Consider the following 60,948-nt stretch of genomic DNA (forward strand, 5'->3'; position numbering starts at 1 on the left):
CAGCGGTATGGGTGGCACCCAGCAACCGTTTGCAAAATTCCTCCAGGTAACTTAGACGAACACCATCTCTTTGATTTCGATGTGCTCACTCCTATTATCATTTCATAGTATTACTAATATGTTTTCTGTTGTCTCAGGTTTAGATTATGTTTAGTTAGTCTTCCTACTTGTTTCTACAGAAAATATAATATTGATAGCAGGGAGGTTCTGCAGGCTTTACTTATGTTCTAAACAAAGTCCATACATTATTCCCAGCTGACCCTCTCCTCCCCTCGCTCCCTCAGGTTGTAACCTGAAGATCTTCAACAACCAGGAGTTTGCAGCACTGCTGGCCCAGTCCGTAAACCAGGGCTTTGAGGCTGTGTACCAGCTCACCAGGATGTGCACCATCCGCATGAGCTTTGTCAAAGGCTGGGGGGCTGAATACAGGCAAGCATGATGACTGACTATTACAAGAATACTTTTATTCTTGCAGTTGTACACATCTAAGTAGTTAGTAGACGATGGATAGTCTGAGGAAGACGGTAATATTAATATACTCATCGGCATACATTTAAAAAAATAAGAATAACATTGTAGCTTGCCAATGGTCCGCTTTTCTGGATTTATTAGAAGTTTGGAATGTTTAAGGAGCTGGAGGGGTAGTCAAACGTTACTTGACCCTCTTCAACAATACCTCTGTTACAGGGCAAGAAGTTTAAAAAAAAGCTTAGGCTAACCTTGGGTTTGGGTGATGTTCCTGTGCTTGCATGCCGAGTGATTTCACTAATTTGGCTTTGTTGTGGTCTTTCATTTGTCTCCCAGGCGGCAGACTGTCACAAGCACTCCCTGCTGGATTGAGCTGCATTTGAATGGACCCCTGCAATGGCTGGACAAAGTGTTGACTCAGATGGGATCCCCTTCTGTACGTTGCTCCAGTATGTCATAATCCTAGAAAACGACCCAAATAGTCGCCCACTCAAAGATCATAAAATTCGAACTTGAGTCCCATCGTGAAAAAAAGCTGCAGAATATATTTCTGCTGTAACATACTTCATAGTATTTGTGGCCTAGTGCCACTTCCCTGTCTAAACGCACACACGCCGTGAGACAGACTTTTCCGAATATAATTTGGCACTTTGTTACCCATCTTTGTGTTGCACCTTGTTAAATTGCTTTTCCCAAAATCCTTAATATTAGATCTATTTGTGGTACAAATAAAATGTATATTGGTTTTAAAGTCCAGGGATGAATTGTTGTAGGCAGGGGAAATACCAAAAAATCTTCTACACATAGTTTCTCAGTAAGAGAATGCTTGTATAAGTAACACAAGCGTAAATGCTAAATATATTCATCCATCTTTTTGACCATGAGGTAACTTTTCTCTGGGAAACATGGATACATCTTTTTTTTTTTGTCAGGGGGAGTTAGCTTGGTTAAGAAATTATGATGGCCTTTGTTGCTTTCTCCTTTAAGGGAAATGCTAAATTATGTTTTTAAATGTAATTGCTTAATTGACGTAATTAACTCTTTTACTCTTTTGTCAGAATATTTCTTTTTTTATTCCAGATGTGTGTCGTTGTAAGATTCACTTCTTAATGGACATATAGGAATGTTTAGCAACAAAAAAAAACTAAACAAGCTGCAAAATCAATCTGGCTATAGCTGACATTCATTTGAGCTCTTTGTCATTATATGGCATCCTCAATGTTATTATAGGTAGCCTATGTTTCATTTCCACCACACACAGCCTCAGAATGCAGGCTAGTAAGTCCTGAACTTGCTTAAGTTTGGATGCACAAAGCAGGGACCAGAGAATATCAGCTCCAAAAGCTTTTTCTCATGTTTCACTGGGTGTCTAAGTCTCTCGAGGTGAATTATTGAAAAGTTATTTCACTTGGAGAATTAAAGGTATCAGTGAATTTCATTCTATATTGTGTTTAGCCTATATCCCCTTTCTTTTGCTACTTTTTTTGTATTCTCATGTATTTTTATATATAAATATACTTAAATGTTCTTCTGTCATTCACTTTTTATTAGAGTTAATATTTTCAAGACTGCCTGTTTTTAAGTGACATGGCTCGCAATCGATGAGGAGCATGGATCATTCCAGTTTATTTTTTTTAAAGGTTAAACTTTAATCTAATTCCAAAAAAACACTGCCCCACGTAATGTAAACAGGTATATTCTCAACAACAACAAAAAAACACATCTGGTACATCAAAATTACACAAATCAAAGCTTAAATGCCTGTAACCTGATATCTGTTTTCCTGCAATGTATGGTTAGGTTATGTGACTCAGAGGCATGTATGAACCTTTTTTTGACTCCTTCATCTCTTCACTCTTGGAAGCCATTTGGTGCTCAATAAAGGATAAAAGGTCAACCATAAAACTGATATTTTTTATTTCTTCAGATTTTTTTTTTAGTTAAATGTTACAGAAACTTGGCAGTATTCCATGTTCTTACATGAGAGATGAAACTGCACACTGGGACATAGATTCTGTATTAGTGTATGTATTTGTTCTTGTCTATAAAATACAGTATGTACAACAAGACTGAGCTTGCAGTATGCCATTGTCATTTTGTGGCTGTTGCAAGATTTTTTTAACATCTGTTTTCTCCCTTCTCCTTTATTGATGTTATTAATCTGTTAACCTTACGGCACTAGTGATTGTACTTTGTAAGTGCAACTACTGTAGTGAGTTTGGATTTGGGGAACTGAACCATGTGTTAGGGTCCAGTGTTGAAGCCTTGTACCATTGGCCTACAAGATATGAATGTGAAGAGTACATAACAAATCTGAAGTGGACCAGACGTACATAACAGTAGAACAGTAATATGTGTATTTAACAGTAAACTATTTGCAAAGCAGTCAGTATAGTAGTTGTCACAGTTGTTTTACCAGTAGAGGGCGTTATTGATAGAGCAGGGTTTTTTTTCTGACCATAAGCTTCTCAGGCGTGTGGCATATTATGCAGACTTCATAAAACACTAATAAAGATTTTTATTCTCATGATGACCATGTTTCTGTCATCTTTATTAACACGAATGTTTTTCACTGATCTCAGTCTACAGTTGCGTCCTCATGTTTACCTTTTCTTATCTACAGAAATTAAAATTGACCGTTATAGTAAATCGTTGCAATTTCAGTGTTTGATCTTATTAAATGAGAGCCATTCAATTATATGTCTATGTTTACATCCCTAGCCTCCCAGGAATATTCGTTTTTGGACAACGTTTTCAAGCACTAACACCATCAAATCAATAGATACCCCTTTGGCCATGAGTATGGATTATTATTATACATTATTGGTATTACATTGGCCGTTTACTGTGTCGCTCGCTCTTCAAGAAGTCACGCTTTCGAACTGCTCGTTCAATTCGTCCTTCTCATGCTGCCATAGCTGCATTTAGGCAACGTCACAAGAAATACGTGAAGCTGCTAAAGTTAGCTAGCTAATACTTTACAGATATCAATGGCGTTTACATTATATTCCCTTATTCAAGCAGTGATTTTGTGTGTTAATGCTGTCGCCGTATTGCACGAAGATAGATTTTTAAGTAAAAGTAAGTGGCTGTGCATATTTTGTTTAACATTGCTTTCAACAGTGTTTTGCTAACGTTAGCTAGCTACACCAGTAATAAGTGGAACAGCTTGTTTATTGATACAATGATATCTCTTATGGCCTAGTGTTTGCATATAATATAGCATTTTTCCCCCTCTAGTTGGCTGGGGTGTGGACCAAAGTGTTGGTGGATTTGGTGATGAACCAGGCATCAAAGTGCAGCTAATGAACCTTGTCCGCTCTGTGAGGACAGTGATGAGAGGTATGGCCATAGAGATGGATAGAGGACTTTAGCAAAGATGTGTGTGTGTGTGTGTGTGTGTATATATTATAACTAACCCAAGATTCACTACATTATCAAAATTATGTGGACACCTGTTGGGTGGTTAGGCCTGGCTTGCAGTTGGCATTTCAATTAATCCTATAGGTGTTCGATGGGGTTGACATCAGGGTTCTGTGCAGGCCAATCAAGTTTCACACCTATCTCGACAAACTATTTCTGTACGGACCTCGTTTTGTGCACCGGTGCATTGTCATGCTGAAACAGGGAAGGGCCTTCCCCAAACTGTTGCCACAACGTTAGAAGCACAGAATCATCTAGAATGTCATTGAATGCTGTAGCCTTAAGATTTCCCTTCACAGGAACTAAGGGACCTAGCCCAAATGATGATAAAAAGGTCCCAGACCATTATTCCTCCTCCGCCAAACTTTACAGTTGCCACTATGCTATGCATTGGGGAAGGTAGCGTTCTCCTGGCATTCGCCAAACCCAGATTCGTCCGTCGGACTGCCAGATGGTGAAGTGTGATTCATCACTCCAGAGAACATGTTTTCACTGGCACTGAGTTTTACACCACTCCAGTCGACGCTTGGCATTGAACATGGGAATCTTAGGCTTGTGTGCTGATGCTCGGCCATGGAAACCCATTTCAGGAAGCTCCCGATGAACAGTTCTTGTGCTGACGTTGCTTCCAGAGGCAGTTTGGAACTCGGTAGTGAATTTTACAACAGAGGACAGACTATTTGTATGCGCTTCAGCACTCGGCGGTCCTATTCTGTGAGCTTGTGTGGCCTACCACTTCACGGCTGAGCCGTTGTTACACCTAGATGATTCCACTTCACAATAACAGCACTTACAGTTGACCGGGGCAGCTCTAGCAGGGCGGACATTTGACTAACTGACTTTGGAAAGGTGGCATCCTATCAAGGTGCCATGTTGAAATTCACTGAGCTATTCAGTAAGGCAATTATACTGCCAATGTTTGTCTATGGCGATTGCATGGCTGTGTGCTCAATTGTATACACCTGTCAGCAATGGGTGTGGGTTAAATAGCCGAATCAATTCATTTGAAGGGATGTGCACATTCTTTTGTATATACAGTGTAGTTCATCTGTGTCATTTTCAATGGGAGCAATGAAGCATAGTGTGTAGAAAAATGCAAGGAGGTGGGCAGAGCCAAGCACAATCTAGTAAGATCCTATTGGCACGTTCTGGCATGTATTCACATATTTCCATTAGGGAACGCCTTCTCTGTGAAGTGCATGTATGCATTAACTCAATTTGCCCTTGCACTCCTTGTAAACAACGTACTTTAAAAAAACTTTGTCAAAGGGTCACGTCTACAAAACTTTGGAAGTTTTGGAAACAGAACTGTATTGAGGTTGGGCTTTTCTTCGATGAGAAAATCTGCAGAATGTCGACCCAGTTCCATCTCGCTCCGTACTCTCCCACTGCCAACCACTGGGCTTCCTCTCCTCACCATATTTAGTGAGGGGTGAACATTCCTTCCGGATGCTTCAGATTTATACATCCGGTGAAACATCTGGCTCCTTGTTCTATCTGTAACTTTAGTGCCCAAAAGCTTGTTTTAGACTGAGCAGCGTCATTGATTACTTTCACCATTTTGAAGTAGTCAACTGGGTGGGACTTCATATGGGTTGTAGTGATGTGCAGTTGGTGAATGATTTATGCTTTTTGTACTGACTCGAGGAGTCATGATTAGCTTTTCTGAGTGACCTGTCATTTTAGTTGTTCGTTTGATCTGCTGGCCATAATAGGTCCCACAGCATGATTGATACACACTCAGTGGCTCCAGAGACGTTCTCTGACCAACAACTGTCTGTCATATATGCGCACAGGAAAATAGATCATGCTGAAGGCAGCATAGATAAGAAAAACTGATAATTAATTGCATGGTGCAATAATTATTTAATTAAAGCTGCAATATGCGGAAAACGCTCTGCCATTTCCTGGTTGCAAAAATTTGAATAGTTTTCCTAATTTCAGTTTGTCACAAAACAAGCAATAGTGTAGAGAATCCTTGTACTGTCTAAACCGCTGTGAAATATATTTTCAATTACCAAAAATATTGTAATTTCAGCTGTTTGAAGCTGGTGTACAAAACCAAAAGTAAGACGCAAAAATGAAACTTAAGGACAGGAAGCATAGAAATAGCGTACATAGAACAGATGTGCTGCTTCTTAGACTGGCTTTCAATGAGAATGACGGATTTATAACTCACATTTCTATGTGAATTTGATCAGGTTGCGGAAAAGTTATGACGGACACAGCTTTATAAACAAACTTGAACTCGAGAACAAATCGTTTGAGGTGCTGCAGTTCGCTAACGGTATTGTGCTCATCACCCTCACAGCAGTCAAGCAGGAAGGAGTTGGCATAGAATCAAAGGATTGTTGACAAGATGTAAACTATGTTTCCTTTCCTAATATTTATTGAAAACAGAAATAAATCTGTACAATGAGCACTTGCATTTTAAGTTCATCGTTAGTTGTTGGTTAACTTTGGTTAACTAGCTAGCGACATTTAGCCATATTGGCATAGGTGTGACAAGTCAAAACACCTCAACTAGACATGTTATCAATAGCAAGATACAACAAGCTGAAAACAAGACACCTGCAATTCCCCACATTGCAACTTGTTGTAATTTTTAATAGTTATCTGATCATCCAGAATCTTAACACACAGCATTTCGCTCCATTGATGCCCGGGCATCATTTTCGTGCGGTTGTAGCCTAACCCATCTATGGGTTAAGGAAGGATCACATAATTCCATCAGGTTACCAGGAGGGATCAGGCAATGAATTATACTCGTGAGAAAACATTCCATAACTGCGGGTGGCAGTAAATTACCAACCTTTACTTTATACCTGTTCAAACCACACATTCTACGTGGCAGTGTGCAGCCTTTCCATTTGTTTGACAGCACAAAGTAGTAGTAGAAAAATGTAATTGTTGTCGATAGTTAATACAGCCACAAAGTCATAAACTCTTCCTATTTCTACAATTTATATCTTCTTAAAATCTGACTTTAACCTAACCACACTGCTAACATTGTCTAACACCTAACCTTAAATTAAAACAAAAATGCACATTTTTGTTTTCAGACATTTTTTTCGATATAGACAATTGGCAATGTCATCTAGTGGAAACCCTTCAAAATGGAGATGGCCTCAGTGGCGCTGCACATGCTCTCACAGACGCCATAATGGGACAGATATAATGCAATGTCCATCTAAAAATCAATACCATATTCAAATATCAACAACAAAAATATTCTGCATTCATGTTGTTGTTTTTTTTAATAGATTATTCTTGTTTTCCTCTTAACAATTTGATGTTAACCAGACTGAACTGAGACTGGTCTGACTTTGGCATTATTCATAATCTTTACTCTCTCATCTTGCAGTGCCCTTGATTGCTGTCAATTCTGTCTGCATTGTGTTGTTGCTGCTTTTTGGCTGAAGAGAAGACTGGACTGAATTTGGACGCTGAACTAAGAGAAGCCACTTTCAGGGGTCAGGAGGATGTCACCCTGGCACCTGGAGGAGGGACCAGACCAGGAAGAAGAGTACACCCACGCATTTATGTATCTCAGAGATTCAGCATTACATTTGATTTCCTTTATTATTATTATTCCTTACCTCATTTGTCAAACCTGTTGGTCTTAGGTCAGGCTAAGTGACAGTTCAGATGCAAGAACAATCTGAGTTTACTACATTCACAGTTTCTTTTACAGACACCTGTGAGTCAATGTTATAGCACAAGGCAGTTCAAAAGGATAATTGACTTTGATCTCATGATTCAACTTTCTTTCTCCTTATTTGAAATTGTGGTTCGTCGCAGTTCTGATGGTATATTCTGTATCTGTTGCTTTTAACATATTCCTGGATAAAAAGTTGTCATTTTGTGTCCCATGCACAATTTAATTGTGTATGACTTTTTCTAAGTAACTTTCTATGAATTATTTGAAAAAAATAAAGATTTGTTAAAAATCTACCACTTTTGAGTTTGTTCATAACCCAACATTAGCTAAAAATAGTAATACTTTTAGCAGGCGCACACATCCAGAGCGATTTACTCTCAGAGCAAGTTGAACATTACATCATTTTCTTGTCCCAGAACACACTCCCTACTTACACAACTTTTCTTTGATCTTGGCTGTGGCAAAAGCACATTAAGAAGACCAAAGAGACCTTGCTCAAAATATCTAAATGGCTAATTGTTTGCATGTAAACAAAATGAATCCTTTCTCTGGCAAATCTGTAAAAAAAATGTTAGTAATGCCCTGTATGAATGGCATCAATTGACTCTTGAACTAGCTGCAAACTTGAGCACAAGGGCGACCAAATAAGGTGGGTGCTTCTCACTAGGTGCTTTTAGCAACACAGGTGTATTTTCATACACTAGTGTTGCTTTCAATTGTTTAACTGTCGGTGTGCAGGCCGGTTGGTCATGACGACGGGAATAGAGCTCCACGTTGGAGGTGTCAAACAGGGAAATGGTTCCAATCACATGGTTCAAATCATACATTTTTCCCATAGGGGATTTTAGAAACACTTCAAATAAGGGGTGTGTTTCGTTTAGGCTTACCCTGGCGTGATGTTTTGATAACCATACAAATCTCTATTGGACAAGGTGACTTTTACCCATATAAACCTGGAGTCACACGATGATTTGTTGTGTGGTCCACTCCGACTTGGGAAAGCTTGCAGTTTATTAGGCTACAGATTAAATAAGTTATGAGCTTGATGCTCCTTTCCAATTAATATTGAGGGTCTTATTCTGGTGACATGATGATCGATGCTTGGCTGCCCTTTGACAAATAAAAATAATCTTGCTCTTTTGTCCATAGTAATCTCATCATATAGGCTATACCCACACGGTATCTGCGAGCTGTTGGCTAGAGCACATGTGCCAAGACTGGAGTGGGCACATTCGCTATATAACACGTTTTTTTTGGTGACAAAACCATCAGTAGAATTGAAAACAAGATGGAAACCCATTGTAACTCGGTACATTGGAATTTAACTGCAAAAGTAATGTTTATGTGCGCTACGTCATCACGCACATCCTTTCCACTGGGCACAGACGTCAATTCAACATCTATTCCACGTTGGTTCAACGTAATTTCATTGAACGGACGTGGAAACAACGTTAATTCAACTAATGTGTGCCCAGTGGGTTTTCACTGCAACAAGTCAATTTGATGGAAGCACATGTTTTGATTCATGTTTGACTGACAGACCTCAAGCTAGATTCCATGCTACATGCAAACTAATGAATTAGATAGGATTACGAGTAGGAGTACGAGTAGCATTACAGGTTTTCAGATACAAAAACTACAGTCATGCTGATGGACTAGATATCTCTCTCTCTCTCTCTCTCTCTCTCTCTCTCTCTCTCTATCGCACTCTCTCTCAATTCAATTCAATTCAATGGGCTTTATTGGCACGGGAAACAAATGTTTACATTACCAAAGCAAGTGAAATGGATAAACAAAAGTGAAATAAACACAAAAAAGTGAACAGTAAATCTTACACTCACTCAAGTTCCAAAAGAATAAAGACATTTCAAATGTCTATATACAGTGTTGTAGCAATGTGCAATCAGTTAAAGTACAACAGAGCAAATAATAAATATGGGTTGTATTTACAATGGTGTTTGTTCTTCACTGGTTGCGCTTTTCTTGTGGCAACAGGTCACAAATCTTGCTCCTGTGATTGCACACTGTTTTATTTCACCCAATAGATATGGGAGTTTATCAAAATTAGATTTTTTTTGTTTTTCAAATTCTTTGTGGGTTTGTGTAATCTGAGGGAAATATGTGTCTCTAATATGGTCATACATGGGGAGGTTCTCCCATTCTTCTCTGCAGATCCTCTCAAGCTCAGGTTGGATGGGGAGCAATGCTGCACAGCTACAGTGCCTTGCGAAAGTTTTCGGCCCCCTTGAACTTTGCGACCTTTTGCCACATTTCAGGCTTCAAACATAAAGATATAAAACTGTATTGTTTTGTGAAGAATCAACAACAAGTGGGACACAATCATGAAGTGGAACGACATTTATTGGATATTTCAAACTTTTTTAACAAATCAAAAACTGAAAAATTGGGAGGCCCTAGTGCACAACTGAGCGAGAGGACAAGTACATTAGAGTGTCTGGTTTGAAAAACAGACGCCTCACAAGTCCTCAGCTAGCAGCTTCATTAAATAGTACCCGCAAATCACCAGTCTCAACGTCAGCAGTGAAGAGGAGACTCCGGGATGCTTGTCTTCTAGGCAGAGTTGCAAAGAAAATCTCAAACTGGCTAATAAAAATAAAATATTAAGATGGGCAAAAGAACACAGACACTGGACAGAGGAAAATAGGGAAAAAAAGTGTTATGGACAGACAAATCTAAGTTTGAGGTGTTCGGATCACAAAGAAGAACATTCGTGAGACACAGAAACAATGAAAAGATGCTGGAGGAGTGCTTGACCCATTTGTAAACCATGGTGGAGGCAATATGATGGTCTGGGGGTGCTTTGGTGGTGGTAAAGTGGGAGATTTATACAGGGTAAAAGGGATATTGAAGAAGGAAGGCTATCACCCCATTTTGCAACATCATGCCATACCCTGTGGAAGGCGCTTAATTGGAGCCCATTTCCTCCTACAACAGGACAATGACCCAAAGCACAGCTATGCAATAACTATTTAGAGAAGAAGCAGTCAGCTGGTATTCTGTCTATAATGGAGTGGCCAGCACAGTCCCTGGATCTCAACCCTATTGAGCTGTTGTGGGAGCAGCTTGACCGTATGGTACGTAAGAAGTGCCCATCAAGTCAATCCAACTTGTGGGAGGTGCTTCAGGAAGCATGGGGTGAAAGCTCTTCAGATTACCTCAACAAATTGACAACTAGAATGCCAAAGGTCTGCAAGGCTATAATTGCTGCAAATTGAGGATTCTTTGACGAAAGCAAAGTTTAAAAGACACAATTATTATTTAAATTAAAAATAATTATTTATAACCTCGTCAACATCTTGACCATATTTCCTATTCATTTTGCAACTCATTTCATGTATGTTTTCATGGAAAACAAGGATTTTTCTAAGTGACCCCAAACCTTTGAACGGTAGTATAGGTTCAACAAGGATCTACTGAGGAGGTTCTGTAAGTGCTGCTGGATATGGCTGGGACTACCCAGACACTGAGTTCAGGGATATTCCTCTGTGTTACCCAGAGACCCTCTGTTTGCGGCTGCTTGTCATGGTCATACAATGTATGATCCCATTTCTGAAAGGTGTATAATATTGAGCACACAGTGATGCAATCTCCATAGACAAACATTTACAGTAGAGTAGAATTGCCTTACTGAAGAGAGAACGCTACCTGCCCGAATGCATAGTTGCAACTGTAAAGTTTGTTGGAGGAGGAATAATGGTCTCTGGGTGTTATTCATGGTTCAGGTTAGGCCCCTTAGTTCCAGGGAAGGGAATTATTATTGCTACAGCATACAATTATATAGTCTAGACGATTCTGTGCTTCCAACTTTGTGGCAACAGTTTTGGGAAGGCTTTTCCTGTTTCAGCATGAAAATGCCCCCATGCAGAAAGCGAGGTCGATACAGAAGTGGTTTGTCGAGATCGGTGTGGAAGAACTTGACTGGCCTGCACAGAGCCCTGACCTCAACCCCATCGAAAACCTTTGGGATTAATTGGAACACCGACTTTGAGCCTCATCGCCCAACATGGACACATTAGAGCCAGATGAAGTGAAGACAGTAGATATCAATAATCCCTAGACTACAGGGCTGAAGTTTTTGTGGGCTTTCCCTACTACTCTCCACATTTTCTCCTCCTAACTTCCTGCCAAACTCTCTGGCTACATCCCCATCTCTGTCACCGCCAAAGTTCAAGAAGCCGTTGTTAGTACCAGGAATAGTGACCATTTCATTTTGGGAGAGTGCACGAGTGCAATCCTTTCCAGTGTGTCAGCTTCCAAATGGAGCAGTACGGGAGGAAGATACCTCATATCATGGGACAAATCTGCAGGACTACAGTAGAGAAAGTGAATTAAAATGATCAGTTATGACTTTGTATAAATATCATGTAGATGAAAGTCGTAATAATAAGGATATGAATTTGTATGAATCTCATCTTTGCCAATATGTGTCATCATAGTCAGTGTGGCATTGGCTTTATGGTCCAGCAGGTTTTTTACACAAATGCATCTTCGATCCAAAGTACCCCAAATACTGCTACCCTGTAGAATAAATATTTGCATCAAACAATAACTGAGGTGTAAACGCATTTTCTGTGTCCTCCTCTACAACTCCAATGCTGCTATGTTCACAGAAGCGGCATAGGCTACAGGGAATGGAGACTTTTGAATATTTTATATCCTAGTTCATTGCCTCCATGTATGTGAAAGTATTTCCTTTTGTATTATTCATTGTAAAACATTTGGTTATAGGGGACGAAGAGAAGGAATTGTCATGCTTCCCTGCACTAGTGTGATGTTTCTTAGAGGGGGAGACTGTTCCTAACATGTTATCCCTGAGGTGTGGACAGGGTAGATATGTAGAGGAACATCAAACAGTATTGTATCATGGAAATGCTTTGTAGAGATCCATTAATTCAACTATACTAATGTTTAATGTCAGTGTCTCTACTCAAGCATCTTTTCTGAGTGGAGATTAGATTCTGGATTGTATGTAAATGTTCAATAGATATAAATACAATTCATTGCAGTTTCAGCTAATGTGGTAAAGAAATCATCTTTATTGTGAGCGGATTAGGTGGCGTAAAACCATTCTATTGTCTGCACGCCCATAGAGATGCAATTCTGCTGTTGTAGAGTTGTAAATACCCTCTTTAAATTATGTGATCAGTAGCTCAGATCTCTTCCGCCTTACTGCATGTGGTAGTCGTGTGAGTGTAATCAGTGGAGCATCCCATGACTGCCTATCCTTGCACAGAGAGTATATGTATTTTCTGAGTGCATGAGATGAGGGAAGGAGGGGGAGGGGGGGGGGGGTTGTTAAGAAAGGCATCTCTGTTTGTAGACCTTCATATCACTGGAAAACTGAACCGCGCCTGACAATATTTACTGTCTGACTGCCCACTGATCAAATCCTGACAATATGTCCTACATGTGACGTGATTTACATAAACCCCCTAACATCTTGAAGAAGAAGCTGGAAGGAGGTTTTACTGCTCAATGGAGGACTGCACAACTTTTGGTAAAATAAAATTATAATCACTTTGCCTGCAGCTCTTGTACATTCTGGAAACATGGCTCAGTGATTGTTGTTGAATGGGATTGAGGAAACAGTAAATCATACTGTACCTATAGCTTGATTGTAGGTAACATAATGGCATGTTTGGTCTTACTACAGCTTATTAGGCTGTGTAGCAAAGCTTTGAATGAACCATACTTTTTGTAGTGATGAAAATACACCAAATTCCCCATTTTCTTATTCCCCACTCAGTGACCACAAAGCAGCATTTGCTGCTCATCATGCAGAGACAGGTGGCTGGATTCTGGAACTATTCAAGGACGTATGAACATGACTATCCACTATTTTAATCAAAGTAAGTCCAAAAATGAAAAAAATATTTCAATTCCATGATTGTGAAACCAAGCAAATTAGCTTTGATTTCGCTATACACAATCAGACTTTGTGCAGGCCACTGTTCGCTTAATTAAGTTACACATTTTGATAGGCTAACTAAAATACTTATTGGATTATTTTCATTGTCATCTCTTTAGAACAATACCCAATTACTTTCCAAACAGTTTTTCCACGATTGTATATTTAAATATTGCGATATGCCTGGCTGGGTCTCTCTGCTTTTCACTGAATATTGTAATTTAACAATCATCTAGTTGGTATCTGGAGCGCACGCTTCCCAAATGGCGGGCCCTTCCGACTTCAGGTTATGCCATTTAAACCATTTTTTAAAAAGCTAATAATCCTCTGTGGCCAAATCATGCTTGTTGGTGTAGTAGGCTATTTTATATGATTTGTATTTATTTATGTAAAGACAGGAGTAAGCAAATTAGACTATATACTTTTGACAATTAATTTTATTTAGCTTCCCCTAGCAGTATGGACACGGCGCCGATGCCTTTTGATGTGGCATAAACAACCAGTCATGATGTTTTCATCAGATTGTCAAACAATCACAAAGGCGCTCCTGTAGACTACCCACGCACGTTCGTTCACTCACAAAATAATTTCAGTATCCAAACCCCAACAGTGCACTGTGCACCCGCAATTTGATGCATGGAAAGGGACATCAGTTACAAAACACCTACGTGTAGTGTAATGGCATTCTGCGATTGTCATTAGGCCTACATTTGTAGCCTTAATTGATGCATCCACTGTTGTTAACGCGCGCTTCGGTCTCGGCCACTCATCTCCGCATTGTCCGCGAATGTTTCTGCCTCTGCACCTTGACAAAATGCAAGTGTTCTCCTCAAACCACAAAGCAATTTGGAACTTATACCATCCGGTTTCCAGTAAATTGTCACATTTATCATGCGGCTGACATACAGTATAAATAATGGTGTAATCGCCTATAGTTTTCTGGGCATGTTGTATTAATTGTGATAGGCTCACGTTTTACCAGTATGGCGTACCCCCACTATTTATTTTACCGGGACGCCATAACGGACCATACCGCTTTACTTTCATCCCTGCTTGATGCTCTCTTCTGTGGATAGCATAACCTATTGTTAAACTTGCATACCCCCTTACAATATAATGCAATAATTGTGTAATTTCAAATCAGTTTTTCATTATTGATCCATTTTCCCTCGACCACTAAGCCTTTTGAAATGTTGTATTATTAATTCATGGGGTCCCTATTCTGTAATGCTTAGAACTCAGTCATGTGTAACAGGGCCAATCCTTTAAACTGTGGAATGCATTCCAGTTAGTGTGTCTGGAATGGCAGAGCCCTGCTGATGACTAAAAGCTTGGCTATGTCTGGTTGGATGATAGTGTGGTTCAATGTCCCATCATGCCCTGCCCACTGGGAACACACTGGTTGAATCAACATTGTTTCCAATTTTCAATTAAATTAGTTGAACCAACATGGGAAATTAGTTGAATTGACGTCTGTGCCCAGTGGCTAGTACCATTCTCCCTCAATTTAGATTATGTAAGGCTTTTAGGGGCCAACTGTAGAAGGAGCAATGTTTGCATCATCCTATTACAACAATTTCAATAACATCTATTAATAAATTGTTAGACTAACAAATTCATATCCTGAATAGACGCTTCACGGAAACATGTTCTTACTAACAACTGCTCACTGTGTGTGTGTGGCAAGGTAGTGTCTTATGGAGCTGCTACTTTTAGCAACTGTCCCTCAGTTACTCACTCACTTAAAAGGAGAATCTCCACACTGTCCTCTCCTGAAAGGGTTTAGATCCTATGGGAATTTCAGTTGTTTTTGCCTTTTTTAAAGTTCTCACTTCATTCATTTATCTTTAAAGACCTATACTAAATGGAAGCATGTTCCCTCTTTGTACCAATCAGTTTGTTATCATAATGACTATTTCACACGCTCCTGAATGGACTGTTTTCTTTGATACAGTATTGTGCGCTAAACTAATTTAAAGGTTTTAACCAGTCCACACTGGATAAATCAGGAAAAAAAGTAATTGAATAAGAGTTTTATTGTCTTTCACAGGTGTTCACATAATCGCTAAGCATGGTCTCTGAAGACAACTATTACAACGTTAAAACTGGGAAGCCTGGAGCTCTTTTAGCTCAAGTGAAATAGAGATGTCTAAGTTATGTTATGACAGAAGGGGGGTGATGATAATTCCCTTTTCTATTTCAGTGCAGCGCACCTCAGAGCAGTGCATGAAGAAACAAAGGAAAAGCGAGAACAGCGCCATCCACCTCTCCTCTCCAGTGGTGGAGGGCGAAAGGAAGATGGATGGAAGCAGTTTGACAGTTTATGGTGACGGCCAGAAGGTGAAGGTGGTGTACGAGGTATACCCTGGTGATGTCCGCATCATGGAGAATGATGCCCACTCCCAAAGACTGTTCCAGGTCACCAGCAGAGATGGTGGAGGAAAGGTGCCCTCTCCATCGGACGTAGTCACCAACGGCAGGGGACAGAACGACCTACAGGATCAGAATGCTCCAAAGGTCTGTAACGTAATGGTGATTTGTGATGCCTCCAGCAGCCAGCCCTGCTCTGGGCCTGAGGACAACTCAACAGACACACACGAGACTCTAACAGAGACTTCAACTATGACCTTTGTGGATGCACACACCATTGATGAGTCGGGGGAGACACACAGCCTACTCTGTGTAATGGAGGTACACATTAATAAGGAGTTTGTCCTCATTGATGATGATGATGACGGTGACATGTCCCTAAGAGAGAAGACTGTCACTAACATGTCCATCATGGATGGTAATGCTGCAGACCTGGTCTGTGGCAGACGGCTGTCCATCTCTACTGACACTTACTCTGAGTGTAAAGAGGAGAGTGTGGCCCCGGAACCCACTGCACAAGCAGACACACACACTAAAAAGCAGCCCTGTTGCTTCTGTTCCATTCTATGATCATTCTATCTGTTCCTTTTTATGACCATTTCATCCATTCACACTGTATCAGAGGCAGAGCACATACTGTAGTAATTTTTAGTTTTTGTAATTTTGTATACATTTTCTATCAATCAACCCCTATTGTCTTCAAAAGCTGCCCACTACTCTGCACAAAATGAGTGTGGTGATGTTAAAATCATGGTTATTTGTCATGTCATGTCACTGCACAATATTTGCATCGATTTTGCATTCTTATTTATAGTGTTGGGTAATACGAAATAAAGGTGCATAGTGAAATCATCAGCATTTCTCTTAGCTACTCAGGACCACTTTGAATGCTTCTTGAATCAAACACTGTGATCTGAATAATAGGTTCTTTACAGAAAGCCTTTGAGTGATCATGTGTTGATTTCCATTTATGTTCTGCTTGCTCTTCTTCACTTTAGATACACTTTTAATACTTGTACTTTATGTACTAATATGTGTCCTTTGTTTACTGTACATTCAATAAACTTCAATTTTTTTGCATTCCTAAATATTGTAGTCAAATGTCTTGAGAAAAGTCATCTGAAGTAGAGGCCCTTGCCTGCTCTATACATTCTATGCCTATTTAGTTACAATGTTGTGTTACCATACATTGCATCTTCCTCTGTACAGTATATGTGGAGAGACCCTAGTGGAGTGTTTGTTTGCTGGTTTTAGGGACAGGCTGGTGCTTAATCAGGCCTCTCCAGCAGGCACAGTGTGACATGGGTTCAATGGGAGAGTGATAGAGGGAGACCCCCTCTGAGTCCTGGTGGGCTGGGTGATGATAGCAGCATGGTGGACTTACAGTATCTCCCCCTCCTACACTACTGTATACTAGACTAACTCGCTCCCCAAAAACCAACTGGAAACACAGCTCAATGGTGAATGGGTGTTCTCACTGTGTTGACCCTATTGTTGCGATGGTGAGCCAGTTTTACTCCATTTCACACCTTGTTTTTTTAGCATCAGGGGACAGGGTTTTCCTTAAATACATGTGACAAAGCATCTAGTGTGGGTTGAAGTTATGATGGGTCTCACAAACACTGTGGATAAAGTGGATTCAGGAAAAGGTAGGCTGTATAAACAAGTAGGCCTGCCTACAATTTGAAGATTAATTTACTTAAATTCATTGTATATCACCAATTGTTCATGTCACTCCCATATCTATGTTAATCATTTATACATTGGACTGCTTATTTACCTAGTTTTAAACTTATTTAATTCATAATGTTATGTTATGTTATGCCATATATAGTAGCTCTTATTGGCGTACACATCATAACTGTGGTAAATGCTAATGTGTTTTATATGTCTCCCAAAGTGTGGAGTACATAATCCTTCATATTAGCATCTCCTGCACTGCTAAAATGCTACTACAACCTCTGTGCTGTGTACAAGCCTGTGAATAGAATGTGTCTGACTATATGGTGGAAAGACTACTGTATTTATTTCATTTTTACTTTTGCGTTTTACTAAGAAAAGGCTGTATGTTTTTTATTTAAGTAGTATGTGTTCAGGAAGTGGAAATGTGTCTAATAAGCTATAACACTTTTGTTCATGAATATTTATATTTTGTGTTTTAAGTTATCATTTCAGTTGTACTTGGTGTTATCACTGTTACACACAATACAGTAAAACTGAATATGTCAAAAATGCTGATGATGACAAACCACCATTGCCAACATCACCATTGAGACAGCGGTGGTTGGATTTTATTGTGACCTCAGCTAACTCTGATACCCATCTCTCAAGTCTGGTTATCAAATCCGCTCAGCACCGTGGGGTCTGCAAAATGGAAATAAATAAAGCTGCGGATAAAAGGATATGTAGAGGAGGTTGGTAAACAGGGCAGAGTCAGACAGGTACAGAATGGCAGGCAGGCTCGTGGTCAGGGCAGGCTGAATGGTCAGAACTGGGGATACAGAAAGCAGAGAGATGGGAAAACATGCTGGTAAGACCTGACAAGACCAGATGAACCGCAACAGACAAACAGAGAACACATGTATAAATACACTGGGGAAGATGGGCGACACATGAAGGGGGGTGGAGACAAGCACAAAGACAGGTGAAACAGATCAGGGCGTGACAAGACAGAAAAGATTATTAGGAGATGAAATGTTGAGTTCCTAACAAGTTCAGAAAGCCAAAAGCTAGAGCTCTGTGAGACATTCACAGCGATGGGGGCAGACATTTTGATCAAGAGAGACAAATATATAAATATGTATTTTACAGTTATAAGGAATCTTATAGTTAGTCATTTTCTACTTTGAGTATATTATATTTAGAAAGCATACAAGTCATTTCAAGCCTTATTCATACAGCTATTCATATTTTCACATTTGTATCATCTTTGTCCTGTGTACTTGAGCTTGTGTCCTCAAAAGTGACTACACCTCAGCAATTTATAACTATTTTTACCAGAAAGGTGAGATTTTAACCTTTATTGGAGCATGCAACATTACTAGTTATTGTTTATGGCCGTTTCATGGTAAAAGTATTACTTTTGGGGATTACGTAGATTACATTTTCAATTACTGTTAGCTTAATTTAACTGGTTAAGTTCTAGAGATTGACTGTCGGGAGCCAGTGTTTATATCCCATGCTAAGATGCTATGGAACCGGACATCGTTGATTGGTAGTGTGGTTTATTACCGATGTGTTGAAGGATATTACACCACGAGTTGGAGAGAATACACTTTGGGAGGATATAGAACTTCATGAATGAATGTATTGAAAGACATGTATTTAAACGTACAGTATATTCAAATGCAAAATTGCTAAAATGGGTAATTTCCACTTTGAAATTTCAGCCCCTATAGAAGGTCTATTAATTACAATCCACATAATAATTCACATTTCCTTTTGCTGCCAACCCATAAGGTGACTTGGTCATTTGACTGTAGGAAAGGGCTACCAAAAACAAATTGATTTCAGTGAGCAGAGGTAAACTGTGGGGCTCCACTAAACCTTCCCCATACTAACATGTTGTCGGTCAATACAACTGAGTTGAGTATGTATGTAAGGATGGATTATACCAGGAGGGTGGACATAGTCTCTCAACTTGTACACCATCAGGGTAGTGGGGAATTGTTTCAATAATATGCAAAGTTATATTAACAATATAACCGTGAACCCATTATATTGTGTTAAAGTGCTCACATTCAAATTGATGCTGTGTTGTTTGTCATGTTTACACCTACCAATGGAAGAGAGACGTCCAGCACCTAGTACTCTGTACCAGAAGGGGGTAATGTTGTATTGGGTAATTGGTTGTATTGAGAGTGTGCGTCCGTGTTGTAAATTCATGTTTAATCATGATCCTGATTATGTTACAACAAAATAATGAAAACTAGTATTTGTATATACTGTATATTGTGATCTAATAATTTATGGTAATCGTCACAGGATCTCCTTTGTATATTTCAATTGATATGACTTCTACCATGTTTTTTACAGCTAAATGCGGACCAGCCCCTGCTCTGGCCAACTCAGAGGAGATGTAGCAGAACACAAGTGTTGTGTTCCATCCCTGTCTGGAGGGATTCCACAGCTGGAGAGGAAGGAACACCTCTGTGTGTGACATCACTGGGAAGTGGCAGGCTACTACACTGCAATGCCATTCATGAATCGTAAACCATAGTTCACTTGAAAATCCTTTCAGTATATGGAAGGAATTTGCAAATCAGTGAACTTTTTTATTTACTTTTTAATGTTTTTTAACACGTTGTTTCTCATCTCTTGTGAATACCAGAAATCAAGCCTGCCATCAGCGACGGTTGTTTTAATGAAAAATGTTTGCGTTGGAATGCAGACAAGTATGAAGAAGACACAGAACATTACAGAGTAAGTTTATCTGAACAAGGACCATAAACTATACAAAATTGTTGATTAGAAAAAGTGCTCTCTGAACTGCATACACCTATGCATATACCTTGACATAGTTATTTGATCTGTCTACCTGTCTATCACAGGTAGCATTTTCGGGATTCAGGGACAATCCAAGGTCATTCCATGACAAGAGGAAAGCTCCACTTCAGACCTCCCTGATATCTGCCTGAACCTGCTGCCTGTTACCAGCTATACAATCAGCATTACTGCACTGTGCAGGTTCACTTCCAGGGTCACAGCTAACACCAGCCTACAAGGTACACTACAAACAACCTCAACTAATAACAGTTGGATGATTAAATATTTTAAGGTATTATGAGAAATATGAAGCATAATATTTATTTTAATATAGACTTTGACATGATATTTAAATGTGTCAAGAACTTCTTCTCTTATAGTTCCTCAAACCAAATACATCTTTATAGAGAAGTTGAGGCTCCATTGCCACTGTGGCTACACAGATCAGCTAACACTGTGGACCCAGTTAAATAATTAATAATTTTACCTCTATCCCTCTACCTCACTAAATGCTGATTTAATATCTTGAAATGGACCCAGTGACGTCTGCCACTCTCTATTATGACACAAACACTTTTCTCTTTTGTTCCTGGGTTTACAGTTTCTTCCAGGTGGCACTGGAGGAGACCCGTGTGTTTGACTGCAGCTCTCCTAAGAATCCAGTCTCCTCCAGTCAGAGGGAGTCCCATGGACAGTGCGTCACTGCCCAGGTCCATCTGAGGGATGAGGGGAACGAGATGACCCTAACTGTGGCCGACGGAACCTACTATGATGTCTACTACAACACGCGACTACAGAATGGCAGAGACTATTACATCATATCACAAGCTGTCAGTCAATGGGGGAGGGGCAAGACCGACTACTATGCATTGGAAATAAATTATAGGTGGAGTTTATTCATCAGAAAGGAATGACAGTTTTGAAGGTCTTTAACAAAGTTATGTTGATTGTTGATCTTATTGAACTCCTGTGCTATTAGTCATACTGTGCCATTGGAACTATTTTCTAGGATTTCAAGCACACTTGTGTTATTTGGGCAAAAGGGAGAGGTAAAGGTTCCCTTTCCTCATCTTTATCCCTTTGGCTTTGTTGTGGTTTAATCAGATTGTTGTAAGTTGTTTTCTCTCATTTGGTAGGTACATCCTACATAATGAAGGCTTCATCACTTTTTGCTGGAGGATCAATTGGAGTCTTTGCTTTGGTCATTTTTGTGTGTATGCCTATATATGACATGTTCTATATGTGCAATTATTTTCAGTATATTGATCAAATCTGACTTAATACATCGCCTACTGAACCTTTTGTATCCCTTTGTCAGGTTTTGTAAGAAGACATGACAGTCATCGTGATAACTGACTTTTTCAGATGGGTCACACTTGGTAATGTCAGCATAATGTTCAATGATATCTATTTGTAAAATTGTGACTGTGTAAAAAAGGTTTTGTATTCTTATTTGTGATAACATGCAAGTGAACATGTTTTCAGTGTTTTTAATTGTTCATATAGTTTTATTATCAGCATTATCATAAATAATATGTTCTTAAAATAGCCTACATGCAATAAAATACACACTCTTTACTCTGTCGGTAGCTAAACCTTTTATAATTACATGTATTAATAACAAGTTCAGAATGAAATAGATGCAATACCAGTACTAAGAGATGATAAAAACTGAAGATGAACATTTATATTATGCACAAAATTACAATATTTCATGAAGGAAAGATCAATATTCTGTGATCAAACACTTTTCCTCATGAATGTCAACTCTGTGTTCAGTGTCGAATTATCATATCATTGAGCTCAAGGAAGCATACAAATATAATTCTGCGTGAAGGATGGGAGCAGAGATCCTGAGTCGTCACTAGATAACACAGCCACAAAGTCATCATTATGGCTATACCCCCGGCCATTTCTACAATGTATCTTCTTGCAATCATTCTAACCCTAACTGTCACCCTAATCGTAACCACACTGCGAACCCTACGCCTAACTATAGCCTTAAATGAAGACCAAAAAGCAAATTTATGTAGACAATTTTGACTTTGTGGCTGTGAATCTGACTTTGTGGCTGTATTGTCTAGTGGAAACCGAGATCCTGGGAGAAGGCCGAGTCGTGACGTCATGGTTATCTGTCAAGTGAAAGTCACGAGGGCATCGAAAGGTGAGGTGAGACTGAAGTAAAGAAGAGGTTTGTTTTTAGATGAAGGGAGGTCATTGGCGCCGCCATGTAAGTGTCATATAATAACGTAGCTAGCTAGCTAGCTATAAGTATTGAACAAAAATGTATGGTTGGTCATATACAACTAACTGTATTCCTGTTATTTTTTTTTAGAGAGAGCTTGAGTCCATGTCCAGAGCTTGATAGCTAGCTCAGCTAACCCACATTTGATATGTTTTGGCAGTGAAGATAGCTAACGTTAGCTAGCTAGGTTAGTTAGCCTCTGTAGCCTGGTTGGCTATCCAACATCATACCAGAGAACGAATGTCAATTTAAAAAGAGTTAGCTAACAGAATCCTTGTAATATACTGCTTAATGTACTTCATGAGAATAGTAGATAACTAAATTAGGCATAATTTCTATTACAAAGAAGACATTGGTTTTGTACAACACTATACTCATTATAATATATTTAATATCTCTTTAGCAAAAAAAACGCATAACTAAAGATCATACAGTAAGCTATTTAGGCCCTGGGTAATGTATTGTACAAAATACAGTACAGCATTGGCCAAGTGCTCCCTACTAAGGCCTATATCAGAGGAGTTTATCTTCAACAGGGTGTACTAACTCAAATTAATCACAAGGTGTAGCTAATTTACAGCTACAATAAACTATTAGCTAACAGAACAACATATAGCCTAGTCCAGGGGTTCTCAATTTTGGGGGGACCAGGGATCCCATTTTGTGATAGCAAATTCATCAGGGACCCCCTCATAATCATAACACAACAGGAGTGCGATAAAAATAGTCTACAAGGAGTTTTACTATGACATCTGCAGTGCATGGCTGGATGAACCAAGTCTCGGCCTGGAGAGGAAGTTTTGCATTGTTCAAGCAAATGTTCTACAATTCTACATATTTTTCCATGAGGCAGAGATTTTGGGTTGTTGCCGCTTTAACGCTAATATGCTGCAATTCTACACATTTAGCCATGAGGCAGAGAGAAAACTTTAAAGTTTTAAGCCTTAAATTACAGTGCATTGATGTGAAAATAAATACATGTTTTGAGTTAAGAAATGTATAAGTGGTGGAGTACTGTGCCTACCAATATCCCTTTGAGCCTCCCAGGCCCATGTTGCCCAGGGTTAAGAACATAATATTACATTGTATTACACACTTTGAACTTATTTCACAGATCCTTTGGCCAAAAGTTGTTTCATCTGTTAGTAATATTCATTTTTCATGTATTTTCATTTTGAGGTCTGGCTGCGAACCCCCTGCAGACCCCACTTTGAAAACCCATGGCTTAGCCTAATATCAGGATTTAAAAGCTACAGTCTGGGAATCTGTTTAGTTGTTTAATTCTCAAAGAATATAGCCTAAGATAGCTATATTTTGTACCCCTAAAACTGCAACGTTGGTTAAGGGCTTGTAAGTAAGCATTTCACTGTAAGGTTTACCTACACCTGTTGTATTTGGAGCATGTGACAAGTAAAATTGGATTTGATTTCATACATGGCAGTTTGCCAGTCCTGTGGAGGTAGAGAAGGGGCTGCACTAACCCACAGAACACAGCCACGGTGATGCAAACACTGGAAACAATTCCACTATATTTAATAATCAAACAGGATGAAAACAACTAGTAACGGGACATAGATTACCGCCACATATGGTAGTCATGAGAGTCAAAAGGATCCTAAAGACCTTCATGTTATTTCCCACCTTCCTCTCTCGTTCCCTGGGCCCGGGCTGTTTAAGAGCCTTGAGAACTGAGAGGCAGCAAAACAACATCACCAAAAATAATCAGGAATAAGACCAAGGTCCTATAGTATGGTACATGAGGATAGAAGATACCAAAGACCACATAATTAACCACAACTACAAACCAAACTAAACCACTACACAACACCCTGTATCTAGGGGGTCTGAACTTTAAGAAAACCACAGGGTGGACCACCGCCAGGTAGTGCTCTGCACAGACACAGCACTGGAACAGGGGACAACCAATCCAGATAAAATCCCACATGAAGGATGCTACTTTTCCAGGGATGTTAACTCCCATAACGGTTGTATACGTTATCTATGCAGTGGAGGATCTCAGTCATGCTCAACTTGAGGATGAAGATTTCTGCAGCCAACCCAGAGTCAGTCAAAATCAGCCACATCACCCAACCGTTAACAGGAAGGCCAACTACAAAGTAGGAGACTTGGCAAACAGTATACAGTACGTTCGGAAAGTATTCAGACCCTTTGACTTTTTCCACATTTTGTTACGTTACAGCCTTATTCTAAAATGGATTACATTTGTTTTTCCCCTCATCAATCTAAACACAATTCCCCATAATGACAAAGTAAAAATAGGTTTGTAGAAATGTTTGCAAATTGTTTTTAAAAAATGTAAACATTAAAAATATCACATTTACATAAGTATTCAGACCCTTTACTCAGTACTTTGTTGAACCACCTTTGGCAGCGATTACAGCCTCAAGTCCTATTGGGTATGAAGCTACAAGCTTGGCACACCTGTATTTGGGGAGTTTCTCCTATGATTTTCTGCAGATCCTCTCAAGCTGTGTCAGGTTGAATGGGGAGCATTGCTGCATAGCTATTTTCAGGTCTCTCCATAGATGTTTGATTGGGTTCATGTCCGGGCTCAAGCTGGGCCACTCAAGGACATTCAGAGACTTGTCCCGAAGCCACTCCAGTGTTGTCTTGGCTGTGTGCTTAGGGTCGTTGTCCTGTTGGAAGGTGAACCTAAGCCCCAGTCTGAGGACCTGAGTGCACTGGAGCAGGTTTTCATCAAGGATCTCTATGTACTTTGCTCCATTCATCTTTCCCTCGATCCTGACTAGTCTCCCAGTCCCTGCCGCTGAAGAACATCCCCCCAGCATGATGCTGCCACCACCATGCTTCACCTTCGGGATACTGTCAGGTTTCTTCCAGATGTGACTTGGCATTCAGGCCAAAGAGTTCAAGACCAGAGAGTCTTGTTTCGAATGGTCTGACAGTCTTTAGGTGCCTTTTGTCAAACTCCAAGTGGGCTGTCATGTGCCTTTTACTGTGGAGTGGCTTCCGTCTGGCCACTACCATAAAGGCCTGATTGGTGAAGTGCTGCAGAGATGGTTGTCCTTCTGTAAGATTTTCTCATCTCCGCAGAGGAACTCTGGAGCTCTGTCAGATTGACCATCAGGTTCTTGGTCACCTCCCTGACCCAGGCCCTTCTCCCCCGATTGCTCAGTTTGGCCTGGTGGCCAGCTCTAGGAAGAGTCTGGGTGGTCCCACTGTGTTCTTGGAGACCTTCATTGCTGCAGACATTTGTTGGTACCCTGCCCCAGATTTGTGCCTCGACACAATACTGTCTCTGAGCTCTATGGACAATTCCTTCTACCTCACGACTTGGTTTTTGCTCTGACATGCACTGTCAACTGTGGGACCTTATATTGACAGGTGTGTGCCTTTGGAAATCAGTGGTGTTCATCTCCTCTTTGGTTGTAGTTTGGCTCGTCTGAAAAATACACCTGGGAGTATCTGTGGACATGAAATCAAGATAGTGGTCAGGAATTTCCAGTCTCTGAAATGTGATTTAAATCACATTATACTGTAGGTGAAAAACTCATTACAGCCGGCACACCACCCACGTTGCTTCCTACTGTGTCCCTAACTGAGTTCTCAAAGATTGCCATCAGACATTTTCATTGGATATTGACAACATGAAGCCAAGTACATTCTTAAAATATATGGATGTACTCATTGTGTACCTTCTTTTTAAATAAAATATCTGTCAAATGTACATTAATCTTTGAGTTGGAGTGCATTTCACAAGTCAAACAAATGCAAATGTTTTAAGACAAAATACAATAAGGAGCCATGATACAAAATACTATATTCTGCTCGAATTAATCATTTATTATTTTAAAATATTTGAAACACAATCAAACCTGGGCTGATGGAATGCTCTTCTCTTTAGTAGTGATACATTGTTGTTTTTTTCTTTTTTTTTTTTGGTTTACAATCTGTTGCATCTGACACAGTCCAAATACCTGTGTTAGTTTGTGTGTTTATGTTCATGCAGCCACTGGCTCACGTCACCACGTCACACAATACTATAGCTAATAAGTCATGCAAATACAGTATGTTAGCGTTACAGGACCAATATCCATCATTTAAGTCTGTTTTTCTAATATGATCAATCTATTAGAGTTATAAAAATTCTGCACAACAAGTGCTACTCAGATCTTGACTCTCTATTCTTGCTCTACTTTTGTTTGTCCCCCTCCAGGTCTGAAGATGGGTGCTCTTTCTCAAGTCATATTTTCTCAGCAGTCAAGTATAGAGCTCTCGACTATTCTTCTGAGGTGAGTTGACTACTTAGGCCTTTCCCCTCTATCTGAAGCCTGTGTGTTAGCCAATGATTTATCCCCTGTTTATTATTTTTAGTAAACATAAATTAGTGTTGTATATTGTTACCAAACTTTTTATTTTGTATTGCTTCCATTGCAACAGTCAAACTCAATCGAGTACAGCTAAAGTATTTGAAATTATTTATTCAAGGTATTATTTTCGGCTTTGCCTTGTACCTATAACTGCAGCCATGCTGAAAAAAAGTAGTTTACCTTGCCATCTCATATAAAATTGTTTTATTTGAACCTTGGTCTGATGTTAGATTGCATCGTTGTCTCAATCTATAGGCTTCTACTAGTCTCAAATTGACCATGAACTGGCTGGCCCTGCCAATGCCCTACCATCTGGGTAGCAGTGACCTCTACCCCCACACTGGTAACCCCCCTGAGGTCACCTACAGGAAACCATGGAGCAGAGGTATGTTGAGTTACTCTTTTTAATTACTTATCTACCCGACTACCCAGCAGTTGGCCCTATTCCAAGGTTTTTCAATGTAAATGCTTCAATTATATATGGCCAACATAGATTTGTATGATTATGATTATCTATAGGAAGAAGTTTAAACATTTACATTATTGCATCAGCAGTGGTTAGATAAGGACTCATAGGCAAGTTTTTCCTATTCCATGTTTTGACAGGGAATGTGATTTCCAACTGCAAACTGTTTGTCAGTGGATCTTTACTAGATGACTTGGGCATTAAAGGACAACCAACATACTCTCTTGAGAAGTAAACACTTAATTTGAATATATGTATATAGGCTACTGTACATCTACAGTATGTGTGTTGAAAGACAATCCAAATGCTTAAAGTTCAGTTTACACCTGAGAAGTTACTGAAGGATTGTATGCGCTACATTTGACAGGGTTTTCTTATCATGATGTCATTTTTCAGGTTGAGTGTTAGTCTGACCCAAATGAGAGTGGATCTTCTGGAGGTGATACCGAGCTCCAACCCTAACTCGCAGCTTGACTTAGATAGAGATGAAGCAGCGTGGGTCCTGCGAGAGGCTAGGAAGGACAAGGGACACTTTGTCTGTAATGAATCCTTTAGCAAGAGCACAGGAGAGAAAATGAGCCCAAGACATCAGCGTGATGGTCAGTTCATAACATAATGCTTCAATGCAAATATTCCTACACTGTGTATCAGACAATGTTATTTTCCTGTTATTGGATGAATAACAATGAAGAGGAAACTCCCTTGGAGTTATTTTGAATTACATATCCAGAGATATCCTGTCCTAAGGTATCTGCTATAAGCAGTGTCTATGTCAGTAGAGGTAAGTTAAAAGAAACAAGTCGCAAAATAACTATGTGGACATGTACTGATATAACCAAAACTGTATTTTCCTCTCAGATCTTGTCATGCCAGAGGAGGTTCTGTTTTCTGATCACTTGCCACAGTTCAGGAAACATCTGCCCTCCATGAAAGCCAAGTTGTCCAGACTGAGGAATCTGCCTGTGTCAGATCCTCTTCTCAGCTCCACTGGAGGCACCCTGTCAGAGGAAGCTATATTCAGGTAGGCAACAGTATTGGGGTCATTTCAGTGAACTCAGTAAGAGAATTGGAATTAAATTCTTAATCATCCTTATAGAAAACCATGGGCAATTTTCAATTCATTAAGGATATTTTAATTCATGGTGGTAATATACAGTTGTCTTTGTTGTGTAGTATTACTTAATGATCCGTTTTTGTTTTGTTTTGTCAATTGGGCTTTCAGGCACTGTGTGGCCTATGAGGTACCCCTTGATGGAGAGACGGAAAGCTCCGAAACCTGTTCAAACACTGACGAGGACTTTAGCAAAGAGTCGTTGTTGAATGAAGAGGTCATTTATTTGTATTATTATTATTATTTTAATGTTTTATTAACAACAAATGCAACAAAATATAGTCATACTTTGCAACACAGTATGCAAAACAAAGACAATCTTTATAAACAGGGTATACACATTTAAAGCTACAATATGTAACTTTTCTGGCAACCCAACTAAATTCACATAGAAATGTGAGTTATAGGTCTGAAGAAGCGGTAGATCTGTTCTATGTGCTCTATTTTTATGCTTCCCGTTCTTAAGTTTCATTTTTGCGTCTTTTCCATAACCAAAAATATTGTAGTTTCAGCTGTTTGAAGCTGGTGTACAAAGCTAAAAATAAAATATGTTTTGCAGCGGTTTAGATGGTACAATGATACTCTACACTATGACTGCTCGTTTTGTCACATAAACTGAAATTAAGCGATTTCTGCGTAGTGCATCTTTAAACAAAAATCCGTAAGGCTTCACAGGCATTTAGGTTTCGCTTTGCTTTACCATTTTTTACATTTATTCATGCAGCATTTTAAAGTAATTTTCTTGGCTTTTCTTTAGCACTTGCATTTATGTATACAATATTTACCATACATAAAAGAGATTCATTATGTATACTTTGTTCTGATCCAAATCCTGATGATGAAATCAAAGTAATGCATCCTTACCGTCAAGCTGATCCCCAGCACCAGTTGATCTAATAAAGAAAGGCTCAAGGTTTGTCCCAAAAAAACCTTAGTACAAATACAATCATAGAGAATGAAGAGATGATCATACAGGACACTGAGGAGGAAGATTATATCTGTTTAGCAAATATAGTTACCAGATTGTATAAATGATTCAATGTTATTCCTTTCTTATAGTCTCTGATGTTACCTGTTGAAATGGACACCTGCACACCCAGGAGGGAAGATTGCCTCCCTTTTTCAAATATTCCTAAACTATTGAATGTTGTACCTGAATTGATAGAGGAGCGAACCTCTTGCCTGGATATGCTCACTAAAGGTGGGGGGGTAACTATATCTAGGAACAGCATTTACCGTGTAGAATGACTGTGATTGAGGCTAATCACAAAGTCCTGTGTCATCTGTTTATTTAACCTTTAGCCAGTTAAGTCATTGAGAATAAATATTCCTTACCAATAACAACCTGTTTTATCTTCTTTCTTTCAGCAACTCCCCCAGATGCACTGGAGTCAGTAGACATATCCCAGTTTGAAGTGCCAAGGCTGCCAGTCAATGACTCTCACTGTGAGATTAATGAAATGCTGCTGGATCTCAAGTCATCAGGTACAAAACTATCGCTTTACTGTAGATCTTACTTTACTGTAGATCTCACTTTACTGTAGATCTCCCTTTACTGTAGATCTCCCTTTACTGTAGATCTCCCTTTACTGTAGATCTTACTTTACTGTAGATCTTACTTTACTGTAGATCTCACTTTACTGTAGATCTCCCTTTACTGTAGATCTCACTTTACTGTAGATCTTACTTTACTGTAGATCTCACTTTACTGTAGATCTTACTTTACTGTATATTCTCATTATGTGTCAAGAGTCAATAAATCAACAGAATGGCTACATACACTGTACAATGTATTATTGACATATGGTATAACCAAATCAATGTGTGAATTATTAGAATTTCCACCCCCCCCTCCTATCAGATCACTTGGTGTTGCCTACTCAGATGGAGATGGACCTACCCCTCACCCCCTCTACCAAGCCCAACCTGACCCAGCTCTGTCTGGCCTCCTCCCAACTCCCAGCTGAGCAGATCTCTCCACTCTATAGATAGTAAGTCACCTCTTGACCTTTCACCAGTGTGAGAGTAAGACTAGAGAGATAATACCATGTATTTTTCATATCTGGGGTACATTCCTTGGCGTGTTCTACCACTGAAGATGTGGCTGCTTATATCAGGATACAGGATCTAGCAACCTGCAATGTTGTTTGTTCTGAGATTCCATCACTAAGTGTGCTGCACCATTTACACAGTACATTATATCTCTATATATGGCTCTGTAAGCATGCCACGAAGTGATGCAGTGTGCCACTAAGTGATGCAGCGTGCCACTAAGTGATGCAGCGAGCCACTAAGTGATGCAGCGAGCCACTAAGTGATGCAGCGAGCCACTAAGTGATGCAGCGAGCCACTAAGTGATGCAGCGTGCCACTAAGTGATGCAGCGTGCCACTAAGTGATGCAGCGAGCCACTAAGTGATGCAGCGAGCCACTAAGTGATGCAGCGAGCCACTAAGTGATGCAGCGAGCCACTAAGTGATGCAGCGAGCCACTAAGTGATGCTGCGAGCCACTAAGTGATGCAGCGTGCCACTAAGTGATGCAGCGTGCCACTAAGTGATGCAGCGTGCCACTAAGTGATGCAGCGTGCCACTAAGTGATGCAGCGTGCCACTAAGTGATGCAGCGTGCCACTAAGTGATGCAGCGTGCCACTAAGTGATGCAGCGTGCCACTAAGTGATGCAGCGAGCCACTAAGTGATGCAGCGTGCCACTAAGTGATGCAGCGTGCCACTAAGTGATGCAGCGTGCCACTAAGTGATGCAGCGTGCCACTAAGTGATGCAGCGTGCCACTAAGTGATGCAGCGTGCCACTAAGTGATGCAGAGTCTCATGGGGCCGGTGATTGTCTTGTAGTTATTTTGTGTCTGAGAAAGATCAGGAGGAGATGGAAGAGGCACTTTGGAGGGCAGAGAAGCACCTTGACTTGGTAGTGGGCTTTCTTTTGGCAGGTAAGAGCATAGTACTGTAGTTGGATGAGGTGTGTGACATAACAAGACATAACAAGACTTATCACACCTCCTTTGCCTGTATTCATGCTGCATTTTGCACATTGCGTTGTTAGCAACAGTGCATTACTAAGAATACATTTTCTTCTCTTTGCTAAATGCTAACAGAGCCTCAGAAGTCAGAATCCGTTGTGCAGCTCCAGCCTTTGAGCGAAGTCTTATTAGGGATTGGTCGGGACAACTCTGTGAGACTCGATGAAGGAATGGAACTATCACTTCTGGGAACAAACTCACCAGAACTGATAGGGATGTATGGGAATGGTTCCTCTGACTTCACTGAGAGTATGATGATCTCAGACCAACCCCATCTTATGGAGACATTGAGCAGTATGATAGAGGACTTCACACTACTATCACCCTGCCAGATGGACAGTAAGTTTGACTGATCTATAAAACTATTGTCCCACTGCAGTATTGCTAGCTACCTGTCTAGGTAACTTTGTAAATTCTTTCAAAGCGTGAAACTTATTGAGGATGTTGTGTTATCTTGTTTTACAGATATATTGAGGGAATCTGTAGATGACTCTGGTAAGTTTAATATCAGGCCGATATATGAATCAGTTTATTACCATATAATATAATAATCACCTTGCTGCCGCTATCTTCCGCAGTGCTTCAAAATACATTGAAAAGGTGTATAATATGGCTGCAGCAAAGTTCTGGATCTCACTCCTCTTTCTGTCCCTAGAGTTGTCAGGCCCACCAAGTGAGATCAAAGGCAGGTCTATCCTGAAGAATGCAACGCCCATGGTTGTGCCGTATCATCAGGAGAGAGAGGGAGCTGGGAACACAGTCGTTTCAGCACCAGCTTTTGCCACTTCCCAGGAGAGAGAGAGGACCGGGAATGTGGCCCTCACAGCCCAAGCATCTACTTCTTCCCAAGAGAAAGAGAGATCTGGGACTGTGGTCTTTTCAACGCAGGCTGTTTCAACTTCTCATGAGAAAGAGAGAGCTGGGAGTGTGGCCATCTCAGCAGCACAGGCTACCACCACTACTTATCTGGAGAAGTTAAACCATGCCGTTAGACCTCAGAAGAAGGAGGGTTTACCTGACCAGAGAGCTAATGTATCCAAACTCCCAACCCCCAGACCCAGTGTGAGATACCGTCACATGAGTCTCCCAGTGGCTAAACCTCAGAAGGACTTAGACCCTCTGTCCACTTTCATGATGTTAAGGGCCCAACAGAGAACCTACGTCTCGGTGTCGCCTCAAAACCATACAAGCACCCCAGGTAGAGTATTAAATAGATACGATATGATATTTTACTGTCCATGTTCATGGTAATTCACCATGACAAGCAGTATTCACAGCAACATGGGTTTGTGAGATTATTTTAGGCCCTCTAAGCATTTAACTTATAAGTAAGTGAGTGATTTTCAGTGGCACAGGTGGAGCAGCAGACACCACAGCCACCTACGACAGAAATGAGGCCTGGCTTCGATGTAAAGCCTGTTGCCTATGCAGTCACAGGAAATGACATCAGAGACCCTGAGGAAATCATTCAGCCTGTCCCTGAGGACAGACATAACAGCAAAGTCATACACGTCCAAGCCACAGGTACAGTGCAGTACTGTGGTTCACATTGAACTAAATAATCCTACTAAATATGTTCACCTATATTAATAGCTAAATACTGTTACTAAACATTTACATAGCTACAGTATATTGATAACCAAATGCAGACGATGCTGTGAAAACTGATTCCATCGTCCCCTAACCATGAGCAGGTTGGCAATTATTGTGATGACTCATGTACTGAAGGCAGCTCTGCAGAGTGGTCACTAGCTGGCACAGCCACAATGTCCTAAAATATTTTTTAAAACCTAACCTTAACCACACTGCTTACCTTATCCCTAACCCTAACCTTAAATTAAGACCATTTCATGAATTATTACGATATATAGTCAATTTGGACTTTGTAGCTGGCCAATCTAGAGGATATCACTCAGCTCTGCCTCCAGGACAAGATTCATCCCAATAAACATCAAGCTGCTAACCATGACACACGTCCAATTCTGAGCACAGTTACAGCTGCCTCCCCTCCCTCTGTGCTGCAGAGAGTCAGTTCTGGGCGTACAGAGAGCTGCAGGCGTTTGCTCTGCCCTGCCTGTCCAGAGCTAGGGAGTTGGGACTGACCAACACAGCCTGTGGAGACTACAGCAACCTGTACCCAGACCACACACGTTTCCTACTGAAACAGCAGGAGAAGGAGCTCAGTATTCGACAGGGCCAGGGTGAGACACACACACATTTACCAAACACAACCAGTCAGGCATCCATCATGCTTGGACACTGGTGTATATATGTGTTGGCTTATTCTGGCGTGTTCTTCCTTGACTTTCCATTTGTTTAGTAGATTTCTGATAAACCGTGTTTAAGCCACGATTGAAAGGATTAAAGTAATACAAATTAAGGTAATAATATACTGCAGCCTGGTATTTGAATCTGAACGTCTCATTTTATGGCCTGACATATAGAAGAAGTTGTTTGATGTTGTGTTGCAGACCCAGAGGCTTTGTTTAACTATGTGGCACTGATACATGTCCTTGTGACAGTGAAGGACCTGCTCTTCAAGTGTGACCTCAGCACTGCAGTGGGTCAGTATACAGGAGTTGAAAATGTCACCTCTAGCACACTACTATTCAACAATGCTTTTAATTGATCGCAAATACGATTTTGTCCGCTATACATCTGGAATTCCCCTCTTTTTGGTCCTGTAACAGAGTACCTATCCAAGGCCACAGAGGCCTGCGTGGGGCAGAGTCTGGACAAGCTGGTGAGAAAGCTGGAGATTGTTCTGTATCTCAGTCAGAAAAAACAAGAGCCCAACCCTAAGATACTGGAACTGCAGGAACAGCTGACCACATGGGTGCAGAGCAAGAGCAAAGGGGTCCAAAACTCCAATGTGAGTTTTCTTTCCTATCAAAATGCATATGGATATGAAAAGAAAAAGTTGCACTTAATTCAACATGACAGCTAAAAGGCACGATAAGATCTACAGTATGTGAACTTTACCACAATGAAAGTCATCACAATTGATGACTGTAGTATTTCAGAGGTAAATACGTTTAATATTGTAGGTTCTGGTGATAATAACAATGGACTTGGACTGTGCCAGAGCTATGCTCATTAAAGCCCTGAGCCAAGTCACAGGTAAGGAAACTTTCTCGCTTCTCTCAGACTTGACCTAATATTGTCTAGTTTGTATTACTCAGTAATGCCAACTCCAGCAGACATGGCCTGTTGCGGTGCATTTATCTTACACTTGCTCACGTTTTTTTATTTAATAGTCTTATGCAAGATTACTTTACTAATCAGCCCCACCCTATCTGAGTGCGTGTGTGTGTGTGTGTGTGTGTGTGTGTGTGTGTGTGTGTGCTCGTGTGTGTGTGTCCCAGGTGAGACTGTAGCTGCAGTGTATCCTGAGGAGAGTCGAAGTAAGCTGGAGGGTTCGAAAGTTCTAGATAGGCGAGTATCTCCCAAAACTCTATTTATACATACTTCTTTTGTTTATTGGAACTCCTATTGAGAAATTATACTGTCATGCCTTCTCCCTTCTCCCAGCCTGCAGCGTAGCTGCTGTGTGGTGGTGTGTAGTCAGCACATGGGAGCAGACTTCCCCTGGGATTGTTTCTCCCTGGTGGTGGAGTACAGCAACACAGAACACTCGCCCTGGGCTACCATCTGCACAGAGAGGAACATCACACACATCACCTTCCAGACCAGGATACCTAATGCCTCTGGTTTGTATTGAACTCAGCAGGAAGATGATTCTTTTAAATGGTGTTAATTGCTTCTTGGCCCTTTCTCATGGAATTCTGAAATGATCGATCAATTATGATAATCGAATGTATTTATAGAGCCCTTTTTACAACAGCAGTTGTCACAAAGTGCTTATACAGAAACCGAGCCTTAAACCCAAGAGAGCCAGCAATGCAGATGTAAAGGCACTATAATAATCAATTTCCATTTGTGTTTGCTTGCCTGTCTGTGTTTGTATTAATCCATCAGTGAGTGACCCTGAGTCTTGGTCCCTGGAGCAGAGTGTCCCCTTCGTGTTGTTTGTGACCGAGGGTCTGCTCAGCTGTCCTCTGTTGCTTCAGATACTGGAATCAACGTGGGTCTTCTTTCCACTGAATCATTTGAAGTCACTTCTGAAATCCGTTGACTTTATTGGCCTTATTTCTTGGAGTAGGTTTGAGGATGTGTCTCTTTGTTGCAGGTGTAATATGACTGTATTGGAGAGGAGCCACTCTCAGTCCTTACAGATGCTTGGAGGGACTCACCACTATGCTGTGATTACAGTAGACGAAAGCACTGCAGTCATCATTCAAGTAGGTCCTCCTGGCCAGTCTCAGTGAGGAGAGAGCCTTGCTCTGTCTCTCTTTAGAATGATCTTATCCATTGTTTAGTTGTGTCCCAATAAATGTTCTTCAGAAGAATGTCTCTCCACCAAAATGGACTGTATGCCCATGGCCTTCTCCCTTCATACACTCCCCTTTCTATCCTATTATTACATTGTTGAATACCACATTTCCCAGTTGATAACACTTTTCTATCTGTTTCTGTCTCATACCTAGAAGAACTGTAGGTTAAGACATTATTCTCAAACTGTGCATATATGTTCTTTGCTCTGGTCTCCCCCATCACCAGGAGCAGGAGGAGCTGTGTCAGGAGCGGGCCTGTGAGAGTCTAGTGATTCGACTGACTGCTCTGTCTCTGCAGTACAGCTGCTGCTGGCTCATCCTTCACTGCCAGCAGGACTCTGGGTTAGTACTCAGCACCAACGCACACACATTTCCCACAGAATACATTTTTGAGTTGTCTTTGTGGTCGTCTCTGTGGGTGTAGGTTGACCAGTGAGGGCTTCAACAACCTGGTGTTGGTCTACTCCTCTCTGGTGCTGTTTGGCCTCAAGACTGAGGACCTGGATGTCAAGGTAAAATACATTTAATCTCTTATCAAAATCAACCATGCAAGTCTGATACAACATTTCTATGAATGCTTTGCTGACTTATTTCTCTCAATACCAGGTGCTGATTGTATCAGAAGTGGTGGACATTGCCAAATGGATCTGCCAGATAGCCTTCCATACACTGCTGTCCAGTGACAGAGATCCTCTCAGCTACCTGGACAGAGAGTGGCTTTCTGTGATTTCCTCAAAGGTGACTAGTAACTACTGTAGTCTTACCAAACTGCCTTTTTATCTCTCAGTAGCATGTGGTATTTTCATCCTTTCCACTGCTATTATTATCATTTGGTTCAAGTTATTAATCAACCTACCGGGGTGTTTACAAACACGACAGGAACAAGATCATCCACATGTGTTGATTCCATTTTTACTGATACTGTAGAACTTTGTTCTAAAGCTGTATCCGTACCCATTGGATGCAGTGATCACAATACAGTGGCTATATCAGGGAAGCCAAAGTTCCAAAAGCTGGGCCTAAAATAGTGTAAAAGAGATCATACAAAAGATTTAGCTGTGACCCTTATGTGGATGATGTTAAAGAAATGTTGTTGGTCTGATGTGATTAATAAGGAGCATCCAGACACTGCACTTGATGAATTTATGAAATTGCTTCTTTCAATTATTGATAAACATGCACCTGTTAAGAAACTCAATGTTAGAACTGTGAGGGCACCATTGATGAGGATATGGAAAAACTGTACGGTTGAAAGTGATGTGGCAAATATGTCTGGCTGCACATCTGACTGGCTGACTTACTGCAAATTGAGAAATTATGTGACTAAACTCAACAAATCGAAGAAGAAACTGTATTATGAAGCCAAGACTAATTGTATAAAAAATTAAATTAAATTATGGGCAGAAAGACAAATTCAACTCCATCTTTCATCAAATCAGATGGTTTATTCATCACAAAACCATTTGATGTTGCCAATTATTTTAATGATTACTTCATTGGCAAAGTGGGCAAACTTAGGCAGGAAATGCCAACAACGAACAGTGAGCCATCATACTCATGCATAAAAATACAAATAATGAAAAAAAAGCATTGCAAGATTGAATTTTGGTTGATTCTTTTTTATCAATCAATCAATAATGACAAACCTCCTGGCATTGACAACTTAGATGGAAAGCTACTGAGGATGGTAGCTGACTCTTTAGCCACTCCTATCCGTCATATCTTTAATCTGAGCCTAGAGGAAATTCTTTGTCCTCAGGCCTGGAGGGAAGCCAAAGTCATTCCGCTACCCAAGAGTGGTAAAGTGGCCTTTACTAGTTCTAACAGCTGACCTATCAGCTTGCTGCCAGCTCTTAGCAAACTGTTGGGAAAAATTGTGTTTGACCAAATACAATGCTATTTCTCTGTAAACAAATTAACAGACTGTCAGCATTAGAGATAGAGAAAGGCACTCAACATGTACTGCACTGACACAAATGAATGATGATTGGTTGAAAGAAATGTATATGAAGATTGTGGGACCTGTACTGTTAGATTTCATTACAGCAGTTGATATTATAGACCATTAACTGTTGTTGAGAACTTATGTGCTATGGCTTTTCAACCTCGGCCATATCGTGGATACAGAGCTATCAATCTAATAGAACTCAAGAGGGTTTTCTTTAATGGAAGCTTCTATAATGTCAAACATGTAACGTGTGGTCTATAGCAGGCAGCTCTCTAGGCCCTCTACTTTTTTCTATTTTTACCAATGACCTGCCACTCGCATTAAACAAAGCATGTGTGTCCATGTACGCTGATGATTCAACCATATAAGCATCAGCAACCACAGCTAATGAAGTTACTGAGACCCTTAACAGAGTTGTAGTCTGTTTTGGAATGGGGGGCCAGTAGTAAACTTGTCCTGAACATCTCTAAAACTAAGAGCATTGTATTTGATACAAATCATTCCCTAAGTTCTAGTCCTCAGCTGAATCTGGTAATGAAGGGTGCGATCCAGAACAAGTTGAGGAGACTAAATTACTTTGTGTTACCTTAGATTGTAAACTGTTATGGTCAAAACATATAGATTCAATGGTTGTGAAAATGGGGAGAGTTCTGTCTGTAATAAAGAGAATCTCTGCTTTTATAACACTGCACTCCAAAAAGCAAGCCCCGCAGTCTCCAGTTTTGTCTTATCTTGAATATTGGCCAGTTGTGTGGTTGAGTGCTGCAAGGAAGACCTAGTTAAGCTGCAGCTGGCCCAGAACAGAGCGGCACGTCTTGCTCTTCATTTTAATCAGAGGGCTAATATAAATACTATTCATGCCAGTCTCTCTTGGCTAAGAGTTCTGTAGAGACTGACTGCATCACTTCTTCTTTTTTATGAGAGACATTGTGTTGAAAATTCCAAATTGTTTGCATAGTCAACTTAAACTCATCTCTGACACACACACTTACTCCACCAGACATGCCACCAGGGGTCTTTTCACAGTCCCCAAATCCAGAACAAATTCAAGAAGGTGTACAGTTTTATATTAAGCCATTGCAAAAACAGATAAGTCAACACCACACGGCACAACGCCTCTCCCCTATTTGACCTAGATAGTTTGTGTGTATGTATTGATATGTAGGCTACGTGTGCCATTTTTAAATGGATCTAGTTCTGTCCTTGAGCTGTTCTTTTCTATTAATGTTCTGTATTATGTTTCATGTTTTGTGTGGACCCCAGGAAGAGTATATACTGCTTTTGCAACAGCTAATGGGGATCCTAATACCAAATGAATGTAGTTAATTTCAGAGTGCTGTATAATAGTGCAGTTTTTTCATCATTTAGTTAATTAATGACGGAAGCATACAGTTTACACAGAGGGAATTAGTTGTCCCAGTGGAGGGTCTGTGTGCGTGTGTGCGAATGTGTTTGTATGTGTATTTGCTCTTGTGTATTTGGATGTACAGTACCAGTCAAAAGTTTGGACACACCTACTAATTCAAGGGTTTTTCTTTATTTTTACTATTTTCTACATTGTAGAATAATAGTAAGGACATTAACACTATGAAATAACACATATGGAATCATGTAGTAACCAAAAAGGTGTTAAACAAATCAAAATATATTTTATATTTGAGATTCTTCAAATAGCCACCCTTTGCCTTGATGACAGTTTTGCACACTCTTGGCATTCTCTCAATCAGCTCCATGAGGTAGTCACCTGGAATGCATTTCAATTAACAGGTGTGCCTTTGTGGAATTCCATTCCTTCTTAATGCGTTTCAGCCAATCAGTTGTGTTGTGACAAGGTAGAAAATAGTAAAAAATAACTGGTACTGTGTGTGTGTGTCTTTTTGCGTGTGTGTACGTGTTTGTTTATTTGGTCTCACCGGCTGCTCTTCCCTTATGTCTTCCCTCCAGGAGGAGAGGTGCCTCTTAGGTTTCCCCTGTGTGAACCCTTTGGTGGCCCAGCTGATGTTGAGTAGGGGCCCCTCTCTCCACTGGCTCCTGGGGGCCTCCCTCTCACAGCTGCAGGAGCTGCTCCCTGAGGTCCCTTACAAAGTTGTCAAGGTGACCTGGCCAGCCATCTCCTCTCACAAGTTTCCTAGTCTTGTCATACACCTTGCCTTCATTGGGAAGAAAATATGGGGTTGTCTCTTACTTTTTTGTATATTACAATGTAGATGTATGCGTTTTCCATATGCTATGGAACATCTGCATCCTCATCATTCCGAACTTTGTCTTCAGTTATGTTTTATCAGCCAAACTCTGTGATGGTGCTATATTGATAATACAAACTTGAAATAATTATCTTCCTTATTATTTCAGCTCTTCAGTGACACCACGTCTCTGTACAAGCTGACTGCGGCTGCCTCCTCCACAGAGTCTCACACTGACTTCACTCATCAGAAAGACCACAATAGCCCCACTGAGCCTTGGGCCACAAGCAGAGACAATCAATACACACACACCGACACTCATACAAGCCGCGATCAACACGCCGACTGCAACCGCCACACACACTGCGACCCAGAACCATTCAACTCCATCTGCTTCCTCGCTGGCTCCCCCAGTGTTGAGAGTGTAGCGGGGAGCTTCTATGAAGAAAGCTCTGTCATGACCAAGGAAGACGGTGCAGACTTCCAGGTGGACTTGAGTCCCTCCTTCGGCTCCCAGCAGGCCCCTTTTCAGCACACCTGGAGCCACAACCCATGGGAGGTAGAGAAGAGCAATGAGCTGAAGTTTGTAGGCTGGAATAGAGGAGGAGAGGAGTGGACGGGCAGCGCACCCCTGCACCAGGAGTCCTGTGGCTCCCCCAGAAACTACGCGCCAGAAAATAAATTTCAGACGGGCCTCTCATCCTCATTCAGCTACAGCACCAACACACAGAGACCAGCGTACTCCGACAACCAGATGTACTCGTTCTCTACAGTAGGGTACAGTGACCGGCTGCACTACCCTGATGTCAGCCACTACCCCAGCCTGGCCTCGCCTAGAGGAGCTCTGGCATGGGGGGGCAGTAGCAGTGGCAGCCCCTACAGCACTGCCCTGGGGAGGGGAGACATGAGTGTGTCACCTGACTATGGGACCAGTTACAGAACGGGGATGGAGAGGAAGAGGAGAGCAGAAGGCCCAGAGATGGCTGGCACAGGTGAAGACTGAGAGTAACATGTTTAGAGTGCTGAGAAATCAAGTTTGCATTTAAATAGGTTTTTAGAGAACTCCTTTAGTCGTTTGGAAAAGTTCCAATATAGCCTGAAGTGTGAAAAGAACATAATTATTTATGTAAATGTGAGCAATTACAAGATTATTTTGTCCTGTTCATGTATTTCACTCTTCTTATTTCCCCCCAGTTTTAACGCCATTGAAGAGGGGAAAGCTCAGTTATGAGAAGGTGCCAGGCCGAAGTGATGGACAGACAAGACTAAGGTTTTTCTAAAATGTCTCATATTTATGAAGTGGCAAAATAGTAAGAATGACCTGAATGAACAGAAAACTCTTAAAACTTACAAGGATAGAATCCTGTCAGTCCCTTGCCCTGTCTACAACTAGTGATATTCAGTATGTAAGAAATACAGGTACAGTGCCTTCCAGAAAGTATTCATACCCCTTGACTTATTCCACATTTTGTTGTGTTACAGCCTGAATTCAAAATTGATTACTTTTATTTTGTTTGTCACCCATCTATACACAATACCAGATAATGACAAAATGAAAGCGTGTTTTTAGAAATCTTGGGAAATGCATTGAAAATGAAATACAGAAATATCTTATTTACATAATTATTCACACCCCTGAGTTAATACTTTGTAGAAGCACCTTTGGCAGCAATTACAGCTGAGTCTTTCCAGGTAAGTCTCTAAGAGCTTTCCACGCCTGGATTGTGCAACTTTTGCCCATTTTATTTATTTCAAAATTCTTCCAGATCTGTCAAATTGGTTGTTGGTCATTGCTAGACAACCATTTTCAGGTCTTGCCATTGATTTAAATCAGAAGTATAACTTGGCCACTCAAGAACATTCAGTTTCTTTTTGGTAAGCAACTCCAGTTTATAATTGACCTTGTGTTTTAGGTTATTGTGCTGCTAAAAGGTGAATTCATCTCTCAGTGTCTGGTGGAAAGCAGACTGAACCAGGTTTTTCTCTAGGATTTTGCCTGTGCTCCATTCAGTTTCTTTTTTATTCTGAAAAACTCCCCAGTCCTTAACTATTACAAGCAAACACATAACATGATGCAGCCACCACTATGCTTGGAAATATTGAGAGTGCTACTCAGTAATGTGTTGTATTGGATTTGTCCGAAGCATAAGACTTTGTATTTAGGACATAAAGTGAATTGCTTTGCCACATTTTTTTTGCAGTATTACTTTAATCACTTGTTGCCAACAGGTTGCATATTTTTTAATATTTGTATTCTGTACAGGCTTCCTTCGTTTCACTCTGTCAAATTGGTTAGTATTGTGTAGTAACTACAATGTTGTTGAGCCATCCTCAGTTTTCTCCTATCATAGCCATTAAACTCTGTAACTGTTTTTGGCCTCATGGTGAAATCCCTGAGCGGTTTCCTTCCTCTCCGGCAACTGTGTTAGGAAAGACGTCTGTATCTTTGTAGTGACTAGGTGGAGTGACTAGGGATATTCAATGTCTTGCTTTATTTTATTTTTTACCCATCTAACAATAGGTGCCCTTCTTTGCGAAAACCTCCCTGGTCTTTGTGGTTGAATCTGTGGGTGAAATTCACTACTCGACTGAAGAACCTTACAGATAAATTGTATGTGTTGGGTTCAGAGATGAGGTAGTCATTCAAAAATCATGTTAAATGTTATTATTGCACACAGAGTGAGTCCATACAAGTTATTTAGGCTTGCCACAACAAAGGGGTTGAACACTTCTTGACTCAAGACATTTCAGCTTTTCATTTTAAATGTTTAATTCCACGTTGACATTATGGGGTATTGTGTGTAGGCCAGTGACCCATATCTCAATTTAATCCATTTAAAATTCAGGCTGTAACATAACATTTCTAAAAAGTCAAGGGGTATGAATACTTTCTGAAGGCTCTGTAATATACCATAGGTTCTTGAGTGTTTTATAGGACACTATTAAATGTTCAACTGTTGTTAGGAAAATAATCATACATTTTTGTTTAAGTTGTTTTTTTAATAAAAATGTTGTGAATCTTTTTATAAGAAGGATGCGTGTAGACAGTTTTGTGTAATTTTGGCTTTTACAAATTCATATAAAAATATGACGTTAAAGATACTGAAATGTTGTCCTCTATCTTTCTTTGCTTTTGCCAGAGCATGTTAAGCATTGTATCAGGACCATGAACAAGACCGGATTAATATTTATGAACTCAAATCAATGTATGTTACTAATTTCCATGAATTCAAATGTTCACTTAGTGCATATCTAAACATCTTCTGTCTAGTCCAATGCTTTCGTCCTGTGACCTTTCCGTAGCAGTCAACTGTCTCCATGGTTAGTGTTTTTAGCTGTGCCGCAGTGAGAAACAGCAGGTGGACTGGACATCAGGACTGCAATAAAAGCTCCATTCACAAGCATAGCCACTGTATTTACTGACAATAAGGGACTAAGACTATACTGGTCCCAAATACCTCAGTTACAACTTGTAAAAATGCTTTATGTAGTCAGATAGACACTGCATTTCCACTGCCATGTGAATAGTTGCTGAGAGAAACATTTTGCAGGGTTCGAGAGAATTCCAAAAGGAATACTACATATATTCTATTTGGGAGGTGTGTGTGAAATAACCATTGGGAAAGTAAAATGTGCTTTGTATTTGTTTTTGCTGGAGATTCAGATTTATATGGATTGTCCCTGCACTGAAAATAAGGATCGTTTTTTTCTCTGTAATTGACCTGCAATTTAGTCCTTGGCATTCCGACTTGATACATGAATAATTTTACACTCTAAAATTAGTCAGTTTACATTAGATTAAATACCCAGATACATTATTATTACGAATACTACTTTTACATAGAATAATATTTCATAATCAGAACATTTTATGAAGGTTCTATTTTTCCAGCTAAAACTAATAGTCCCCCCCCCACTTCATTTCAGAGCTCAAAAGGTAGTTTTTCATTTAGCACAGAAATCCTCTTATCACTGTCTCTCAGAGTGTGGAGAGAGTGCTTATCTCCACCAGCCAGCAGACTGAAGCCTGCTCCCGCAGGAATGAGCCTCAGACAAAGAGCCCCCGAGGGCATTGATTCCTGCCAGCAGCAAACCTCCTCTGTCCATAAGCTACACACACACACACATACACACCATAAATAACCACCAAGCTAGCCTTTCGTTTCGGTTATATGTCTCTGGCCACATTGCCTTAACAACAAGCCTAACAAAAAGACCAAAAGGGGGTGTTTTTAACGGCAAGCAAAACAAAAGCTGAGGGAGAAAATGATTAAAGAAGTCCAACACGTGGAGGCTAAATCAACGTCAGTGTAATGGTCCAGTAATTGGTCCTGCCTGCCACACTTTGGCCCTGGATTGAATAGGTGACATATTGTGAGAATTAACAGGCTGTTCAAATCTAACCTTCAAAGCAGAATTCTTTCCTAACCACCTCAAAAGGTCAGGCTACAACTCTGATTGTTTTATAACACTATGTTCTTCTAGATCCAGTACTTTGATTGGACAGGCTCTCGATGTGAACGTCAGTTGAAAGGAGACGTTAACATTTACTTTTGTAATTGTAGTCTCTGCATAGTTGTTTCTGTAGCTACACTGATGTTTCTTTTTATTCTGATGACACCACTACAGCATGGATATCTTACTGCATTTGATGTTTATACAGTTCAATAAGATCTACAATTGAACAAAACTGACTAATGTATTTTTTTCTCACTTCGCCATAGGAGCTTTATGTTGTTTTCTTCAGGGTCGTCAAGCCGATTGGTTCTTTACCCCCACACACCACCCTCCGTGACAGGAAAACCAAAGCTAAAGCCGAGCTACAGTCCACAGCTCTTCAGATAAAAGTCCTTTGCTGAGCTAAATTTTATGATCGTGGTCATGGTGGGGTAAATGCTCTGGGAGAGTGCTGGGCAGCGTTCAGCAGGAAAATGTTGCGGAACATTGCAGATAGAAATGTCATGAATAAATCTGACAATGTGATACCTTATTCTACATGTCAGAGAGGCATGTTTATTCTACATAATACATTTCTATCTGAACATTCCACAAAGTTGTGCCCTGGCCCTACTGAATGCGGCCCTGGGGTGTATTCATTAAGTCTTGCAACGTAAACCGTTTAAGAACCAAATGGAAGCGAACAGAGCAAACGGAACAAAACTGGGAGGGATCTACCTGAATTTGTCCAATAGAAACTCAAGTTTTTGTTGCAAAACAGTTTCCGTTTGGAGTTAACGGTTTCGTTGCTAAATGTTTTGCAACAGAATCAGCGTAATGAATACACCCCTGGTGTGAGGATGGGGACGTAGGGACTGGCTGGCTGGCTGGCTGGCTGAAGGGGCCTACTGCCTGCTGTGAGTGCGTCTGCAGACCTGAGGCCGAGTAGAGTGGAGAGAGCAGGGGAGAGGGGAACCCACCATTGCAGGTGCAGCCCCTTGGAAGTGCAGCAAGGCCCATGAATGGCAGCAATTCAGGGCCGGCCCCATTGGGCCTGTTCTCCAGGCCCCAGCGCTAATCCCAGGCCCTAATCGGATTATGTAAATTCCTACTCCACACAGAGAGACTTTTATGGAAGGCTGCGTCTTTGAAACAACACTTGAAGGGTGTAAAAAAGAACATTAACAATTGGTTAAACTAGACGTCGTTTTTAAAAATCTGAAACGGAGGTTGAAAGTGGGAGGCGGAGAGAGAGGGTGTAGGAGAGGTGGGCCGAGGAGGAGGGGTTGTAGAGAGATGGCTTGACTTGCGCTCATGCTTGTGGCTCAGGGAAGGACCAGCCTGCTCGCTCCCCATGCTCCCCCTGTAATTTATGTGTGGCCCCTGGAATGGCTCAACAAGATTACCATAGTCATAACAAAACACGCATTGTTAAACTGTCAATCTGGATATGGTATTTTTACCTTTTGTGGCCCAATCAGGGTGAATTCAGTGGTAGCAGGACTGGTGATATCAAAGTTTTACTGAATGGGTTACCCATGGTTGATGTTTGCGCATAGAAGGGAACAAATGTCCGGAATTGTAAGGGAAGGATCAGGAAGGGAAACGTCTCAGTTTCAGCTCAATAGGAATTTATTTGTAAGCGCAATGTTAGCTTTTAAAAGTCACATTGTTGCGTATTAAAATTCATGAATCATTTAGTGAAATGACTCAACAAAAAGGAGTGGATGATACGAAAGTAAAAGTTTTCCAATATTCTCTGAAATTGTTAAACGTATGATATTACATCAGTGTTCATATGTTTACCGCTAACCTATTGGTCATTTCTTTGTTTACAGACAGAATGGAACACCCAACGGGAAACACAGTGGTCTGCGGCTGGAAACATCACTCTTGAGTTGAACACCACAATGCAGCAGACTGGAGGAGAGGCTCAACGACCGCACACGTCACACAATAGGGGCTCGCCCAGCTATAAAAATGTGAGATGTATGCGCCAGCCTTCCCTCTCTCCATCCCTCCCTCTCACACACAGTCATCAGAGTATGAGAAGGCTGTGACTGACTGGACCTACTACACACAGGACTGGACTACTACATTGGGCTACTGCAGCAGCCAACACTGATGACCTGAGGTACACACTTCTGATACCTCTGTCTGCACGCTACAGCACTTACCAGGTGAGATCAGGGACAATAAAGTGGATTTTTTTGTTTTTTCCTCTGAATTTTTTCCTCTTTATTGAATTGCAGAATTGTTGGAGTAAAAAATTGTTGGAATGAAAATGTTAAGGAATCTCATGAAAGATGGAACACATTTTCCGCTTGTATTTTTTTGTGTACCATTCAGAAATAAATAGTTCAACACAACAGAAGTGTATTTATTTGTATGTACGCTAATCGTGACGAACACACTAGCATCCTCTGTATGCATTGACTGAAGGTCAGACCTTTTCCATAAACATGTATTTTCATGATGGTATTTCTCCTCTTCTGAAGGTGAAACTGAATTCCAATATCAAATGCATTACATTAGTCATACTTAAACTATATTTTACATCTATTTCTTAATGCACCATATTTCAGTCATCGTGGAGATTTAGGTGCAATTCAAATGTTATGTGACACCACCATACTGCATTTCTGCCTGGGGTCTGCTCCAGAAATGGCACCCTATTCCCTATACAGTGCACTACTTCTGATTAGACAAAAGTTGTGCACTATAGTGCCGTTTCAGACTAAACTCCAGAGAAAAACATGTCACATAACATTCAAAGAACATTTACTTTTGCCATGGGCTAAATAGTGCACTATATAGGGAATAGGGTGAAATTCCAGTAGAACAACACCGTGGTAGTTTTGATTCTGTGTAGATTTCTCTCTAAAACGCTCCCCTCTCTTCCTCCCTCCAGGAGAGCAGCACGATGACCAAGAAGGTGTTCACCAACACACGGGAGCGCTGGCGGCAGCACAACGTCAACACTGCCTTCACTGAGCTCCGCAAGCTCATCCCCACCCACCCGCCAGAGAAGAAGCTGAGCAAGAACGAGATCCTGCGGCTGGCCATGCGCTACATCAACTTCCTGGTGCAGTTGCTGGAGAGCCAGAGTGGTCAGCCGGCCTCGCACTCCCCAACCGCCCTGCTCACCTTCCTCAGGGGCAACGTGGAACGTCTCCACTCCTCCTCCAGGACCTGGGGCCTGGCCAGCGACACTGACGCCCCCTCCCCTGGATCAAGCTGTGACAGTACCGAGGCCTGGTAGTGTGCCTGCTGCAGTTTCCTCTGATGGGTGATCATCATCTACCACTCCCTGGGGTAAAACTGTCTGTCACCATACCCCCACCCATAGACTCCATTTTAGCTCTGCAACACTTGAGGGGGACAGCGTTGGTGATGATGGCAAGCAGAGGGTGTTTGTGTGGTGTTTGTGGGTGATGCCTTCCCTGCTGAAATAAAGAGATGGAGATGGATGTATTTAGCTACACTTGTATGTTTGAAATTATGACGGGATGATGGGAGCCTTGTGAAATGTAATCTGTTATCTGCATGGATGTACCGGTAGCTTGGATGTATTCCCATCTTCATGTCTGACATGTATGTTCATCCTGTCAGTGGTGAAAGATGTCTGCATCAAAAATGTTTCGTTTTGAAATGAGAAATAAGGATGCATTAAGGCCATGAAGGACAATTTAAATGATTAAGAAATAGAAAATGTCAAGGATTTTTTTTTTTGGGGGGGGGAGATGAAGTCTTGTCCAATTCACCAAGGACTGCAATCCAATTACAAAAGTCTATGGAGATTTGTTCTTTGTGTGCTGAATCTCTGATTCTGACCTTGCTTATTTGCAAAACACTATTTATTATCAAATCCTGCAATATGACCACATTCCTTGAGTGACACATTGATCTTATATGTATTGATTACGTACAGAATTGATTGATTATTTATTTGGATGACAGGGAATGAGCTGAAGGATAACACAACTGACAATCCTCTTTGAAATATGTTTCAACTGAAGGACTGTTTTGTATGAACACATAACAGGAATAGTTTTTGTTGTCTGTCCATTCAAGTATTTACCCATCTTGCTCTTTTTGTACAATAGGCATGTCATGTAGCCAAAGATTTTTATTTTACCATCTTTTCTCAAGGCTATTGTGATTAATATGCTTTTTGTAAAATGTTGGTTAATAATGTTATGTTATTTATTGGAACTATTTATTTAATAAATTATTTGTAAATTAATTTAAAAAAACACTTTGTTTGAATTTATCAAAAGTAATTAAGTGCCGTCCTCTTATCGTTAAAAGAGGATTCCATTGACACCATGCAACCATTTTTACTGATGTAACAGAAAGTGCCGATCCAGTAAGTCAAGAGTACAGCTGCTCCCTGTGTGTTTGTACTGGTCCATTCTGGATCCCCTAGTCTAGTAAAGCCCTTGTTCCCTCTCAATGGGCCAGTAATGGCCATCCCTCTGATTGTCCACTACAAACACCCTGACCACCGTGTGGACACAGCAACCGCCCCTGACCTCTGAACCCTTATCTAGTGTCCGAGGGCAGAGGGAAGGGAAGAGTAAAAGGACAGCTTAACTTGTGCCCTGCAGTCACACAGGTCACCATGCAGTCAAACCCTGACCACTGACCCAACAAGCAGATGTAGTACTGCTCATCCTGAGGGTCTCCCATGGGCTCTTGGTGTGTTTTTCAAATCACAAATCTTTGTAAACAAAGTGAAACAGTGAAATGCTTACTTAAGGCCCTTCCAAACAATGCAGAGAGAAAAAAAAAGATAAATAACACGAGGAATAAATACACAATGAGTACCGAGTCGATATGCTGGGGTACAAGGTTATTGACGTAGATGCACTACATGACCAAAATTAATATGGAGTTGGTCCCCCCTTTGCTGCTATAATAGCCTCCACTCTTCTGGGAAGGCTTTCCACTAGATATTGCTGCGGGAACAAGAGCATTATTGAGGTCGGGCACTGATGTTGGGCGATTAGGCTTAGCTCGCAGTCAGCGGTCCAATTCATCCCGAAGGTGTTTGATGGGTTTGAGGCCAGGGCTCTGCAGGCCAGTCAAGTTCTTCCACACCGATCTCAACAAACCATTTCTGTATGGACCTCGCTTTCTGCACGGGGGCATTGTCATGCTGAAACAGGAAAGGGCCTTCCCCAAACTGTTACCAAAGTTGGAAGCACAGAATTGTCTAGAATGTCATTGTATGCTGTAGCATTTAGATTTCCCTTCACTTGAGCTAAAGGACCTCGCCCGAACTATGAAAACAGCCCAAGACTATTATTCCTCCTCCACCAAACTTTACAGTTGGCACTATGCATTTGGGCAGGTTGCGGTCTCCTGGCATCTGTCACATGGTAATCTTAGGCTTGTGTGCTGCTGCTCGGCCATGGAAACCCATTTCATGAATCTCCTGAAGAACAGTTTTTGTGCTGACGTTGCTTCCAGAGGCAGTTTGAAACCTCGGGAGTGAGAATAGCAACCGAGGACAGACGATTCTTTACACGCTACGCACTTCAGAACTCCGCGATCCCGTTCTGTAAGCTTGTGTAGCTTACCACTTCAGTAAAGCCATTCTACTGCCAATGTTTGTCTATGGAGATAGCATGGCTGTGTGCTCGATTTTATACACCTGTCAGCAACGGGTATCACTGAAATAGCCGAATCCACTAATTTGAAAGGGTGTCCACATACACTATATATACAAAAGTATGTACAGTGCCTTCAGAAAGTATTCACACCTCTTGACTTTTATTGTCCCCAACACAAGGTGCACCTGTGTAATGATCATGCTGTTTGATCAGCTTCTTAATATGTCACACATGTCAGGTGGATGGATTATCTTGGCAAAGGAGAAATGCTCAATAGCAAGGATGTAAACAAATGTGTGCACAAAATTGGAGAGAAATATGCTTTTTGTGTATATGGAACATTTCTGGGATTTTTTTTAGCTCATGAAACATGGGACCAACACTTTAAATGTTGCGTTTAGATTTTTGTTCAGTGTGGCTTGCTAATTCTCTGTACAGACAATGATTATGACAGCAATTCAGTTCTAACCATAAATTCATATTTTGTGGCACTGGCCTTAGACGATTGAAGTTCAATATGTAGCCTAGATGTAGGCTCACGTTAACTAACTAGCTAACTTAGCTTGTTCATTGTTGCCCATGTTAGGAAGTTAGGCTAGCAAGCATTTTAGCTAGGTAGCCTATGACAACAAAAACTAAAAGTGTACTTACTGTATGACAGAGCCATAGACCGTTTAGCCAACATGATAGAGAGGAGGATGACATTGGCATTCAACTAGTCTACAGGTAGGTCACATTGTTTTTTATTTTACTTGTGTGCACACACGCACGCACACACACACACAGATCAGTACCATGGACAGCAACATGATATTTAGCAGCATTGATTGATCTAAATAGTTTTTTTGATATCTAAGTTTGTTTTCGGTGAATTAAACTAGTGTATGTAGACTTGTTGATGTGTAAATGTTTAAGTTGAAATGTTGCTGGAAAGCGGAGGCAGTGCTCATGTTGTCAAAAATATTACATTGGTTCAATGCGGGTAAACTATTTAACTAACTATTTAGCAGTCTTATGGCTTTGTGTTAGAAGCTATTCTGGGTCCTGTTGGTTCCAGACTTGGTGCATTGGTACCACTTGCCTTGTGGCAGCAGACAGAATTGGGTGGCTGGAGTCTTTGACCATTTTTAGGGCCTTCCTCTGACACTGCCTGGCATAGAGGTCCTGGTTAGCAGGGAGCTTGGTTCCAGTGATGTACGCACTACCCTCTGTAGTGCCTTGCAGTCGGATTCCAAGCAGTTGCCGTACTAAGCGGTGATGCAGCCAGTCAAGATGATCTCAATGGTGCAGCTGTTGAACTTTATGAGGATCTGAGGGCCCATGCAACATATTCTGAGGGGGAAGAGGCGTTGTCGTGCCCTCTTCACAATTGTGTTGGTGTGTGGACCATGATAATGCCTTAGTGATGTGGACACCGAGGAACTTGAAGCTCTCAAACCTCTCCACTACAGCCCCGTTGATGTGGATGGGGCATGATCGGCCCTCTGTTTCCTGTAGTCCACGATCAGCTCCATTGCCTTGCTGACGTTGAGGGAGAGATTGTTGTCCTGGCACCTCACTGCCAGATCAGTGACCTCCTCCCTATAGGCACTCTTATTGTCGTCGGTGATCAGGCCAACCACCCTTGTGTCGTCACCAAACTTAATATTGGTGTTAGATTTGTGTGCGGCCGCACAGTCATGGGTGAACAGGGATTACAGGAGGGGACTAAGCACTCACCCCTGAGGGGCTGGTCAGCGCATGCTCTAAGTACAAATCCTGATCATTTGTCTGTGAATGTTGACCTGTTTAAAGGTCTTACTCACATTGGCTACGGAGAGCGAGATCACACAGTCATCTGGAACAGCTGGTGCTTTCATGCATGGTTCAGTGTTGCTTTCCTTGAAGCGAGCGTAGAAGGAATTTACCTTGTCTGGTAGGCTCGTGTCACTTGGCAGCTCGCAGCTGGGTTTCCCTTTGTTGTCCGTGATAGTTTGCAAGCCCTGCCATGTCCGACGAGCATCAGAGCCGTCGTAGTAGGATTCGATCTTAGTCCTGGTTGACGTTTTGTCTATTCGATGACTCGTCGGAGGTCATAGTGGAATTTTCCGCTTACTGAGGCAAAATGTCACTGAAGTCAGATGCCAGTGTAGGTTACACAGGCTTGGCCATTTCTCTGTCCAATGGTTTCATTTTGATATTTTCCCTTGATATAGATACGCACATATTAGATTTAATAGACTTGAATTACTGAATTTCCCTGTAGGTTCTCCATCATGGATTACTATATAAGAACTGTGAAATTTGATTTAGAAAAATACATAAACTTACAGCAAAATAAATGTATTGAGAACAAAGGCCTATTTTGTCAAGTAAGTACCAAAAAGTACCCATTGTTACCCCCACTTAATAAGGGCTCCTGAGTGGCGCAGCGGTTTAAAGCACTGCATCTCAGTGCACGAGGCATCACTACAGTCCCTGGTTTGAAACCAGGCTGAATCACATCTCGCCATGATTGGTTCCATAGGGTGGTGCACAATTGGCCCAGCTTTGTCTGGGTTTGGATGTCATTGTAAATAAGGATTTGAAATAAAGGCTAGTTTAAAAAATAAAATAAAAAGTCCTATTAAATACAAAGAAAATACCAGTGGAAACAGTCATGTAAAATAAAGTGCTACTGATTGGTGAACAAACAGAACAAACAGAAAGAAAGGTTCCCTTGGTCCACCATTGTGTTGGCCGAGACGTCATCAGCTAAGAAGACGATTACACCCCAAGGTCACAAGTCTACAGCTCTAATCACCTAGCCTGGTTAAACCAGCCTAAATGCGGAGCTCACCATTGTTAAACATTTAACCAGGCTACTAATCACCCATTGTCACTGTTTAAAATTTGCCCCGTGTCCTGACTGTGCCAACAGGCTGCAACTACTGAGCTGAAGAGTCAACTGTGAGTTGGTGTAAGGCTTTAGGCCTTTTCTCCACCGCCATTAAACCTGCTAATGGTGTGTAAACGGAGCAATGTGCAGCTGCTGGACACAGGCATACAGCCTGTGGGAATGGACAGGCGACTGCTCTTAATCCATTGGGGATACACTAGACTAGAATCATACTTCATTAGGATGACAGTACTACAGTGCCAACAGGTTTTCTATGCAGTTATACCCCCCCTAATCCATCCTCAGTTACACAGCATTCCGGTTGTTTACAATGTATATACGTCTGTGTCTTTTTGCTGTGCTAGTACTGATATATGGTAGAGAAATTGCACACATGATGCAGTACATGGATTTGTTGTTGCTCAGCAAACTATAGAACTCTTTTAAGGCCAAACAAATGTGACATTTTCAACACAACACATAGGCCTTCAGTGTAATCATAATAAATCGAAGTATCATTTACTGTGTCATTTATGCACGTGATTCGCAGAAAACATCCAAACACTGTAGACGTTTCTCTGACATTTCTTTCTTCTTCAATGCTAACTCACTAGCTACTGAAAATCAAATCTGTATTCTGCTCATCTTATTCAAGTATATTTGCCTGATTGACTATTCTCTCCCAAGTACAGGGGTAATGGTCTATTGACAGCACATTTCCTTATCTGCGTCTAGCACACTGTCTGAATCTGTTATCACAATGGACCAGATCAGTGCAGGCAAGCCCTCTCACTCCCGGCTGAGGCGCCATGAAAAAGAATTTCTGGAGCTGGGTGCCAACCGATAGGCCCTGAGCTCTTTATCCCCTTAAACCAATTCACACTCTGCATGTTTAAATATTTCAGCACCCCCCTTCTTCCCTATCCCCTCCTTTCCTCCCCCTCTTTTCTTCCTACCCATTGCTCTGGTCTTCCCCCAGCAGCGTCGGCAGGGAGAGGAGGGCAGCCCAATGAAGGATGGATGCAGGTGCAGGCTCATCGAGGGAAGGGGGACCCCATTGTTGGCTGGACAGCACCCTCTCCTCTGGAGCACTTTCTTACAGGGCCTGACACAGACAAACCCACATTCTAATCAGATTATGCAAATGTATACTTCAAAAAGCAACACGCTGTAACCCACACCCAGGCGCTGAGAGGGAGGGAGAGAGAGAGACAGAGAGGTTGGTGGGAGGGAGAGAGAGAGAGAGAGAGAGGGGTGAGAGAGAGAGAGAGAGAGGTTGGTGGGAGGGAGAGAGAGAGAGAGAGGGGTGGGAGAGAGAGAGAGAGAGGGAGAGAGAGAGAGAGGTTGGTGGGAGGGAGAGAGAGAGAGAGAGAGGTTGGTGGGAGGGAGAGAGAGAGAGAGGGGTGAGAGAGAGAGAGGGAGAGAGAGAGAGAGGTTGGTGGGAGGGAGAGAGAGAGAGAGAGGGGTGGGAGAGAGAGAGAGAGAGGTTGGTGGGAGGGAGAGAGAGAGAGAGAGGGGTGGGAGAGAGAGAGAGAGAGAGGGAGAGAGAGAGAGAGAGAGAGAGAGGGAGAGAGAGAGAGAGAGGTTGGTGGGAGGGAGAGAGAGAGAGAGAGGGGTGGGAGAGAGAGAGAGAGAGAGAGGGAGAGAGAGAGAGAGAGAGAGAGGGAGGGGGGAGGGAGGGTTGGAAGGGAGAGAGAGAGAGAGAGAGAGAGGGGTGAGAGAGAGAGAGAGAGAGAGAGAGAGGTTGGTGGGAGGAAGGGAGAGAGAGAGAGAGGGGTGGGAGAGAGAGAGAGAGAGAGGTGGGAGAGAGAGAGAGAGAGAGAGAGAGGTGGGAGAGAGAGAGAGAGAGAGAGAGAGGGAGAGAGAGAGAGAGAGAGAGAGAGAGAGAGAGAGAGAGAGAGAGAGAGAGGGAGGGGGGAGGGAGGGAGGGTTGGAAGGGAGAGAGAGAGAGAGAGAGAGAGGGGGGGGTGGTAGGGAGAGAGAGAGAGAGAGGTGGGTGGGAGGGAGGGAGGAGGGGTGGTAGGGACAGAGAGAGAAAGATAGAGAGAGAGAGAGAGAGAGATAGAGAGAGAGGGTTGGAAGGGAGAGAGAGAGAGAGAAAGGAGTAGGAGGGAGGGAGAGAGAGAGAGAGAGAGAGAGGAAGAGATTACTAAGGATGGTTAGAAAGAGGAAGGAGAGTAGAGGCAGCCGTTTAGGGAAGAACAACTTATAGTGTATACTGAACGCTCCACGCTAAAAGTTCACTAGACCTTATTAATATAATACCCACGTCCTTCATCATAAAAGTAGCATAGAACCATAAAACGGAAGGCTGACTTTCTTACAGCCAGGCAAATTAACCATTCAAATCCTTATTGTTTTCACAGACACTCCTGGATCCAATGTCAAAAGGAATCTACAACGATAATGTGTGGGGGGGGGGGGGGGCCGTGTAGGAGATGACATTATTTGCCAGAGAAAAACAGTCAGTCACACCTTCCTAAAGGACCCTGACCCTGGAAGAACTCAGTGGGCCCACACTCAAACCAGCTGCCTCATTCACCTGATCACTATACTAGTGCTACATTTCACATTAAAAACAGAGATGAGGTCATCTACAATTAACTATACTATACTGAGTGAGAAAGTTTACTTAGTTTACAAATGTCTATTCCCAATTATAATCATTGTTTGTCACACACACATAATAGTAACACAAACATTTACAATGATGACATTCACTTTTACATTAGTTCTACTCTGTTGACTTTCTCTGTTGTTTCTTTTAACCCGGTTGTTTCTTTTAACCCTTTTACTTTTCACCCCCAAAAGACCCTTTTGGCTCTTTAATCTGGTGACGTGCGATACATTGAGGGCAACTATGATTCAGAGTTAAAGTTGTTCTGTTGATGTTTGCTTCACTTGAACGACTAGTTCAAAAGGGATTGATTACAGCTGTTAATCATACAGTTATGTATCATAAGGCAGATAGACATAAGGCACATAGAATAAGCTTCCTGTTCTGAATTGTCTGTACTATGCGTCCCAGGACATGACAATACGTGTCATGTGGCCATGATATGGATGACTACTACAGTGAGGCTATGGGTGAGCTCATTTACAATATCATTGGATGAGGTCAATTTGATGATCACACCACAAAACAACCGAGTACAGTGTATTTAAAAAAAAAAGTTGAAATGGATGTTCTAATGCCAATACTACTTCAATTCTACCGATTTGTAGTAATTTGTCATGTCTAATTTTATTGGAGAAATTACTTTTTTACTAAGCCAGAGCATGGTGTAACAGGTAGGCAACTGCAGCTGCACTCAATGTGTGTATGGGGTGCATTCCAATACCCTAGCAATGACACCAATAGGTACTCAAGTGCTACGCCCACTGGTGGCGTTTATGTGTATTACGGTTAATACCACATTCCTCCCCTCTTAAATAAGTCCTTTGTTAGGACATACAACATAACACACTCCCTATGCTCTCCTATTGCGTTAGTGAACTCATTATGAAATATGAAGTTCCTTTAACTGAAACATTCTTTAAAACGTGTTATGTACTCTACTGATCCAAACAAGTCAGTGTAAACAATAAACATGACATTTCACATGTTCACAATAATTGAATTTTCTTTTCACATGCTTGGGTAACTGTTATGCATTTCATTATTGAGTCTCATTTACTGTGAGGCTTTTAGTTGTCTTTTAAAAAACAATTTATATCAATTTATATCAGTTCTTGTTCAGAGTTAAAGGTTTTTTAAGCAGCTTGGAAGCTCTGCATTCCTCTGTGAACGACAAACACTAAGGGGTAGTATTTATTCTCAACGGTGGAAAAGCCACCAGCGGTTTCTGAGCCAGGCTCAGAGTATTTGACTGAAACTGTGTTTTTTTCTTGGTGAACTGTTTTCCCTGTTACAGTCTCTGTCTGTGGCAAGTGCACCACAGAAGCACTTGGATAGCTAGAGAACAGCCTGTCCTCTGCCATCACAACTGGTAACTCACTTGTTGTTCCTTCCATCTGGAAATAATCGGATCAACATGTCTGCAAACCACTTTACCATCTCCCAACATTCCCTTGTAAGAGACAGGACCTGTCACTGAGTCTATGAATCCAGGTATCCATTTTGACCCCTGACTGAAATTTATGGTAAGGACAGGGTCCCCCTCTCCAAAACTGCGGCCCTTGGTGAATTTGTCATGGTTCTCTTTCTTTCTGTCTGTTTTGTTTGCATTCAACTGTCCTTTTCAGGTCTGGATGGACTAGGTCCAGTGTGGAGCGTAGTCGACAACCTGGTAACATCTCAGCAGGAGAACGTCCTGTTGTGGGTCGAGGTGTTAAGTCTGCAGCTGAACAGAACACGTGACACTTTGCTGCCACGCTCCCTTCTGCGCTTTACTTCCTCGTTTCTTTGAATGTCTGCACTGCGCCGGGCCATTTGAAGATGGATGAAATGGAGCAGATGGCACATGCACAATGCCGTTGTTTCTGGAGAACTCTTGTGTTTCTGTACTCATGAAACAGGTTGCACTGTCGCTCGCCACCCTCTCAAGTATCCCCTTTATTACAAAAACTCTGTCGCAGGCCATCGATAGTAGTGGTGGACGAAGCAAAACTAAACGGATACCCATCCCATCAATTTTTGAATGTGCATCGATGATTATCAGGAACAGTTTCCTATGAATGACCCTGCGTAATCTATATGCAATCTTCTCCAAGGTTTCTCTGGGAAGTCCCAAGGGTGGAGGGAAGCTGTTGCTTTCGCCTGTGTTCCTTACATGTTTTGACTAGATTCTCTATCTCCTTATCTAGTTGAGGCCACCATAAGTAACTCCTAGCCAACCCCAGGGCGACTCTGATGTTGCTGCTGTAGGATAGCCTGGCGTGCTGATAGTGGAATAATCACTCGTGCTCCCCACAAAACGCAACCATCCTGTACGCAAAACTCTGTTTTCCAGACTCTGAAATTCAATCTCTTCTGTTTGTTGTGGTCATCCCCTTACCATGTATTCTCTAACTCTAGACCGTCCTGGATCTTTACCTGTCCAGGTTCTCACTTGCACTGCAGTCACGAGTGCCGTGTCTGTCCACAAACATCAGCACTCTGTCCCGTTGAGCTGTTATGATGGCGTGTACGGCAGCGGAAGACGGCTCAAGGCATCTACATTCCCATGGTACTTTCCTGCCTCGAAAAACGATGAAAGACTTATACGCCCTCAACGTCACTGCCCACCTCTGAATCCTCCGAAACACCATCTGTGGAACTGCCTTCATTTCTTTGAAAAGAGACCGTAAAGGTTTATGACCTGTACATGTGGTAAACTTCCTGCCATATACAGGGCATTCGGAAAGTATTCAGTCCCCTTGACTTTCTGCAAATTCTGTTACGTTGCAGCCTTTTTCAAAAATGTATAAAAATGTTCCTCATCAATCTACACACAATACCCCATGATGACAAAGCAAAAACAGGCTCGTAGAAATTTTTGCAAATGTATTAAATATTAAAAAAATGAAATATCACATTTACATAAGTATTCAGACCCTTCACTCAGTACTTTGTTGAATCACATTTGGCAGTGATTACAACCTCGAGTCTTCTTGGGTATGACGCTACTAGTTTGGCACACCTGTATTTGGGGAGTTTCTCCCATTCTTCTCTGCAGAGCCTCTCAAGCTCTGTCAGGTTAGATGGGGAGCGTCGCTGCACAGCTATTTTCAGGTCTCTCCAGAGTTGCTAGATCGGGTTCAAGTTCGGGCTCTGGCTGGGCCACTCAAGGACATTCAGAGACTTGTCCTGAAGTCACTCCTGAGCTGTCTTGGCTGTGTGCTTAGGGTCGTTGTCCTGTTGGAAGGTGAAACTTCGCCCCCGTCTGAGGTCCTGAGCACTCTGCAGCAGGTTTTCATCAAGGATCTCTCAAGGATCTTTTCCCCAGTTTCTTTTGGTTCTAGTCCTCCTGGTTTCGACCCTTGCCTGTCCTGACTCCGTACCCGCCTGCCTGACCACTCTGCCTGTTCTGTCTTCAAGCCTGCCTATCCCCTTGTACTGTTTGGACTCTGATCCGGTTACTGAACCCCTGCCTGGCCTGACCTCGAGACTGCCCTTCGTCTGGTACTGTTTTGGACTCTGACCCGGTTTATGAACTCTCGCCAGTCCCAGACCTACCTTTTATCTACCCCTTGGATTAAGAAATATTGGAGCTCAACCATCTGCTTCCTGTGTCTGCATTTGGGTCTCGCCTTGTGTCCTTATAGTACTTTCCAAATGTACCCCAAACTGTACTGCTAACCCCTCTTTGTCTAGTTGGGAATAGTTATTTTCTGCTGGTTTAAGAAGCCTCCTGCTCTTCCCCCTACTGCCACTTTGTCTCTTTACGCAGTAGTGTGTGAAGAGGTGCAAAAACCTGTTATAATAGTTTAGCAGTCCCAGGTAAACTCAGTCACATTTTTATGAGCAGGTGCGTTCTGGATTGCTTGTACCTTGTCATTGAGTGGATGGATACCCGTGGCGTCCAATCTGTGTCTTAGGAACACTGCCTTATTCCCCATGAAGGTACACTTACTCCGCTTGAGATGTAAGGCTGCACTCTCCTCCCCGTCACCAGCACGTCATCTCTCCTCCCCGTCACCAGCACGTCATCTCTCCTCCCCATCACCAGCACGTCATCTCTCCTCCCCATCACCAGCACGTCATCTCTCCTCCCCGTCACCAGGACGTCATCTCTCCTCCCCGTCACCAGGACGTCATCGCTCCTCCCCATCACCAGTACGTCATCTCTCCTCCCCGTCACCAGTACGTCATCTCTCCTCCCCGTCACCAGGACGTCATCTCTCCTCCCCGTCACCAGCACGTCATCTCTCCTCCCCGTCACCAGTACGTCATCTCTCCTCCCCGTCACCAGGACGTCATCTCTCCTCCCCGTCACCAGCACGTCATCTCTCCTCCCCGTCACCAGCACGTCATCTCTCCTCCCCGTCACCAGCACGTCATCTCTCCTCCCCGTCACCAGCACGTCATCTCTCCTCCCCGTCACCAGCACGTCATCTCTCCTCCCCGTCACCAGGACGTCATCTCTCCTCCCCGTCACCAGGATGTCATCTCTCCTCCCCGTCACCAGCACGTCATCTCTCCTCCCCGTCACCGGTACGTCATCTCTCCTCCCCGTCACCAGTACTTCATCTCTCCTCCCCGTCACCAGTACTTCATCTCTCCTCCCCGTCACCAGTACTTCATCTCTCCTCCCCATCACCAGGACATTCTCTGACACTGTTTGAGGTTTTATGTGTCGATTTTGATTATGTAACATCGCATATAACATCTGAAAGTGTTGAGGATTAGTAGATAGCACACTGGGGAGGAGACTATGTATTGTTCAAATTCTTAGTTCATTTGATTTTGGAATTATTGACCCTAATCTCATCAATTGGAAATTGAAATAGTCTTCAGGTGTTCCTTCAATCAACACAGCCACCATCAACATTAACGAGTTATTTAATGTTAATAAAGCCCCATAACAGATTTCTGTTACTTTCAATGTATTCTTATTTTCCAATGTTCAGAGTGCATCCCCAAATAATAATTACATTGACAAGAGAAACTGCGGAAGGAGCATAACATGGTAAAACAAAAAGGAATTCCACCAATTGACATAAAAATTATAATTTCAGTCCCTCTCCAAGCCTACCCACACCATTCGAAGAAAAAGCCCAACAAATCTCACTTCACCTTTATACAATAAGTGACATTTGAACATTAATATTTGGGATTTCAAAACGTAGGTGGGCGATGACAGTTTTATTCAGGTCACCATCGTTTAGTTTTTGCCATCTTTGACCTTCCACAACATGAGCGGTCACGTCTACTCCCGCTCCTTCTCTCTGGCACTCGATGTCGCCAGTTTGTTTATTCATTATTACGCACACCTGCCACAATCATTACGCACACATGCACCTCACCTGGACTCTGTCACCT

The 60,948-nt window shown here is 41.6% G+C and overlaps 5 protein-coding genes across 9 annotated transcripts in view; all 5 read left to right on the forward strand.

Annotated features, from left to right (window-relative positions):
* Positions 1–3,001, forward strand: part of LOC101867532 (Smad2a) — a 19,697-nt gene extending 16,696 nt beyond the window's left edge. Inside the window, exons 9-11 of one of the 2 annotated variants that reach the window (XM_021619891.2) lie at positions 1–46; positions 285–429; positions 805–3,001. The exon at positions 1–46 is cut by the window's left edge and continues 92 nt beyond it. In XM_021619891.2, the coding sequence (XP_021475566.1) occupies positions 1–46; positions 285–429; positions 805–928 (315 nt within the window). In that variant the 3' untranslated portion in view covers positions 929–3,001. 2 annotated transcript variants of the gene reach the window in all.
* Positions 3,002–3,355: 354 nt separating this feature from the next.
* LOC110535816 (immediate early response 3-interacting protein 1) lies at positions 3,356–7,845 on the forward strand. Its single transcript, XM_021621123.2, has 3 exons — positions 3,356–3,549; positions 3,709–3,810; positions 7,256–7,845. The coding sequence occupies exons 1-3, from the start codon at positions 3,459–3,461 to the stop codon at positions 7,309–7,311; spliced, it is 249 nt and encodes an 82-aa protein (XP_021476798.1). The 5' UTR covers positions 3,356–3,458; the 3' UTR covers positions 7,312–7,845.
* Positions 7,846–12,856: 5,011 nt separating this feature from the next.
* Positions 12,857–17,566, forward strand: si:ch211-12e13.12 (paralemmin-2). Its single transcript, XM_021622366.2, has 3 exons — positions 12,857–13,070; positions 13,320–13,422; positions 15,685–17,566. Exons 2-3 carry the CDS (start codon positions 13,392–13,394, stop codon positions 16,419–16,421), a joined length of 768 nt encoding a protein of 255 aa, XP_021478041.2. The 5' UTR covers positions 12,857–13,070; positions 13,320–13,391; the 3' UTR covers positions 16,422–17,566.
* A 4,962-nt stretch (positions 17,567–22,528) lies between these two features.
* On the forward strand, positions 22,529–46,477 carry shoc1 (shortage in chiasmata 1). Of its 3 annotated transcripts, XM_036935640.1 has the most exons (30): positions 22,529–22,566; positions 26,780–26,855; positions 27,189–27,318; positions 27,540–27,630; positions 27,796–27,998; positions 28,258–28,420; positions 28,622–28,727; positions 29,570–29,711; positions 29,879–29,995; positions 30,372–30,501; positions 31,364–31,458; positions 31,624–31,887; positions 32,014–32,043; positions 32,204–32,746; positions 32,896–33,072; positions 33,573–33,749; positions 34,020–34,112; positions 34,239–34,420; positions 34,596–34,668; positions 34,914–34,983; positions 35,080–35,258; positions 35,527–35,632; positions 35,738–35,849; positions 36,169–36,284; positions 36,367–36,454; positions 36,549–36,680; positions 39,835–39,984; positions 40,243–41,065; positions 41,268–41,343; positions 46,349–46,477. In XM_036935640.1, coding segments are annotated over exons 1-30 (4,710 nt in total). In that variant the 5' UTR covers positions 22,529–22,564; the 3' UTR covers positions 46,413–46,477. The 3 variants fall into 3 exon arrangements, with proteins under 3 accessions (XP_036791535.1, XP_021476799.2, XP_036791536.1); XM_021621124.2 differs by lacking the exon at positions 46,349–46,477 and having other exon boundaries at positions 41,268–41,376; XM_036935641.1 differs by lacking the exons at positions 27,540–27,630; positions 27,796–27,998.
* Positions 46,478–46,503: 26 nt separating this feature from the next.
* On the forward strand, positions 46,504–48,783 carry LOC110535818 (T-cell acute lymphocytic leukemia protein 2). 2 transcript variants are annotated; one of them, XM_021621127.2, is made up of 2 exons: positions 46,504–46,690; positions 47,422–48,783. In XM_021621127.2, the coding sequence occupies exon 2, from the start codon at positions 47,434–47,436 to the stop codon at positions 47,770–47,772; it is 339 nt and encodes a 112-aa protein (XP_021476802.1). In that variant the 5' UTR covers positions 46,504–46,690; positions 47,422–47,433; the 3' UTR covers positions 47,773–48,783. The 2 variants fall into 2 exon arrangements, with proteins under 2 accessions (XP_021476802.1, XP_021476803.1); XM_021621128.2 differs by having other exon boundaries at positions 46,509–46,644.
* Positions 48,784–60,948: the final 12,165 nt, after the last annotated feature.

Source organism: Oncorhynchus mykiss, chromosome 11 (genome assembly GCF_013265735.2).
Source record: "Oncorhynchus mykiss isolate Arlee chromosome 11, USDA_OmykA_1.1, whole genome shotgun sequence".
Taxonomy (NCBI): Eukaryota; Metazoa; Chordata; class Actinopteri; order Salmoniformes; family Salmonidae; genus Oncorhynchus; species Oncorhynchus mykiss.

Bases quoted from the DNA above. Each gene is read 5' to 3' on its own strand.
- shoc1 (XM_036935640.1), top strand. The intron at 31,888-32,013 runs GTAAGTTTGACT...CTTGTTTTACAG, and splicing joins ATCACCCTGCCAGATGGACA to ATATATTGAGGGAATCTGTA. The intron at 34,421-34,595 runs GTGAGTTTTCTT...TTAATATTGTAG, and splicing joins AAGGGGTCCAAAACTCCAAT to GTTCTGGTGATAATAACAAT.
- LOC110535816 (XM_021621123.2), top strand. From the start codon at position 3,459: ATGGCGTTTACATTATATTCCCTTATTCAAGCAGTGATTTTGTGTGTT. The intron at 3,550-3,708 runs GTAAGTGGCTGT...TTCCCCCTCTAG, and splicing joins AGATAGATTTTTAAGTAAAA to TTGGCTGGGGTGTGGACCAA. The intron at 3,811-7,255 runs GTATGGCCATAG...CTCATCTTGCAG, and splicing joins TGTGAGGACAGTGATGAGAG to TGCCCTTGATTGCTGTCAAT.
- LOC110535818 (XM_021621127.2), top strand. From the start codon at position 47,434: ATGACCAAGAAGGTGTTCACCAACACACGGGAGCGCTGGCGGCAGCAC.
- si:ch211-12e13.12 (XM_021622366.2), top strand. From the start codon at position 13,392: ATGAACATGACTATCCACTATTTTAATCAAA. The intron at 13,423-15,684 runs GTAAGTCCAAAA...TTTCTATTTCAG, and splicing joins TATCCACTATTTTAATCAAA to TGCAGCGCACCTCAGAGCAG.